A 70898-nucleotide genomic window follows, 5' to 3' on the forward strand; every position below is an offset into this window, starting at 1 on the left:
CCATGTCCTATATAATCTCTCAGTTCCTTTTGCCTCAAAGTTGAACTGCCTCTCACTTCTCTCTGTCCTAAATTCTTTCTTATAAAAAAGAAAACCTTAGCCGCTGAGTTGTACCTCCCTCTCTCACTCTGATCTGTCTAAGTTGATGTTGTTAACATCTTTGACTTCAATCGTGCAAGTTTAGAGTTTCATCTCTATGAAAGTTGTTATCTTCGACAAAATCTCCATCTCTAAGCTTGGGTTTTCATCTTCTCCTTCAACCGTGATCTAATGGAGTAGTTTTTGTTATTTTTTTTCCAAAGTTAAACTTTCTATGCATGTTTGTTTTATGATGTTGTAGTGATTTTGTTTCTGTTGGATGTTTGTTTTACAGTCATAGGTAGCATCTTAAACTGATTCATAATGAAATTGACCATATTGAAATTTTTCAAAGGTTTTTGTTCTTGTTTCTGTTGGTAGTCATTTAATCGGACTAGCCGACCGATCCGCACGTTACCCGATTTACCAGACTATATTACCAAGCTCCGACGGGCAACGACGACCTGAGATATAAATTTTTGCCCGCCCGACCCGTCCGAATACCCTAATGGTCACTAGGCATAGTTACCCGTACCCTCCCGACGCCCGTGCCGATTCCCAACCCTACCCCATACTATATCAATCGGTGGGCATGTGGTTGTTGCAATCTGTGGGCCACAGACTTCTGAGTCTGAGGCCCACGGGTAGTGTTAAGAGACAGGTGGGCCAAGAGGACAATGATGGGCGCCTTTAGAGACACTATTAAAAAGGGTTAAATCATGTTTGAGCCCTCAATTTGTGCCTAACTCGACATTTTGTCCCCATAAGTGTCTGACATTTCGATTCGACCCCAAAAGGCCACAGACAATTCTGATTTTTTTGTAGAAATACCCTTGTGGACCAAAATGAGTTAATCCAAAAAATGTCAAAACATTAATCCCACATCATCTCCCCTTCTCTCTTCCACTTAATCTCATCTCTCCTCTGCTTGATCTCTCCCACTTTCCACCTTACCCATCTTCTCCAACAGAAGGTCACCGACCAGCAACCTCCACTAGACAACCTTCAACCCAATTTTTTTATTCTTATTTATTTGATTTCTTTCCTTCGTTGGAGAAAGAGAAGATAGAGAAAACTGAGGAAGAGAAATACAATTTTTTATAAGTCGATACAAACTTCAGGTGGTCATTTACTAATCCGGAAATAAATATAATATTCTCTAATACTCCTGAAGCCCACAAAGTTTCTAACAGTAGAGAAAGTGCATTGATGGTTACCCATTTCAGGTCATCAGGATCTGCACTTTAAGATCCGTTATAGTATATATATCTCCGCATCTGGTAGGTATATGTCCGCGTTAGTGGGCCTAAAGTCCTCCTAAAGGATATATCCTTTCGGTCTGAAGGAGTGTCCTTCGACCAAGGTAACAATGCGCTTAATTTGTCAGTTAGGATAACAATGACTTTATTCGGAAGATCATCTAGTCCGGTCGAATTAGGGATCGTAATGCTTAGCTAGAAGCCGCTTACGATTATCGGGTCACTTCGGTAATCCGCGACTAACATTGATCGGATCCTACAACGGGTTACACCAAAGAGTGGTGGCTTGATCAGAGAGAGTTGACTAGTGGGAGCTGGCCTATAGGTGGATATGTGATGGGTCATGAAAATGTCCCATCTAAGTCATTTAATTTAGCCAAGTTAGTCGGTTTCGAGTCTTTATTATAATAAAATGGTTGGTTTTCTTGATTAGGTGTCTTTTGTGGAGTTAGATGTGAAAAACGGTTAAAAACGAGGAAAAGATGCATGAAGGGTATTTTGGTCATTTGGGGTCAAGGACAATCTGGTAATTTGGCCAAGGTCAGTGCGTGGTTGAAAAGTAGAGGTCGAGACGAGTCCGTAGGAGAAAACGGAAGTCAAATCGGAGTCCGGACGAGAGAATTATGTGAAGTCAAAGTCAGGTCAACAGTTTGTCAACATTCGGTCAATTTTTGGGACGTATTCTGGCGGCCGGTACACGGGTAGACATGTGGCGAACAACGGAGGCCATTGCATCTAAATTCCATATTCTTGTTGAACAGCGAAGTGGGACCATCGTGAATCATCCAGTGTAGCGCGTCTCAGCGAGCTTCGGTAGTCCTGATCCCACGTTTTAATCGTGGCCGTTACCCTCCGCGTCTTCAAAATCCAACGGCTCCTGTGCATCTGCACTTTTAGGCTTGATCCAATGTTTCCGTCGCAACTTAACTCCATAGTCCCGCTCCCACATTTTAATCTCATCCGCTTGCTCCCGCGTTCTCTAGATCTGACGGCCTCTGAGCTTATGTGCCCATATTATGATTCCGTGCTGCTCGAAACAACATAGTATGCCTGCTCCGGTACACGTGACGCTCTCCCGTCCCTCCAGATCCGCGCGTCCTTTAATCCGACGGGTACCAGCTGCTGCCGCACATCAATTGCCTAGCCGCAAAGCACCATAGCTTCCGATTTAAAACCCTAACACCACAAACCCTACCCAGCCGCCAACATTAGGTTATATTTAGGGTTTTTTGCAATTTAACCCTAATAAATTCCAAAAGTAGCCCTCCAATTTACCCTTTTTACCATTTTAACCACCAAAAAACCCTAACCCACCTATAAATAAGTCCCTTTCTCCTCCATTAAAACCTAGACTTGCAAACCCTCTCAATCCCTCTTCTCTATCTCCTTCTCCTCTTTCAATCCCCTCTTACCTATTTCTTTCTCTCTTCTCTACTACTAAATCAATTTTCTCCATTATTTTACCATCTTTCTCTACTACTACTTCTTCTCTACCACTATTCTTTCTTCCATTAATAGTCATCTCCTTCTTTCTTCCATATTCTTCTATCATCTTTATCCCCTCTCATCTCTTCTTTCTAACTTCTTTCTACATCTAATTTCTTCCTTCTCTTTCTTTTTCTTATTTGGGTGCAATAAAATAGCTATTACTTGGAATTCTTAGAGTAAGATTCTTGAGCACAAATGGAGCAAATCTTAGACAAATTGGAGATACATGGGGATATGGAATTCGATTGGTGATTTCTTTCCATTAATTTCTTAGTATTTTCATTTATTTTACAATGTCAATGAATGTTATTCTAGATTCCATGTATAGTTAATTTAGTCATCTAAGGTTGTAAATGAAACCCATTTTGGATCTTTTTAATACTTGTTCTTGATTAATTAAATCCTTTGATGTGCTTTAATGTCTATTATTGTTTATCTATATGGATTGGATTTTCTTTCCATTACTCATGCCTCATAATTAGATATTTCATACTTTCGTTAAGTTGTTAGATGGAGTATGCTTTTTAGATGATGAATAATAGTTAAGTGATCCGAATCTTTATAAGGAAGACAATTAGAATTAGTGATTATAAAATTGTTTTATCTAGAACATCATCCGGAATTCAAATAGTTCATTATATTGGATCCCGAGTAAATACAAAAGAGATTTAAGTAATTAAGTGCTTGTTTTATAAAGTGAAATTATGCGGTGGATTTTATAACCTTAGATATCTTCTTACCTCTCTCTTAGTTAGTTTATTTAGTTTTATTCGTTTTCTTATTTCTTACATGTCAATCATCAAATCTATGAAGTGGGGTGTGTGTGTGTGTTAGTCTAAGTTAGCTATTGACATTTTGATTATTGGGCTAAACTCGCCGTCAATATCCGAAGTTACCTACCTATCCCTTGGGACGATACTCGATCTTATTTTCAATACTATAACTTGACCCCGTATACTTGCGGGAATAGACCTATTTTAGGCCCATCAAGTTTTTGGCGCCGCTGCCGGGGATAGGTTTAGTAGTTTGGATATAGTTTGTTGGTTTGTTCATTAGTTTAGTGTTAATTTCTTACTTAGACATTTTTGCTTTATTTGTTTTTCTATTTTCTTAAGTTCATTTTTTTTAGGTACCATTTTGATGAGACATGTAACAGTCTCATTTGAATCTCTTAACTCTGGTTAGTTAGTCCAGTTCGAGCGGTTACTCTGATTATTTGTTTGATTTTCTTTCTCAGATCTCATTTACGGAGTTCAATGCGAAAACATTGTGATAAAGACAGACTTGAGGGGCATTTTGGTCATTTTAATGACAAGGGTATTCTGGTCAATATTAGTGCTCATGTGAAAGTAGTGTCCAAGACGAGTCCAACGGCGAAGACGGAAGTCAAATCGGGGACCGGATGCGAAAATAGGAGCAGGTCAAAGTTTGGGTCAAAATAAGGTCAACATACGGGTCAGTGACACGTGGTGAACAGTCCAACGATGATGGAAAATTTCGGTACAGTGGTGGTCAAACACGGAGTCTATTCAGGATTCCCTCATAAGTCTGATTACATGTGACGCGATGTAGTTTAGGAGGTAGTCCGCGAAGATCGAACCGTACGCGACGACCAGCTTCCATCTTACGGTCAGTATACTATGTCACAAACTAATTTGATAGCCCGAGATACACCCGATCGTCTCGGCTCAACAGCCAGCGTCAGCTCCAGCCGTTACGCATGGATTGGGTCCTGATTTGCCAACTCGGTCATCTCCTCTCATCCATTCTTTCCTACTATACAGTAGTGAGAGAAAGTTGATATTTGAAAAGATGGAAAGTTGGAGTTATGATCTAGAGAGAGATTGGATGGAGGGATGCAAGCTGAAGATTTCCTTCTAAAATCAGATAGAAACCAAGATGGAAAGAAAGGTATTGGTTGTGGGATATTTCTTAGAAAATAGAAAGAGGGAGAACCGAGAAGGAAAGAATAAAGGGAGAAGGATTTGGGGGATTGATTTTCTTATCTTTATAACAGAAGGTTTAGAGGAGAAGCATCATATCTCGGGACTACTAAAACGACAACAGAGAAGAACTATCTCCCGGCCATTAAAGGAAAACCGAGTTAGAGAGAGAGGTTTTGAGAGTTTCTTTCCTGTTTCTTTTTCTTTGAGTTCTTCTCTTTGTGAGAGAGAGAAGGAGAGATTGAAAGAGTTAGTGAGAGAGAAGCTGTTGTTTGTAGAGAGAGAGAGAGAGAGAGAGATTGAATAAATTATAAAACTCCATTAACATTATCTTCTTCTTCTCCTTCCTTTACTATTTCGGTTAGAGAGAGAGAGAGATAGTTATATTATTTTTTATAGAGAGAGAAAGACAAAGTTTAGGGAGAGGAAGAAAGAGAAAACAGTAGAGAGAGAGAAAAACCAGTAAAGAAAATTATTTTCTCACCAAGAAACCGTTTTCGGGAAGACGAGAAAGTGATTTTCCCTAAGGTTCTGTTTGGCAGAATTCAGCAAAATCAGAAGGAAAATACCCTTCCCTAAGGGTCTGTTTGGCTGCGCAGAGGGAAAATTGCGAGAAAAAGGTTGTTTCTTTGCCGATTCCTTATCTCTCCTTTATTTTATTAATTTTTTTATCTCTCACATCATGATTATGATAAGTAGCTAAACACCTAGTTTAGGGTTTTGACGACATTTTTGTGTTCTGCATGATTATTATGATTATTTCGACAACTTAGGTGCTTAGATATATTTCAATTTCTTTTTAAGTCTTTCATTATTTATACTTCGTTAGTCTTGATCCATTATATTTAGATTAGGTTCTTTAATATTGGATACTTGATAGTTGATAAATAATAGTTAGAATCCTTAAGAATTGATTATTAGTTTAGTCACCAAAAAAAGGTAATAGATTTAAATCGATGTTTATGCATGATTAAAATAGATTCAAAACCCTAGACTTTTCCTCCATTCATCCGTTCTCCGTTATTACTTATTTACGTTATTTTAATACTTTGCTATTTAATCGTAAAAAAATCAAAAATCGAATTTTTAAATCTCTATAGTTTTAAGGTTAGAATTTAGTTTAACTTAGTCTCTGAGGAACGAACCGGTCTTACCGGAAACTACAACTTGACACCCGTGCACTTGCGGGTGTAGACCTATTTAGGGTAACCTTTTAGGCCCATCACATTTCAAGGAAATAGCCAGAAGAGACATAGGAGCGAAAGAAAGGAAGGAATCGAGAAGTCAAGCGAAAAGTCGATAGTATCGCATTCTATCTCTTCCTTCTTACTTGTGTGATTGTTTAGTTCTATAATTGTTAGTTCCCATTTGTGATTATGTGTTACCATATTTGAATACTCTGAGATCATGGCCCGTTCTTATAACGGTTGGCCATTCGATGTTGATGATGATGAGCTTATTTCGAGGATTCCCCGCACTAACCGACCTGATATGACCTTAGGTGAATACCAAAGGATGTGTAGAGATGCTCTGATTAGTGAGGGGAATAGACCATTTGAGCCTGACCGATCTCGTATGACCCTAGGAGAATACCGATGGATGTGTAGAGACGATCAGATTAGTGATAGATTTGGTCCGACATCAAATATGTATGAGAGACCTTACATTTCACACTTTTCTGAGACAAATGATTTTAGAGGTAGGTATCATCCTAGCATGTATGGTGGGAACTATCAACAAGAGTCTTCATCTCGTTACACTAGTGAGCCTTATCATGAAGAGACTCTTGAAGATAGTTCTCAATTAGAGTTTGTGAGTCGTCTGACTGAAATGATGTTGCAACTTAAAGAGACACAAGATGGATTTCAACAGACGCAAGCTCAAATGCAACAAGAGTTACATCAGAAGTTTGAGTCTCTAGATCATCAATTAGAGATGATTGCTTCACAATTATTAGCCGACGAGGAAGGGGTTTTACCACCCCAAACTCAAGAGGGTACTAGGTCCGATGGCGAGGGTAATACATCTAACCCTAGTACTAAGTTAAATGTCGACGAATCAACTGAGAGGGCCCAAAAACTTGAACAAACTGATAACCTTGTTGTCTCGTTTCCTCACCATGTGTCATCTCATCATGATAGGACTACATTAGTCTTTGAGATTCAGGATGATGCCTCTATGAACAAGTTTGGGGATGACAATATTTTGAACTTTTCGATTTTCGACACTTGTAGGGAGTCGGTCTTAGATGCTAGACATGATGTTATAGCTGATTATGAGGCTTTAGACGCCTTTGAGGACATCGATGACTTAGTACCTAGAGACATGTTGGATAGTTTGTCGGACCATTTACCTAAGGAAACCATGGACCTTGACTTGGTCCCTGAGCCTATTGCCTCACCCTTAGAGTCCAGTTCAACCGTTCACGTGATCTCAGACTCGGTCGTTGATCCCTTTTGGGACATTTCAGACCTCTTTCCTAGAGTGTCTATGGACATAGTGGATGTTCTATCCACTAAGCTTCCAGATGACTTTTTGCCTTCGACTGACCTCTTAGCCCTTCACTTGTATGTCGATCCTTTTGACGACTTCTTAGTCGTCACCCCTAGCGTTTATGCTTACTTAGTGGACCGTGCATCCACTAAGTTTGGGGATGGCTTATTTTCTTCAATCGTCTTACTTGCACTTTATGGTTTGTACATAGTTGTTAGACGATTACCATTTGTATATAGCTTTCTTTGGGTTGACCCTCAAATCTTCCGTCTTTTGCTTTATGATCGTTAGGCCGATTGAGATGGGTCTTGATGTTTGTGGGTATCATCTCTGGAAACCCTCCACGAGACATAACTCGTGTTCTCGTGTGAAATCAAGATAATCAAAGGCTAATTGCATAGCTCAATGCAATCGTGTATACCCACGTTAGTGGTAGATTTGTATGTGGTCATGTCTTTTTTGTGATTCATTCTCATGATATTTGTTGATATTCTAGGAGCAATTCTTATATGTTTTACTTCTAAGGCGTGGTTTGTTCCAAGTTTAGGGATGGCGCGAGTTTGGCATCAACTTGGAACCTCTTTATACATGAGCCTTGGTAGTATCATCTTTTATCTCCTTCGGTTATGGTAATATCTCTCCACTCTTCTCTTTAGATTGACGTGCCTCTTTATCTTTTGGTGAGTGTATGCTTAGAACATTGAGGACAATGTTAGTTTTAAGTTTGGGGATGCGGGATATGACCATAACCAATGCATGACCATGGGTTTCAAAGACAAAAGGGTTCAAATTAGCCAAAATTTGAAAATTTTGAGTAGATTTGCATGTGATTCTAGTGATAGTTTTAAGAATTTTGATGCATATGTGTCGAGTTGATGAGTTTTGTGATTGCTAATGGCCTTTGCATGAAAGTCGAGTCTTTTAGTGTTTGTGTCGTGCCATGTGAGTGACATCTTAGTGAAGAAGAAACATTTCTAAGAGACCTAAAGTAGTTATTAGTGGAGACTTAACCCATGTGAGAGCTCAAAGCCTAAATTGTCATTCGAGTGTACTCTTCCGCGCTAACTCCGAGTAGAATGAAGAGCTACTCAACCTCATAACTTATAAAGAGCTCATTTGATCTCGTGTGCTCAATTTCTTTAGCCACTATGAGTGACATTAGGATAGCGAATTAACCTTGCCCTTGTAGTTCATGAAACCCAATGAGAATGCCAACTAGAGGAAAGCGGATACTCCATCACCATCCATCATCTCATATCCCGAGAATGAAGACATGAGATAAAAAAATGAAGAATGTCAAAAGCAAGTATGAAATGAAAAGTTGATTGCAAGAATAGAGTTGTGTGTGTTGTATTTTGTTTTGGTTGATTGTATTTGTGTTATGAAAAGAAAAAAAAAAGTGATATAAAAAAAAAAGTGATATAAAAAAGAAAAAGAAAAAAAAAGTGAAATGAAGTGATTTTTGTGTATGTTTGAGCATGTGTTAGCTCTTTTGTGTGAGTGATGTGATTGTATATATGTGTTGGTGTTTTTGTTCATGAATAAGTATTCGAAGCAAGAAACAAATGTTGAGATGCTTAAGAGGTTCTACCATAATGAAGAGGTCAAAATTCTCGGGAATCCACCATCGTCATCCATCTCTAGTATCCGCTAAACTTTAGAAGGCATTTTTAGAGGGTAGAATGGGTGAGAAGGGTGAGTGAGCTTCCCCACTCTATTAGTGGCTAATTCCTTTTCGAAGATCATTCGTTCAAAAATGTTGTCCTCGCCCTTTTTTATGTGTTGAGTCTATAATAGTGATCACACTCACACATACGAGCGAACCATTCTTGAGTGATTACATTTTTCGAGTGTATGTCCGTGAGGCCGAAGTCGAGGCGAAATGTACTAACTTGGGAATCAAGGTTTTGTGACTTCGGAACATAGATGTGCTTATTATGGTATGACACTTACATTTTAGGGTAAGATCATTAGTGAAGGGGCCTTTAGCTTTTACAAAAGCTTATTTACTTGATTCATTATGTGTTGACATGCTTAAACCCTTTACTATATTATGCTTATCTACGATTTGGATTTTGGACCCTTGTGTATTTGAAACCATGATGTTTGTGGGTGTCATCTATGGAAACCCTCACGAGACCACACTCGTCCACTAATGCAACCTAGGGGTTTAACGGCTTGTTGCATACGCTAAATGCAACCGGGATGCCTCCGAAAGATAGTTAGGTTTTTCTTTCATTTTGTTTTGCTCGAGGACTAGCAAAATCTAAGTTTGGGGATGTTTGATGGGTCATGAAAATGTCCCATCTAAGTCGTTTAATTTAGCCAAGTTAGTCGGTTTCGAGTCTTTATTATAATAAAATGGTTGGTTTTCTTGATTAGGTGTCTTTTGTGGAGTTAGATGTGAAAAACGGTTTAAAACGAGGAAAATCTGGTCATTTGGAGTCAAGGAAAATCTGGTAATTTGGCCAAGGTCAGTGCGTGGTTGAAAAGTAGAGGTCGAGACGAGTCCGTAGGAGAAAACGGAAATCAAATCGGAGTCCGGACGAGAGAATTATGTGAAGTCAAAGAAGGTCAACAGTTTGTCAACATTCGGCGACTTTTCGGGATGTATTCTGGCGGCCGGTACACGGGTAGACATGTGGCGAACAACGGAGGCCATCGCATCTAAATTCCATATTCTTGTTGAACAGCGAAGTGGGACCATCGTGAATCATCCAGTGTAGCGCGTCTCAGCGAGCTTCGGCAGTCCTGATCCCACGTTTTAATCGTCGCCGTTACCCTCCGCGTCTTCAAAATCCAACGGCTCCTGTGCATCTGCACTTTTAGGCTTGATCCAATGTTTCCGTCGCAACTTAACTCCATAGTCCCGCTCCCACATTTTAATCTCATCCGCTTGCTCCCGCGTTCTCTAGATCCGACGGCCTCTGAGCTTATGTGCCCATATTATGATTCCGTGCTGCTCGAAACAACATAGTATGCCTGCTCCAGTACACGTGTCGCTCTCCCGCCCCTCCAGATCCGCGCGTCCTTTAATCCGACGGGTACCAGCTGCTGCCGCACATCAATTGCCTAGCCGCAAAGCACCAGAGCTTCCGATTTAAAACCCTAACACTACAAACCCTACCCAGCCGCCAACATTTGGTTATATTCAGGGTTTTTTGCAATTTAACCCTAATAAATTCCAAAAGTAGCCCTCCAATTTACCCTTTTTACCATTTTAACCACCAAAAAACCCTAACCCACCTATAAATAAGTCCCTTTCTCCTCCATTAAAACCTAGACTTGCAAACCCTCTCAATCCCTCTTCTCTATCTCCTTCTCCTCTTTCAATCCCCTCTTACCTATTTCTTTCTATCTTCTCTACTACTAAATCAATTTTCTCCATTATTTTACCATCTTTCTCTACTACTACTTCTTCTCTACCACTATTCTTTCTTCCATTAATAGTCATCTCCTTCTTTCTTCCATATTCTTCTATCATCTTTATCCCCTCTCATCTCTTCTTTCTAACTTCTTTCTACATCTAATTTCTTCCTTCTCTTTCTTTTTCTTATTTGGGTGCAATAAAATAGCTATTACTTGGAATTCTTAGAGTATGATTCTTGAGCACAAATGGATCAAATCTTAGACAAATTAGAGATACATGGGGATATGGAATTCGATTGGTGATTTCTTTCCATTAATTTCTTAGTATTTTCATTTATTTTACAATGTCAATGAATGTTATTCTAGATTCCATGTATAGTTAATTTAGTCATCTAAGGTTGTAAATGAAACTCATTTTGGATCTTTATAATACTTGTTCTTGATTAATTAAATCCTTTGATGTGCTTTAATGTCTATTGATTGTTTATCTATATGGATTGGATTTTCTTTCCATTACTCATGCCTCATAATTAGATATTTCATACTTTCGTTAAGTTGTTAGATGGAGTATGCTTTTTAGATGATGAATAATAGTTAAGTGATCCGAATCTTTATAAGGAAGACAATTAGAATTAGTGATTATAAAATTGTTTTATCTAGAACATCATCCGGAATTCAAATAGTTCATTATATTGGATCCCGAGTAAATACAAAAGAGATTTAAGTAATTAAGTGCTTGTTTTATAAAGTGAAATTATGCGGTGGATTTTATAACCTTAGATATCTTCTTACCTCTCTCTTAGTTAGTTTATTTAGTTTTATTCGTTTTCTTATTTCTTACATGTCAATCATCAAATCTATGAAGTGGGGTGTGTGTGTGTGTGTTAGTCTAAGTTAGCTATTGACATTTTGATTATTGGGCTAAACTCGCCGTCAATATTCGAAGTTACCTACCTATCCCTTGGGACGATACTCGATCTTATTTTCAATACTATAACTTGACCCCGTATACTTGCGGGAATAGACCTATTTTAGGCCCATCAATATGATCCAGTTTGACAGGCGCAAAAAAATAGAAAGAACCAGGCTAGAAAGGAAGCCCGGAAAAGTGTAAAACTCAATCTTGGGCCGACCAGATCAATCCCAATAATGGGTTAATCAGAACCGGCCATAAGAAGGGAATGGGTCGGACAAACCAAGCCCATTAAGGGTCTAGTCTGACCGGCCACACTAAAGGGGAACCCTTAATTAGAATATTTTCCCATCTGTGATTCCCAATCAGAAAGGGTTTCTGGCAAGTTTATCTTTTCTGTGGAACTTATTGAAACCGAATTGGAATAGGATTCCTATTAGGCTTTTCTATATAAGGACCATTATAGAACAGAAAAGGTGTGGATTTTTCTCAAGAGAAAAACAACATCTCTCTCTTTCTCAGACAACTAAGTGGAGAGAGAGGGTTTTGAGAAAAAGCTCCCAATCTATCTACTCAGTCACAAGAAGAATGGTTCTTTTTCTCAACCTTCAATGGAGTCCTAACTGACATCAGTTTCTAGGGAGATAAAGCCACTTACTTTGGTGTCTCAAGTAGATGAGCTGCACATGAAGTTCTCATTTTCGTGCAAAGGCATTGGAATCTAATTCGGGGAAAGCGAATCCAGGTATTTTACTTTCAGTTTCTAGTTCATTATTAGTTCTTGCATGCGATCCTGGTAGCTAGTGTTAAACATATGATGTTTGAGATTTCGCTTACAACACTAGTTAGATGGTTAAGTTAGTCTTAGAGGCTTACAAAACCCTACAGTGGTATCAGAGCCTCTTGCATGTAACTAGTTTTGACTAGACGAATTAGATTCAGACTTGATTTATTAGATAGATTAGTTTGAATAGAGATTCGAACACGTTTTTGATTAGTTTGAATTAAATTTAGATGTAATCAAAATAGAGTTTTGAAAGAGTTTTCAATGCATGAAAACCTTAGATTTTTGGTTATTGAAAAGGGTTTTTGAAAACAAAAATTTTAGGGTTTTGATTTTTGAAATATGATTTAAAAAATCAGTGTTTTTTATGATCGAATCATCACAAATAGCAACTTGGAACAGCAACAACAAAGAAGAAAAGAAGAAGATGATGTTTAGAAGTTTCTAACAACAGCAGGTCGGTCAGGCCGGTCGCGACTTAGTCACGTCCTATACTCTCGGGACAGGAACCCTAGTCCAACTCGGACTAGGAGCTCCAACCTTCTCGGACCAGGAACCCTAGTCCCTGTTGGAGTAGGATATGTCCCGGTCTTCTCGGACTTAGAGTCCGAGAAGTTGCATCCTTGACTTGGTCGCGTCCTTAAGACGCGACCATAAGTCAAGACGTGTCTCAAGCTTGATACGCATCCAGAAGTTGTTGTCCAGACTGGTATGGGTGTGTCCAAGGCATCTTGGACTTCACGTCCGAGATGACCAATGACATGGTTTTGGTCAAGACGCGTCTAGGACATCAGGACGCGTCCTGCCTAGAGCTAGGACGCATCTGGATCAAGGGACTCGACACGTTTGGAATGTGTTGTCCCTGGTCTGGGCTATGTTCGGCCCATGCCGAGACTGGTCTTTGGCTTACCCGAGACTTAGTCAATGGGCTTTGACCAAGATTTTGACTCGGGTATTTTGAGTTTGACTCGGGCCTTAATGGGCAAGCTTGACCAGAGTGGGGGGGTTTTCACTCTTTTCTCTGATTTTTCTCTCGCTTTCACCCAAATTTTTTGAAATTCACCCGTGCCATCTAAGGGTCCAAAACAGAGTTTTTCCTAAAATTGATTTTGGAAATCATTAAGGATAAAACCAAATCGCGCTATTAGTCCGAATTTTACGAAAGTAGATTTAGGGCCCATTTGGCATATAGATGCCAAATAATTTCTTCTGAAGAGCTACTTAGACTATAGCGAACCTAGATTCGGTCTTAGAATCGAATCTCATACATACTATAGAGTAATATGAATATCATATTATTGTATGTATAATGTAAATGCGGATAATAGTATGGCAATAGAAGTGTCCATTGAAGAGCCGAAGCATGAGATCGTGGTTCGAGTGGGAAATCAATGGAGGTTCGAGGATGGAGATCCATGCGAGCTAAGGCGAAACAAGAAGCTACCTATGAATATTAGATCTTTAGGATAAGGGCCATACTAGGATCAAGTCTGCTTGATTTATTTTTCGCGTGCATTTACTAATTTACGTTTTATAGCATGGATGATTACGTTGTTGGGTTGTGGTGTCACCTAGTATTCTAAGCGGAATCTCAGACATCTCATGTCTAACACTAGTATGGTCCCAAGATCATCATGCATAAGGTAATAATCAACTAAGATTTTAGGATTACCTTATTCGCTAGTTTTCTCCTCGAACCTTTCCAATCGAATGAGAAGACCAAGAGCCCCACGTGTTGCTCCTCTACTCAAGACACCCGAATGATCAACTTGATCTCCCACCTTGTAGCTAGATAGAACTCCAATGGTGGTTTGATATGAAGAACACCTTCTTCTTTATTGACTAGTTAGATAGCTTGGAAATTTGCTCACTTTCTCTTCTCTACTTAATGTTGTAAAGTAAGAAAGCTTCTTGAGAAATTTTACACCTTATTCAAGTCTCTAAGAGACATTATATAGAGTTCTAAGTTAGAGTCCATCCCTAACTAGATTCCTAAAAAGTCCCTTTTGAATAAGATTAAGGAAATAGTCGAAAATAGAAACTAGTTTCTATTTTTCACTTTCCTTAAGTTGTGGTTGTCCAAATCTACCCAAATTGGGTAGATCTGACCGGCCTCGTTAGGGGAACCGGCCAGCCAAGGCCGGCTCCAATCCGGGCCCAAAAGGTCTCCCTTTTGCCCCCGACCCAAAACCCCTCTTTTGGGCCTTTTGTGTTATATTTGCCTAAACATGTTTTAGGCCCGTGAGATATGTTTATGGGACTCTCCCATGATTATATGTCTCATTCCCACTAGTCATATCATCCGATTAAATAGACATTCTTGTGTGTAACCCGATTTAGGATCCGGTCGAAGTTAGCCGCGAATTACTTCGTAATTCGACGATCGTAGTTGGTTTCTAGCTAAACACTACGACTCCTAAATCGTCCGGACTTTGACGATCCTCTTCATCAATTTTTCTATCCAAAAAGTTTCTCGCATTGCATCTTTGGTCGAAGGACATCTCGATCATACATTAGACTTCACAGTAATGCATGCATGATAAAAACGTAAAAGTCCGCAAAAAGAATTGTGAGTAATGCCTACCCAGATTAAGACACCTATTGCGCCATTGTTTATCGATGGCGGATCGGCCTTCGCAGAGTGCCATCTTTTACCTCGGGACAATACGGGTAGACCTATGAAGAGGTCTACGCGTCTAAATGGTTATTCTCAACAAATCAACTAAAGGATTTTGAATTTCGAGGCAAAAGGATGAATTCAAACATAAACGTGTTATGCATCAACCAAGAATCATAGGAGTATGATCAGTAAAGAGTTACTCACCCAGGACGACGGGATTAAGGGCCTAGTACGCTTAACCTCGAAGAAATGGGATCTTGGAATCACATTGTTCAAACGGGGGACGATTTTCATTGAATAATGTGGCAAAAACTGTATTATTGCTATGATAATAAGTTTTAGGATTTTACTTTTTCTTTAAACTAATAGTATATATATGACTATTAAAAAATAGTTTTCCAAACTTCGTTCATTCCTTGAGAAGGAATGAAACGAAAGTAATTTCCTTGATTGGAGAAAAATCCGAGAATCGCTATCGAATTCGAAACAAAGAAAACGTCCGAGAACATCCCAATCCTAATGTTCACTGTTACCTCAACGGAGGATAAAACCAGGATGCGATTATCCGAAAAGTCTTTTGTGAATATCCATAAAAGTTTTCTCTTTCATAGAGATTACTAATATGGATGAACACACAACCATTCGACGACTAAAAGTCATGAATGGAGAGGTCAGGTACCTCTAAGAAAGTCGATTTAAGAACTGATTCCTTGGCAATACCGCCCTTCCTGCCAGACATACATCAATATGAAAACCTCATCGGGTCAATTCATTTCATTCACTGTTATCGACATTGTAATTATGTTGCTCTTGAACTTGCTAACTGGTTCTCTCTAGAAACATGTCCGGTATATGGGACGTGGATAACATTCCAAATTGTGTCAAGTATTATATTATTGATGATTTAAATTAATATCAAATGAAGTTTCTTTTTCAAAAAAAAAAGGAAATTGTGTGTTGAGGCAACAAAACTATTTCTTCGTCCTCATCTCTCCCTAGGGGTGGGAATCGGTCCGGACGGGCGGGAAACGGACACTAACTCAACCGGTCCGGGCGGAACGGACACGAGTCCTAAGTGTCCACTTGGACATCCGGACAAAACGGGCGGTCATTTCGGATTTTTCTCCAACAAAGTGCCCGTCCGTGACCGTTTTGATAGTCGGGCAAACCGGGTATCGGTCGGGCGGACACCGGTCACTAATGAACAAATAAAGAAATTTTTATTCGAAATTTAAAATGTTTAGTCGCTAAATACAACTTTCTAAAACTCCCACTTTACAATTCTAAAAAGTAAATGAATTCAAAATCGCAAGATAAGCATTGACATTTCTCATGGATTATGATCGGTTTCTATGCTTCTTCTCATGGATTACGACCGCTTTATTGTGGATTCTCGGGTTATTGATGAGATACTGAGATTTTGGAGGAGATAGAGACTAGAGAAGTAGAACGACGAAGACAAAATTAAGAAAAGTGATTTCTAGGGTTATTTATTTTTACTCTTGAAATCTATGGTTGTAGCTAACCCAACAAATCTAAAGGTTTAAAATCAATCATATAGGTGGGCGGGTATAACGGGTAGGATAAACGGACGGGTGTGGACGGATTCGGTCGGGCGGACGATATAAGCGGGCGGACTCGGTCGAACCACCGGGTAAAGACCTATGCCCGCGTCCGTCCGCTTAAGATCTTTCGGTCGGGCGGGTACGGACCGATTCGGGCATCGGACGGTCACTGACTCTTCGGACTCGGACGGTCGTGGGCGGGTTCCGGATTTCCGGGCCAAAATTCCACCCCTATCTCTCCCTACCACCTTTGCCCACTACCACAACTACTACCATTCCTCTTTTCTTGGTGGCCAATATATGGACATTCAAATTTTTTATATGAATAACAATTTTATGTGGACAAATGAAAAATAAATAGAAATGCTATATGGACAACAATCTTTAGGAGGACATTACTATAATTAATTTCACTCATGCCCTCAATGATTTACAAAGATCTGGATGACCCATTCTTTCTTTCTCTCTCTACAAATGGTGAAATCTGTAATCTCTTTGTTATACTTCTTCATCTTATTAGAGAGTAGTTTATGTGCATTAACCATTTTATACCCACTTGATTCCTTAGCTCTTCGATCAATCCGTATACAGGGAGAAGACATTCTTGGATCAAATTTCTTTACTTCCTGGGATTTCAATCTGATCCATGTAACTAAGCCGGTGTTTTATGTGATTCCAGCAAGGTAATTTCTTTAAATCTAGGTGACCCAAGAGCTGCTGAACCAGGTTTTATCGGTCAGCTCGGTCATTCCATCGGAAAACTGACTTCACTTACCGAGTTACTGTTCTTCCTGCTTGAATCTTTGGTTCCTAACCAGAAACCCTCGTTCAGTTAAAAAATCTTAGGGTGAGAACTTCTATTCCCAAATCCCTTTAAAAAATTCCATATCTCCAAACCATAGATTTGTTATAATCAATTAAACGGTTCGATTCCTCAATCAATTTCAAATCTTCCATCAATATCAAGTTTAATTCTTCGTCACAATCATCTCTCTCGTTCACTTCCAAGGTCATAATCTTTCATCAATACTTTAAACCCATGATCTAAGATCATGGGTGATGATGAAGATATTTTGTTTTAAGTCCTTAAGATATTTTGTTTCAAGTCCTTGTAGAGTTGTCCCCTTTAAATCAAAGTCAACTAAGTCAAAAAAGTATTAGACTCACATCGGCCCAAAAATAGTGTCCATATAAAAAGATTGATTGTCCACGTATTGCCCACCCTTTTTTTTATCGGTCTTTTTAAATCAATTACGTTCTTCGCGCCAGTTACCAACACTTTTCTTATCTCTCTCTTGTCCTCCTTTCCTTTCTCTCTCATACTCCCCCTTTTTCTCTAACTATTTGAGCAAAGGGCAGGGTCCCTTTCACTGACTGATAGAGAGAGGGATAAGGATTGACAAAGTGGAAGGATGAAAGAGAGCGAAGAAGAAAGAAGAGAAAGAGAAAAGAACGAGAGAGAAATGATGGTGGTAGGAGGTGTTGTGGTGGGAGGAGAAAAAATCAAGATTTAAAAACAAAAATCAAAAGTCATCGGCAATAGTAATTTATGAACGACCATTACTAAAGTGGATAATGAATGGTGGTGAGGGTTGAAGAAACAAAAAGGAAACAAAAAGATTTCATTCAAACTTTGTACTGCAAAAGATTTCCTTGCTTTCTCAAAGCTGCCTTTAGTTCAAAAATATTAAGGGCAAAAAAGTAAATTTATGTTTTTGGTAAATGAAACATTATAATATTAGACTAAGGTGCTGTTTGTTTTTCAAAATTTTCAGATCTGAAATCTGAATTGACCTCAATTCAGATTTCAGATGTTTGCTTATTTTATTTAAAAGAATCTGAAATTTGAGCTGAAATGGGTTTATGTCTGAATTGGCTGAAAACTAGGCCACAATTTTCAGACTTTAAAACAAGTCTGAAATAATGACCCAATATCTGAATTGTGCTAAATGACACTTATACCCCACAATTTAGAAAAAAAAATCTGTTTGTTTTAAGTTTCCCGACCATCCCACCACCACAACAACCACCGGCACCAACACAACAACCACCGGCACCAACACAACAACCACCGGCACCACCACAACAACCACCGGCACCACCACAACAACCACCATCGTTCCAAACACCACCACCACAGAAACCACCAACAAAAACCGCCACCGTTTCCAACCACCACCACCACATATCACCACCAACAGAAACCGCCACCGTTTCCAACCACCACCACAGATCACCACCAACAGAAACCACCACTGTCACCGACCACCACCAACAGAAAACCACAATCGTTTCCAACAGAAACCACCACAGACCACCACCAACAGAAACCACCACAACCAACTAGCACTACCAGAAACCTAGCCGCCACCACAACGAACCAGCACCACCAAAACCCCAGTCTTTACCACAACAAACAAGACCACAAGCCAAATCGCCATTACCACAAACCAAACTTCCACCGCCGCCGCATAGACACCACAACAACCACCATCGCGCATAACCACCAAGGGTTCTTTGTGAACCTCTGTAGAGAGAGAGAGAGAGAGTTTCTGCCAGGCATCTAGGTGGAGAAGGTGGAGAGGGAGCAGTAAAGAGATTGAGAGATTTAAAAACTAGGGTTTCTTTTGGACATGATGGAAGGAAAAAAGAAATTTATAAATTAGGGTTTTTTTGTGTTAAAAGATAATGAGGGCAGAAATGTCAATATTTTGGTTCAGATTCAATAATTCAGATTTCAAAAACAAACATCTGACTTGTAAATAATTCAGTCAAATTCAGATTCAGCAATTCAGATTCGGGCAATTCAGATTCAGCCAATTCAGATTCAGACACGAAATAAAAAACAAACACAACCTTAAAGAGCCTCATAATACGGGGGAGGCTCTCCCCCTAGAATAAAGAAAGATGATATCATGTCTCATTGTCCTGGTGTAGAGACCAACTCACCCTCCAACAGTCTGGAGGATGCACGACTAACGATAGCATTAGTCGTGATACTGGCTTCCCTATATACATGGGATTTGACAACACCGAAAAACGAGAACACATCTCTAAAACATCACAGTAAAGTACTACAATGCCATGGAGTAGGAACATACCCATGTATTAACTGTATAATATACACATCGAGTTAGTTTCAACTAAAACGAATAAGTACCGCAACTTTAGAAGTACACACAGTCCATCTCTTATAATGCATCGTTTAGCTACTTATTATCAATGTAGTAAACATGGCGCACTAAAGCAACAATGAAAGCGCCATGACGATCACATTCCACACCCCCTGTACCTGCACCATCAGTCACAAGGGAAGAACCTTTAGTATTAAGTTTTACAAAAAGAACCATAAGTGGAGTCCAATGGACTAAAATAGCTTGAGAGGAAGATGCATGGGGACGCATGTTGAGCAATTGTAGACTCAAGTTCCAACGCCTTTTGAAATGTATCGATGATGAGCACAAAGGGACTGAAAAATCGCTTTAAACTGAAAAACTACAAGATTAGGTGCAACTAAATAAACCAAAGAAAAGAGGAACCACAAGTAGGTCAAAGAAAAGGCAAAGAGGATATAGGCAACCAACAAAGTTGTAGAAGTCAATCTAAAGAGACGGGACCAGAAACACAAGTAAAATTGAAAGTATACTCCAAAGAGACCCATAATTGACCAATAATTGGACAATCCATGAACAAATGTTGAACAATTTCAATCTTAGTAGGACATACGAACAACTAAGATCAATGAGTAGAAAAAGAGTGAATTAGTCATAATAAAAAAGCAAACAAAACTAATAGTATTTTATAGGTAATTTTAGTGGCTAATACAAAAAATGCTATTTATGAACTTAGTCGCAAACAATTTATAAATATAATTAAGTTAACACACCCCACAAATTCTTACTAATATTCCCCATCTTTCATAATTCTAGAACTAAAAACCATCAATATATAAGAAATACAAGATCATTGGAAAGGAGCACGAGATAGTTCAGCCAAACTACCAAACTCTCTCTAACTTTTATTTGCCTTTCAGTTTTTCATTGTAGATAAAATTAGTAACTTTTAAACGACTGCTGATGCCTTTTAACATCCCCTTATGTTACCATAAACAAATAGCGCAAAACCTCTCAGTTGATTGAGAAAATTTGAAGTTCCCGTAAGGTAATAAGAATCTATAGAAAATTTGCCAATTTTATTAGTATATTAACAAAACCGTTACAATTAGAGAGTAACTTAGTAATGATTCAAAGCAAGGGGGTTAAAGTAAAGAAAATAAAATAAAAAGGAGCTATCCCTAAATTTGATGTTAATTTCCCTCCAAATAACGGATACCCGAGTTTATCTCTTTAACACAAAGATAAACATAATTATACAAAAAAAAACCTAATTAAAGAAAATATTTGTTGCGTGAAATTCTTGTCCGATTTTAATGGATTTTCAGAAAAAGATGAATGAAAAACAAAACAGCACACCAAATCATTTTTTCCTCAGAAAACAAAAAGCTTTCAACTTCTTCTCCAAAAGATTGAAAGTTTAGTGGTTTCTCACAAATAAGGAACTCCAAATTAATCTTGTGTTCTTAATTTTTGATATGGGTTTGTGATGATTTTGAATTATATCTACTTGGGTTCAATTTAAATCTCATATATTAGAGATAGAGAAAGAGAAAAGATGGGTTGTTTTTCTTGTTGTTTACCAGTTGATGATAATGGTGATGATGTAAATAAAAAGTCATTAAAGAAGAACAAAGATAATAAGGTTCCAACCACATTAGCTTCTTTCGTCGATAAACTCTCGTTTAAATCTGGTATGGACATGAAGATAAGATTTGATCTAAATGTTCTTAAATTTGTCATTACAAATAAATTTTGATTCAAATCCTAAATGGGTTCTTCCATTTTTTTTCTTATTGTCTTCAATTGATTTGTTTGTAATGGTTACTGAAATCATTCTTTGGATTTTGGTTATGCAGACAACAGTAAGCACCGAATAATAGCAGCGGAGTTACTGAAATCCGGGAAAGGAAATATCGCCGCTCGAACATTCACATTCAAGGAATTAGCAACTGCAACAAAGAACTTTAATCCAGAATCTCTAATTGGTGAAGGAGGATTTGGAAGGGTATATAAAGGATCCATCGAAAAAACGAATCAAGTAAAGTTTTAGTTTTTTTCTTCTACCCGTTTTACTACCGTTATTAATCAATCTTTTCTTGTTTTCTTTAAGGAATCTGATTTTGATTTGATGAAGCTCAGGTTGTAGCTGTAAAACAACTCGACCGGAATGGTTTGCAAGGAAACTCAGAATTTTTGGTGGAAGTTTTGATGTTGAGTCTTCTTCACCATGAAAATCTTGTTAATCTCATAGGATATTGTGCAGATGGAGATCAAAGAATTTTGGTTTATGAGTACATGCCATTAGGGTCTTTGGAAGATCACCTTCTTGGTATGTTTCAAGAAACTCTATTGTCTCTTTACGAAGAAAATATTAAGTTTGTTCATGTGGGACTATAAATGCAAATTCCCTCATATATGGGGTTTTTAGCCCAATTGTGTCTCATGTTCTGGTTGAGCCGATTACGTTCGGACCCAACGCTTGTATGATATTTAAATTTGTGGGCATCTACCTCAAAACGGCTTAGCAATAGGTAGAGAGTCCCTAGAAATTGTTTTGGGAAAGGTCAGCGGTTTTTCAATAGAGATTATATTCTTGGTTACTGGGTGTTTTCGTCTATATAAAATTATTCTCATTCTAGCACATCTGAAACAACTACATATTTCAATATGATGTAAATTTTCTAACAATATCCCATGATTTTATCTCACAAAAACATCTTTTTTCAGATTTAGCTCCCGACAAGATGCGTCTAGATTGGAGTACAAGGATGAAAATAGCACAAGGAGCAGCAAGAGGACTTGAATATTTACATGATACGGCTAATCCTCCTGTAATTTATCGTGATTTTAAAGCATCTAATATCCTATTAGACGAAAACTTTCATCCAAAACTCTCTGATTTTGGTCTTGCCAAGCTTGGCCCGACTGGAGATAAGAGTCATGTCTCAACAAGGGTGATGGGAACGTACGGCTATTGCGCACCAGAGTATGCTTTAACTGGACAATTAACAACTAAATCAGATGTTTACAGCTTTGGAGTTGTGTTTTTAGAGATTATTACAGGAAGAAGAGTTATTGATACTTCTAGACCGACGAGTGAGCAGAATCTTGTTACTTGGGTATGTTCCACAAACATTAAAGCCCTTTAAAAGACATTAAAGCCCTTTAAAAGTTGGAAATGCTTCTTTAACAGGAGTAATATTTAGGCGAAGGAGCTAGCCCCAAGACCCAAGCTACCTCTGAGCCGACTTGTACGCAAGTAAATAGTTAACTTCTTAGTTGCTCTTCCTTATATTTTCGGATGTCTATTTGCAGGCACAACCGCTATTTAAAGACAGAAGGAAGTTTACGTTAATGGCTGATCCAGCGCTCGAAGGAAATTACCCAACAAAGGGTCTATATCAAGCTCTTGCAATAGCAGCTATGTGTTTACAAGAAGAAGCAAGTACTAGGCCTCTGATCAGTGATGTTGTAACTGCTCTTGAGTTCCTAGCTAAAGATGAAGAAGACAACTTGAAAGATAAACCAAACGATAGAAACGATAACGGAGATTCAAATGATGATGAAAACTCAGTGGAAAATGAAGAAGATGATGAAAAGTCATCTTGTGATGAAGATGAGAAAGTATCACCCGCCAATGAAACTGAGGAAAAATGAGAACTGTTAATGGGGCCTGTAAAATTTAGCTTCCATAAGAGAAAGATCGAACTTTATGAACAGAATGTGAGAGCTGTGCTTGATGCAAACATGCGGTCATCATACTGATATATATAGATCGTATATATAGATATATAATGAATAGCTTGATGGGCTGTAATCTTTACTTTAACAGTCATAATGGCTTCTTTATTTTTCTCAGATTCTTTAACCATGTTTCATATATGCTTTTCTCCAGTTTTTCAGTTTCTTTGAGCACCTGTTATTAAGGGTTCCGATTATTTCTAAATCTGATCAGAACAAGATAACACAAAAACAAGAAATTTGCTGTTGCTATTCAAACCAAAATAATGACATACAATAGCCAAATTCAGATCCATCTGTTGGGTCTTTCAAGAAATGTATGAAGATATTATAGATTCAAGTGGACTCAAGAATTTTATGAATATAGTGTAGAGGCGGCTCCAACTAACCTAGAGATCGCCCATACTAACTGCATTGTTGATTATCAAACTTCCCATATTGATGCTAACTGAGAAACGAGTTGATCCGGCATTGCACCTTCCCAATCCTCAGGTGGGTCAATGGAAGAAGAAGCTTCTTGTAAATTCAATAACAGCTCTCTCTTCATTTCCATAGGAATTCCCAGCACATCTGGGCCACTCTCCATTACTAGATCTGCCACCTGCAAAACTCAAGGCAAACGAAAATAAGAAAACATTCAGTGAATATTTACATACACTGAAAAGAAATTCTTTAAAACTATATATTTTTAAGTAGCAGGAAACCAAAATGTAGAATGAAAAGTCAAAGAAAGTGTGGAGAATCAAAAGTTCAACCTGCTGAATCCAGGATAGACCAATGTCAAACAAGTTCGGTGTCACTAGAAACTGTGCTATGGCATGCAAAACATCAGTTGCTGTTTCAGTTGAGAGCTGATCAAGAACAGGACCCGATCTATCCATCAACTTCACAAGCAATTCATCATCTTCTGTAGTCAAAACTTCAGCATAAGCAGTATCCATATCTCCTACATGAAGTGCATCCATAGCATTGGTCCAAGAAGCCCAGACTGGATTTTGCTCCTGTCTCGAACGATCATCTCCTAAAGTCTCTCCGTCTAATTCTCGAATAGCAACTCGAGGTGCAACTTGTGGTGCAGCTCGTGTTGCAACTCGAGAAGTTCCATTTTCTTCACCAGCAACTCGAATAGCCTCTAGAGTTGCTTCATCCTTTGAAGCTTGCCACACACTTCTTGCAGAAGGTCCTTCACCAAGTCTAACTTGTCCTGGACCCTTATCCCAACCTCTCCGATTTCCAATCTGGTCAGACTCTTGTTCTGATCTAGGAAACCTATTATCAGTTGGAGCACCGCCACCACCTATTCCTCTTCTAGAACCTGCATGGAAGTTTCTAGAAGTTCCATTGGCTTCGGGGATATCAGATCTCCAAGGTGCATCCCTTCCCCTTGATCCTGAAAGAATACCATCAGAAGAAAGGAACCCTCTAGAATAATGTGGAAGATTGTTATACTTGCCTAAGGACCTATTAGAGGAGCCCTCCATTCCAGACATAAAGTTACTACCTCTTCTTCCCGAGATTGCTAAATCCCTAGCCATTTCTTCAACAACTCTTTCTAGACCCCTTACTCTATTCTCTAAGGTTATCATGCTATTGTGAGATCCACCCATGAAATCCTGCAATTTGAAATTATAGGAGTTAGGAAATTGCTTTTATAAACTGTTCTGTTTTTACCTACTAATAAAATAACCAAACCTCCAACATGTTCATGAGATGAGATTGCTGTCTTTCAAGTTGCAGTAACTGTGTTTGTATCGCCATCCAATTTCCTCTGTTGTCCAAGAAGGATCCTTCAGCATGACTATCAGGTCTGGATGAACCAGTACGAGCAGTCAGTGAGTCCCTTTGGTTACTGTTTCCTGGCCTATCATCAACATCAAAAGCTTTTGATTTCAAATCTTTTCCCCTGAATATTCTCTGTTCAGTCAACTTGTCCCGTGCATAGTCATCAGGTCCTCCCTCAATGTTATGGTATTTATTGTTGGGAGATCTATTATCTCCATTCCCACCTCTAAAATCTGCATCATTTGGCTTTGATTCTTCTTCACCTTGTGAGTTTAGACATCTACGTGGGACCACAACTTCCACAGGTAAATCTCCTGAAACCCTTGTTTCGAGTTTCTGGAAAAATTCTGGGTTCAACTCTTTCTCTGACAAGGCAGGTGCCTTTTTCTTCAAAATTCCAACAGCTTTGTCTGATATGCTACTAGCTTTGGCTTTGGAGAGAGACTCAGACGTGGAAGGAGAAGCTTTTGCTTCATCCCTCGCCAATTCCAATCTTCTATCATCAGCCAAGGTTCTCTTTTGGTCCTTTTTCTCTACTGGTTCTTTAAGTTGTGAACTTTTCCCATCTGTAAGTGTCATGACAAAATCAAAATTAACCACTGTGAGAAAAGGGTGGGTATTTTGGCTCAATTACAATTTTATCAGATACTGACCAGCGTTGGGGCTACCAGAAGCATCACTACCACCCTTCCCGCTTATATTTTTCCACAGCATTAACGCCTCTGTCATGCTCTCCCTCACGGGCTTCACCTGGAAGGAACAACCAAAACAATCAAGAAGTACATCAAAGATTAGCAACCCTGACAGAAGTGGCAGTAAAATTGATGAGTTTGGTTTCGCTGTCATATATGAACATAAGTTTTTCCAAATAAGTTCTTACCGATAATTCAACACCAAAACATATTAGAGCATCCCCAATGGTTAGCACCAAAAAAAACACCAAAAAGGAATATTCACCAAATTTTTTGGTGTTTTCAAATGTTTGAACCCAAAGACAAAACTCTAAAACTCCCACCAAATCACTATTCATCACACCAAATGTCATTTTTACCATTTTAACACTCACTTTTTAAATAAAATAAGATTACATAACAACTAATTGAAATTACAAGACTTAAACTATAAATTAAAACTAATACGATATTTTACTAAAACCACAAATTGAAACTAATACGATATTTTACTAAAACTACAAATTGAAACTAATGATGGACATTATTGATTCTTCAATAAGTTGTTCACTTGGGACTAATAGTATTGTAATGTCTCTGAAAACCCGGAGTACACAAAATCGATAACGGTGGAGATGATAATCATAATACTTCGATTATGTGTTATTAAGGGTATAAATAAAAATATGTAAAGTAGTTTTTTTCGAATATTTAAGTCAAATGTTTGATTTTCAGTTTTATTATAATGTTATTAAGCAATTAAAAATTTTTATGGGACCAACCACACAAAAAAGAGACACTAAAAGGATTAAAAGAAACAAAAGAAGGACTAAAACAAAAACCCTTAACAAAATAAACCAAACCCCATGGCCCGCCATCCCACCATTTTGGGTGGGATGAACAGTGTCGTAGGGTTTCCCCTTCCCTCCATAACGCCAAATAATGGCGTTATGGAGGGCCTATTTGGCGTTATGGAGGGCCATTCGGGATGCTCTTAGGTTCTCCATTGCATATCTTCAAGACAGCTAAAATCTATCTTGATGAATATTACACAAGGCACTTGGCCCCATCATTATGGAACTTGGATGCATTAAAGAGTCTCGGTCTGTTTACTTATTTTTATTTACGTTTGAATTTAAGTTTGCTTTTAGTATATTAATTTAAGTTTCCTAGTTTGATTAGGTTTTATGATTTCTACTAAGTTTAGTAATTAGGAAGTACTAGGACAAGGGAATGGCTCTTGTATAGATAGATACAAGGGTCTACCCGAACCCATAAGGCAATCCAAGTTAATGATTTTTGAGCTAATTCACGTTGTGGAGAAATATAGTTTAGTAGAAGGAAACTATATGCTCTTGTATGGGCACTAAAAGGACCAAAATTGTCAATAATCAACGAAAGTGTTTCAACACAATACTTGATGAAGGACTGCAACAAGCCAACAACTAGCAGCGAGAATAGGATTATTCCTTGCAAGCTGACTGGCAAGTTAGCAAGGAGCTGATTTAGCAGCAAGAGCTGCTTCCCTTGACGGTGTATGCAATGCCTTCACACTAGCGAATGGCGAGTGCATCAAAGTGATCATGAAAGGAGGAGGAGACGAAGAGGCTAACCATGAGATAATGACATATTGACATCAATGACATGGCAAAAGAACAGAATTCATATGGAAGCCATCAAATGCTCAAATTTTAGACAAGTCCGCAATACAACCGACTACGATCTTACGTACATTATCCATCACATCTCCAACCACGCTAACGACTAAACCCACTAGAGTTCATAGTGGTAGACCTACATAACAGTACACAACAACGACATGTTGGATCTTTGATGTATCCAAAGACGCTTTTACAACCTAATTTGGACGAAATTATGGTGTGGACCGTCTTTGGAATTCCTTCTTTGCAACACAACCTCGCGAGGTTCGTGGTAGTTTGCATTGAAGACACTGAAAATTTAGAGAAGCTAACTAGTCATTTGGAAGTAGACACAAGGGTCAAGTTTGAAAACACACTTTAGGGAAGGTGGATGATGTGAATCAAAGAAGCATGCTTGAGGTACCACCCTTAAACATCTATGCCACTTAATAAGGGCACCATCCTTATGGAACTCACCCCAAATTAAAGAGTCCTTGTTTAGCATTCTTTTATATAGTTACTTAGAGCTACTTGTATTTACTTCCCTATCTACTTATTGCTTTTTCTTGAAAAGGATATGAATTTAAGTTTTAAAGTAAATTTATTTAAATATTTAATTAGGTTTTCTATTTCACTTACGCTTAGTAATTATAACGCAGAAGGAAAAGGAATGAGCTCTCCTACATAGGTGTAGGTTGAAGTTCTACTTATTAGTCTAAGTGCAAACCTCTTTAGTACCTTCTGCATACACATTAATCTCACATGGTTTATGACGAGCACATTAGATGGTACCGTACTGCCATGGAGTTCAAAGGTTTATTAAACATTTGATACGACGTCGACAAAGGTGTTCATATGGGTTTGTTACCCTACCAAAATTTGAACTTGGTGTCTTGGTCCTATACCACAAATCCAAAATCTACAAGTTATACACGTTTTTATTGTCGTAGCATCTAACTAAGTTGAAGCATCAGAGAGAAGAACTTTAGATGAATGCTCTCTATACAAAGTATTTGATTGAATTTGAGCTATTTGGGCATCACTTCACTATTAAGTTGCATCCATAATCACCAAAATCTACCATTAAGTAACAAAGTTACCTTATCAAAGCGGCATGCCTCAAGTACAGCTAGAGTTGAAGATGCATGTTCCGCAAGCAAATGCCTCGAATGAGATGCTAAAGCAGCTAATGTATCAGCTGCTGCCTTTCGTGTTGCCCAATCACTGCTCTCGAGTGATTCGTGGATGTTTTGCAGCAACAACGGCAAACTTTGTGGCAAAATTGCTCCTACCTGTAACAAGCTCTCGTTATTTCTTTAAGCGTCGTAATCTATAACTTACACTTTTCTGGAGAGAGCTCTTGACGATGTCACCAAAAAATATGATGAACTACTTCCCGCAAAAGTAACAACAGTATAGCAATAATAATTTGGGCTTAGAGATGAAATATTTCCCACCAAATAACCAAATGTGCGAGGTTTCTTACGTTTTTCATTTTTCGATAGAAGATACATATGTCAACCTTGGCTTAGTTTAGACGAATTTGGTATTCCAACTGTACCATTTAACGGATCCTATAAGAATTTAAAATACATTTCCTACACTACCTTTGGTAATCGATATTCGTGAATTTGCCAGGAACCCACAAAACCTTATGGGAACATGAACTTTACTACTATATGAAATACCCAAGTTTGCTATCTTAACGTTAAAGTACTACTTTCTCGTTGAGGAGAAATGGCTCAAACCACCTTGACCAAATCATTTTGTTAACAATGATCCATCAACTTTTTTATGCTTCACCTCCGTACGTAAGGTTTGCACAGGCCAACAACCCTTGGTTGGAGTGGTAAGAGGTATAATCTTTCACCTTAGAGGTCAAGGGTTCGAGGCACACGGTGAACAATTCAAAAAAAAAAAAAAATGTTTGCACGGGATTACATGGGTTTGCCAAATGTGCAAGTTTCCACGGGTTTGCATAGGTTTGCATTGGCCTCACAAGCCAAAATGAATATATTGGCATGCCCTTTAAATCAATTTGATTTTTGGCCCAATTCCCTGTTGATTCAAATCCATTTTGTGCTCTTTAGACTTCTTCACTCACATACAAGTAGAACAGATTTTTTTATAATGAAAGCAATAACAAATCAATTGCTCGAACCTGAGATAAACTTGCAACAACAGGCAAGAGAGCAGCTTTTGCAAGAAAATTGGGACTATTTAAGTACTTGGAAACTCTTGAGCAAAGCTTCTGAAATGCAGCAACTGGGGGATCAATAGCAGATTCCACCATTTTTGCCATGCAAGCAGCTGAACCAGCTTGAACTGTCTTGGTCTGATCACTCATGAATTCAAATAAAGGCTTAACAAACAATGAAAGAACAGAAACAAAGTTACCATTTTCACTATCTCCTCTCAAATACTGAGATGATAACACTCCAATGGCATCACGGCAAGAATCCCTAACACTTGAATCTGAATCTTTAAGTCTTTTAACAATGTGGGAGATGATTCTAGTGAGATGGGTAGATGATAAATCTGGGTGGGAAGTACATACAAGAGAGAGAAGACGAAGTGATTCTTTCTTAACTGCGGTTTTTGGGTCAGCGGATGAATCATAGAGACAATTGAGAAGCATTGGGAGTGTATCAGGAGAAAGGGTTTGGATTATTTTTTCTAGGTCTTCAACTGCGATTTGATAAGTATCCCGATCGGAGAGTTTGGAAATTGAAGTTAAGATCTTTTGTTTAAGCTCAATCATGGCGAAATGGGTAGAGAGAGAAGAGGGTGATTTTGTTGTTGCTGGAGTTGTGGTTGTTGATGATGATACAGGCGATGATGTTGTGATTGTCGGCATTGTTGTTGATGATGTTTGTGTTGGATTTGAAGGTTTTGAAGGTCTGGATGATTTAGAAGATTGAGAACTCATCTTTGTATATATATATATATATATATATAGAGAGAGAGAGAGAGAGAGAGGGGAAGAGTAGAAAAGGGTGGATTATTGAAGATTGAACATTAAGTATTGAAGAAAATTGAGATCTGATGATGTTTCATTTTAAAACATTTGAACCAGAGTGAGTGACGAGAAGAACAGATCTATACGGACGGACTCTCACAGTCTACTCCTCAAGATGCAAGATGAGTTTGAAGGGCATCTTCCTTCAAAGAGTCGGGCTCCTCCTCACTTAGAGGGTGTTTGATTTTTTAGCACTTACAAGTGCTACCACGATATCAAATGTAAGTGCTATGGCGTTTGTTTTCCATCCGTTCTAAGTGTTTGATTTTAATTTATATATTAGTTCTAAATGTTATAAAAATGAAAAATTGTCTGTTTTAACCTTATGGTGTGTTTGGATGGCGGAATCATGAATCCGCGGATTCATGAGTCCTTGGGATTCATGATTCCACGGATTCATGAATCCTAGTAATATTTTTTGGCTTGTTTGGCAACTAAGAATCCTATGATTTATTATTATTTGAGTATTTTTAAAAGTCTTTAGAAAAAATATGATTTTTGAAAAAAATAATGATTTTGAAAAAAAATAATGATTTTGTAGAAGGAAATATATTTTTTTTTATTTTAAGTTTGAAATTTAGGTTCATTAATCCAAAATCCTAGCAAATCCTAAAGGGTAAGGTGGGAATTTGGTCCAGTACAATTTTTGGAATTAGGAATCCTTAGGATTCAAGAGTCTTAGGATTCTTGGTAGCCAAACAGACCAAGGATTCATGATTCCTACCAAATTCCACTTTTGATAGGAATCCTACTTAGGAATCCTGCAACCAAACACACCATTAGTGTATTTACACATTAGCATCTTATACTAATTCGTAGTAAGTTCGTTAGTTTAGGTAAAAGAAAATTACGGTTTACGAATGTTATGTCAAAAATATTAATCGTAAATAATAAAGAATTATCAACGTGAAAGAACTTAGTTGGATCATGGAGTTTGGGTGTTCCATGATTAGTGAAGGAAGAGATGTTAAAAAAATTTAGGAGGAAAACTTAGGTGAATGATGAGTGAAGATAGAGAAGAGTCATAGCGAAAGTCAAAAAAGATTTTGTATTTATCAATTGTTTAAGATTTTCTTCTTAGCTAAAATTATATTGGTAATTACAATATTAGGAGAAGGATAGAAATGTCCTTTTTAGCACTTACAAAGTAAGTGCAGAATAATAAGCTCCAACTTGGAGCTTACTATTTTGCACTTACTTTGCCACCACTTAGAAGTGATTTTCACTTATTAAGTGAAAAAACAAACGACCTAAAATTGCCGGCCCACACTTAATAAGTGAAAATCACTTAATAAGTGCAAAAATCAAACACCCTCTTAGTTTTTCTTTTTTCTTTCCACTCTCTTCAAAAATGTCTAAGCTGCCGTCATTCGGGGAAACAAAGAAATTTTTTTTCGTATACAAACTTTGAAGTGGAAACAAAAAAATTATTACATTTTTTTCTGGTACAAATTTGTTCTTCTTTCATCTTCTCTTCCCACCATCAACTTCGACACCGCCACCAGACCTAGAGACACCTCCACCACTAACTCTGTCTGTCATCACCATTTTCTTTCGTCTCTCTCTCTCGCTCTCTCTCTCTTCCCTCTCTTTTTTTATTTTTTTTCGTTTTCTTTCTTCTCTCATCTATGTTATGGCGAAAGGAAGGGACCCTTCACCAGAACCCTCATCTGGTATTCTCAATCATCTTCTTAATGATAGAGATCCACGTCAGGTGAACGAGTTCCATTATTTGTTTGATGAAACAAATCATGCAAAATATTCATACACCACGCTGGCTTCAAGTCATTAGAGTGTTCTTGCAGTGTAAGGAAATGATATCAAAGTTTGAGTCAAGAACCGAACATTCCGTCCCTTGCTAGGGAAAACTTGATATGCTTATATAAGTTTAATTGATCTTCTGTGATGTTCGACTGAGAAGATGTGATAGTAAGGCACAGACTTTGATGGGAGCCACGTGTTGATGGTCACTAGGAGAGTAATAACCCATGAGTATGTATCATCTAACACTTACAGATCCTCTGGCAATTAACTGTGTCGTGTATTGAAAGTGGGTTGTTGGCTCTTTATGACCTTCATGTCACATAACTCTATTCGAGTTATTCTAAAGTTCAGAACGACTGACATTTCCATGGTTGATATCTCTACACCGAGCCTCTGACCAGATCAAGGCTCGTGTTGGGTAAATCCCATCTCTGATTCACTGTTCTGAGTCCCGAGGCAATACGAGGCTCAAGGTGTCAAACTGGTTTTTCTCTTAGCTTATCTTTAAGTCAAAGCAGGTTCAAGGCGCCTAAGAAACTCATGATGACCTTCCATGTTAGGCGGGCTCAAGTGGCCGCCCTCCGTCAAATCCGCGCTCCCTAGTGACTTTAATGATAGTTGCTACGTGTGCATCTCGATCAACTTTTCCCATGAGAGCTCCTCTAACCTAGAGGCAGAGTAGGGAGGTCAGAAGAAGTCAGCTCGACACCTTAAGCTTTAACGTGCCTAAGAAAACGACAGCTACGCACAAGGTTAGATAGTGCCAAAAATCAATTCTTCACACACAAACTATAATTGTAAGGAGATATAAACAGGGTCAATGATTATTCTCTTAACATAATGGCACGTGGCTATCATGAAGTTGGTGCTTATAGCTGCATCATCTGGTGTTTTACCAAGGCCTTCAAAACTTTCATAGGCATATACTTTTGTCATGTTAGAGGCATGAGATTTTTCTTCATTGATTAGTTCCTTAACCTGTAACACTAATCCCACATCTCGAGTTATCATTGCAATATGGTCAACGATTGCAAAGTTGGTGATTTAGGGATATCATTGAAACCACTTTATGTCATCATCATTTTTTATCTTGTAACAAAATAAGCTTCTGTTAAAGAAAAAAAGGAAGACATCATTATTTTTAATCTTGAAATTAAAGCTCCTGTTAGACAGAAAGATGTTTGGGGTCAAAGGAGATAGACTAAAGTCAATCTCATTTTCCTGCTAACATCCTTTTGGCCGGATGCTCTTAGCCGGACTCGTTTTTTTATTTGAAAATTGTCAGCGGATCAATGGGTCCGACAATTACAAATAATAAGAAACTAAAACTAAAAGAAACTTATTGAGTCAACCGGAACTAATGAAATGAACAATAAAAGAATAAAACTCCACCGCGCAAATATGTAAACAAATTGTAAAAAAACTAAGAATGGCCGATTCTAAGCATTCCTCTTTTGTCTTCTGCAAGTATCTTGACTAACTATCCCGATAAATATGGCGGTTGCATCTCACTTCGGCCAACGATTTAGTCAAACCGTCACTTTTGGTTCGCCTCCGGCTCGAGCTAAAACCGAAAAAAACGACAGTTGTTCACTCCTATAATGCATGTTTTATCGAAGGGTCCTTAAAATTATGTCCGAAGTGATCTGATCTCTCGGTAAATTCTAAGTTGCTTGCCAGGGAGGTTCCCTTTCTTTTTACCCTTGCAATGGAAGGCCTCAGTAGGCTCCTTGAAGCTAACGGTAGCAATACCCCTTCATTGATTTCAAGATTTCTAATTCTAGTCTCACTATCAAACATCTTCTCTTTGCGGATGACTGTATCATTTTTGGCCAAAATTGTTTAGTGAATATTTCTAACTTGAAACACATTCTCAATACTTTCAGTTCTGCCTCGGGACAGATGATTAATTTTGACAAATCCATAATCTTTTTCTCTAAGAACACTCATCTGAAGGTTAAACGCATTATCATTAGGGACCTGAAAGTGCATCAGTCTTCCGCTCTAGATAAATATCTGGGCACACACCTTTTTATTGGAGCTAACAAAAAATAACCTTTCTCCTCCATTACCAATTAGATCCAGAATAAACTCTCCAAAGGCAGACTAATCTCCTCTCCCAAGCTGGTCGCTCCGTGGTTATATCCACAATTGCAGCGGCTGTTCCCCGATACTAAATGCAGTGCTTCGCCATCCCCAAAGGTGTACGTAGTCGCATCGAGACCCTTCAAAGGGCCTTCTGGTGGGGAAAACCCAATTCCATTCGCACCATTAATTGGTCTTCTATATGCCTCCCTCAAAAACTGGGAGGTTTAGGATTTCGTCTTCCGGAGCTCGATAACCAGGCTTTTCTTAGCAAACTTGTTTGGCGCCTCATCAATAACCCGGACTCGCCTTGGGCTAGACTACTCGAAGGTAAATATTTCCCTAAGAAGACCAAGCCCCGGGCAGCTAAGTCTAATCATTCTTGGCTTTGGAAATCTCTTTCTAAACATTATGACAAAGTGTCCAATCTCATCTTCTGGGATGTTAACAAAGGTACAAACATAAATATTTGGCAGAACTATTGGATTCCGGACCATCCACCGCCATTAATTAACATTAATTTTAGTCCGTTATCCATGGTGGCTCAACTAATTAATAATAACGATTGGAATATAAATATTATAACTCAATGTTTTAACAATGATATATGCAATGCTATCTTAAGCATAACTCTACATACTCAGTAGAATGATGAAGCAAGATGGACTCTAACCAAAACAGGTAAATTTTCAGTCAGATCTATGTACTACAATTTGCAAACTTCCAGATACCCTTATGATACGATTGAATGGAACTTTATCTGGGACATCACCACAACACCAAGAATTAAACTATTTCTTTGGAAATGCTGTACGAATAACTTACCAGTCAGAAACAAAATAGGCAAATATATTGGTAACCAAAACGATTGCCCATTGTGTGGCTAGAATGAAACTATGACTCATGTGCTTCTCCACTGTTGTTTTGCTCGATCCATTTGGTTTCATTTCAATATTATTACAGATGACATAACCAGTATACTGGATTGGATACTAGTTTGGAAGGAATTGGAAGAAGAAAGGAAAGTTTTGTTAGCAACGATCCTATGGAATATCTGGAAAGCCAGATGTGACAAATGTTTTTCTTCACAGGTTCAAAACCCAAAGCAAACTATTACCAACATCCTAAGCACTCCGACTAGTTTGTATGGTAAAAAGGGTACTAAGAGCAAAGAGAAACAACCTCAATGGACTCCTCCAACCCCACCTTATGTGAAAATCAATTTGGATGCTTCATTCGCATCCCTTTTCGAACTCGCAGGCATGGGTGCTATGCATGATGATCAGGCACAATTTATTGCAGCGATGGCAGATTACATTAGAGGTCAGAATGCAGAAGAGTGTGAATGCTGAGCTATTATTCGTGCAATGCAATGGGCCGAAGAATGTCAAATCCACCAGCTGCATATAGAGAGCGACAACCAAAATCTGATCATACATATCAATTATGGTGATCCGACTATACATTGGCAATCAGTAACTCATATGAATCACATCAACTGTCTGAAGCAAAAATTTGATGACGTCATTTTCACTTACACTCCGAGACAAAATAACTCTCAGGCGGACCAGTTAGCTAAATGGGGACGTAGAAATGGTAGCAAACAGATTTGGCTCTCGGTCCACGATCTTTCTTGGGATGTAGATTCGTCTTCTCTATAGTTTTTTGCTTGTTTTTTCCTCAACAAAAAAAGAAAAAAAAAAAGAAAAAACAGGGGGGTTCCCTTTCAAACTTGAGTGCTAGTTGAAGACCCAATTTGATGCGTTGCATCTCATGTAGCAAAAACGTGGGGGTGTATCAGATGACAGAGTCACGTTGACTTTCAGACATAATACAAAAACATAGTGCCGTAAATGTTTACAATGAAACAACCATCTCCATTAACTTCTTCTAATTTCTAGGGTTTACAATCATAACTATCTGAAGGTAAACTACTAGTATTTGGTGTTTTTTCCTAAGATTCTCAATACTAATAGAAGATTAAAAGGTTATTGTTTGATTTGTCCTGATCCAAAATTTCGTCCCCTAGTTTATGTATTTTCATATATTAGATTTCTTACAAGTTTACTAAGATATCTTAATTCATAGGCTAGTTTGATGAAGTGTGTTGTGCTTATGGAAAAAAGAAAAATTAGGGTTGTTTTGTTCATATCAATCTGCTTTTGTATTCTCACTAGCTAAATCCATAATCTGCCATTTCATGTCGTATGCATATATTAGAATTTTTTATGGTGTATCTACAGGTTGGTTAGGGCTCACTCTATTCATAACCTAAAAATATCTCTTTAGAGGTTGAGCTACTAGTCTTTGCATCAATATCTCGTTCGATAGCTTTCGTGTAACTATGAAGTCCTGACGAGTTTATAGTTTATGGGAAGTTCAGGAAACAACATTCTTCGTCTTATAATATATTCAAGATTTTTTTTTGGTTCTCTTAACTTGCGGCTTACGTAATTTTTAAAGAGTGTTCATTCACTTCACTGATTGTATTGATTCCAATGTTTCTAAGTTAATAGTAGAAACTGTTGACGACTCACAAGTGTCAAGTGCCCAAAGATCACATGTTAGGTGTTAAGTTTGTGGTCATCCAACTCAAAACCAATTGGCAATGAGTGGAGAGGACATATACATTACATGCTTGGTTGCTAGATACCCCTTCTCCCGTGTGGGACTATTCTCACATTAAGAAACCAATTAGCTTTGGAAATAAGGTTTTGGATCATGAGCAACATGGTCTCTTATTACTAGAGTTTAATATATATTCTCACATGTTACAAAATAAGCAGTTTAGCTCATAATCAGCCTAGGTCGAACCCATCCTGTGTTGGGGTCGAGTTTAGATTTCTCATGTCTGCACGTAAGTTTCAAGCTCGTCTATTACATACTGATTGTGTATGTTCCTGTTTAACAGAATACGCTGATTACGTAGGATGACCCCATTCCTATGAAGTTTTTGAATCTAGAACGTCTCTTCAGTTAGGGACATTCTCTGGAAACGTGGGATTGAAAATTCGAGAAAGTCATGGATCCAAAACTTGAGCTTATCAAGGGTGGGGGAGGTTCTGTCCGAGTTGGAGCAACTGGTACAATCAGTTCCTTGATGACGAAAGAACTAGGGGTCATGAAAACTGAATCAGTATCAACGTCTATATCTTCTAGTCGAAATTCTCCATTAATGCCAGCTTCACTTCCCTGTAGTTCCACTTCTGATATAAGGCTACAACGAAGAAGTATGTCGAATGAAGCGAGTAGTAGCCGCAGCCATGGAGCTATGATAATAACCAGACAAAAAGTCGGGAAGAAGGGTACTCCTGAAATTCCAATGCTCTTCTCTGAAGATATTGCTTTAGTGAGAACACCTTGTAGAGCAAAATCGAAGAAGAAAAGATCAAGTATCGTGGAGGTAGTAGACATAAAATGTGAGAGGACGAAAAAGAAATGGTCTTCTCCTATATCTAGCCGAATCAAGAAGTTCAGTAGACTCGGTTTCTCGAAGCTCTCAATATCCATTCGATAACTCTAAAGGAACAAAATGCTATCTGAATCTGTGGAAAACTTGCATAGTAGGAACTATTTTTTGCTTAGTAATGAGAAAGACAAAAAGTACTTGCATCTCCTTATTCTGCTCAAGAATCGTTTCAGTCATTCACTCTCTGAACCCTGTGGTGATTTATATGTATTTGTATGTAAAACACAAAGCTGAAGCTCAAACTATACTAGTTACAAAAATAATGAAACTTCTATGAAACAATACCGATCTTGATTAGAGATTTCGCAGTAGCCAAGATGGATTTACAGTTTTGTTTTACGAGTGAAGTGTGAAAGGTGATATTCTGGCCTGGTCTGGCTGAGAGGACCGACTATGAGAATTGGGCACCGGGATGCTCGTTGTGTGGTTGCTGACTAGGTACCGACATTGAAAAACCTTAATGTTTGCTTTAGGATCGAAGGAGCCCTTTTATCCTTTTAAGTAAACTTGTAAAATGTCTGATTGCGATTGCTACTGGATTTTAATGTATAAATAATTAACAAGATTGTTTCACTCCTCTGTTATACAATTATTTCCTGCTTTTCTATTTCCCATTAGATAAGTACCTCCCACTTTACCCCCTCCCCTACCTGCCTGTTCTATGTAAATAATAGGACTGACCTTAGAAGGGTGTGAAAATAAGCCGGACCGTGTGCAAACACGATTGCCCTTAGAAGGGTGTGAAAAGTTATTCAAAGACGTTTGAGAATTTTACAAAATCATAACAACCGCTATTTACATTATCGACGATATGATCGAGATATAAGATGCTAGGATCAATTATTGGACCATTTCAATATCATGATCCACGACGTATCAATGTAATTCAGCATAATTCCAGGGTGATATAAGCTTCAAGGAATATATCAAAGCAGAACTGAAATGGAGTTCCTTTCTCTGTATCTCCAACAGTTAGGTGGTGAAAGAACTCTTACATTAACCCAAAATGTCAAATGGGAGTCTTTGCTGCTGAATATAGCGTTTCACGACAGGCCAGACCCGTGCTGTGGTGTAAGTCACGGCCCATAAACAGGCCAAGCTGTGCATCGTCGAGACAACTCACATAATAAAGTTTCACACACGGAGAGAATATTGGACTCTCTATAAGCCATTAAACATCAAACTCCCCCTCTTGAACAAAATGCAATGTGGGGCATAGGCGCCTGTGCCCCATATTTGAGTCCTAATTGGTTTGAAGTGTTGTATTGATTCCTAACAGGAAAACAGAGAATGATTTGAAATGTCGAATTGATAATAGATACGAAAAGAAAGGTCTCCATACAGTCAATACCTCTAGGTTCAGCTATGACATCTTCGCAAGCTCTTAATAAAAAAAAAGGAAAGACAAGTACGCAAAAACTATATACATTTACAAATGTGAATAAAACTCTGAATCTATTGAACTAAACAAGTTTTTTTTTTTGCAGAAAGATCCCACATATAGAGCTATACTTCTTCTCCGTGTCGTCAAAATTTTATCTTTATCCTCTCTTATTTTCACGCACAGTTATTCTGGTTGATAAGTAGGTTTCTTATTTATTTTTCTTTCTTGTGGAAAACATTTTAATTATGGTATACTAGGGAGATGGCATGAGTACCTCAGTTTCGGGTGCGCATCAAGTGCGTGTTGGAGGGCCACATCTACCCTAGCTCCTTCCCGGAACAATACATCGTATAGTTGACAAATAAAATGAGATAATTCGTCTTCCTCATTTGCCCACTCTTGGGCTTTCTCGGGCTCGCTGTCTTCCCAATCACTAGCTGAACTGCGAGGCTGTTCTATTTCTTCGTCTTCTGTTTCTTCATCTCCTATCTCGAACATTGCATTCTCTAAGGTTTCAAATTCACCTGAGTCGTTAGGTGTTAACAGCAGCTCCGTAGGTTTGGTTGATGGGCAAATAACAGCTTTAGCGCCACAATCCAGGAAGGCCTTCACCATATTTGGACTAGGCCCAAATGTTCCAGTGTAAATTATTATCCTGTCTCTCCATGCTCCAACCTAGAGATTTCAGAAAGTAGAATAGCTGAATAATCATAACGAAAATACATGAATGATGTAGTTACACATGTCTCCATCTATCGTTATTTGATAATCATATCTCCTCTTCGTTAGAGAGAATTACGAAACAAATGTTCAAAAACTTGCTCTATATTCCTTAAAGTACAACTTAGGAATGAGTTTCTCGGTTTAAACCAAAGATTCCTTTATTTTTTTTCTTTTAAACTTCGACAGATATCGAAGAAGACCATGGTTGCCCCTGACCTCTTTGGTGGGATTACACTTCTAATATCCTTCTTGCTGTTTCAATTTCTATTACAGTCACAGCTCATAAGTTTGAACCTTCGAATGGATAGACGATAATGCATATGGGAGTAGTAGATCAGAAGAAATTTTTTTAAAGATATAATAAGTGAAACATACCATCCAGCGAACATCATCTGGTGCTAAGTGAATCGATGGCACTGTCCGACGAAACATATATGCTCCAATCTCTTGGTCATCTTCCATGACCTTCGCATGTCATTAGTAGAGTAAGTACTTTATGTTTTGTTTAGTAACTGGATAAGATAAGAATGATGAAGAAGTTTTACCAGTAGATGCGGTAAGATGGAAATTGTTAATTATTTTACGTTCTACACGGAATATGAACATTTGAAAGTTCGGTAAGAATTTGAAGAACATTCATTATCTGAAACAATTTCAGACTCCTATCAAACTTCTGATGTTTCATATTCCGCTTAAAGTGTAAAACTTTTAAGAGTTCCACTTTATCGCATCTAACTATCTTAGTGGTAAGAACTAAGAATAACTTGAAAAATAGCGAGTTTAGCCCTGTTGAGTTCGCCACCACTACAGGTAAATAGACATTCATAGGCTGTAACTATGAGGGGATGGTCTGGAAGACCTTTTTGTCATTTCACTGTTTGATGCATAAGATCAAGGGTTGCCGCTGACATTGGCTCATGTGACCTGAGGTCTGATTTCTTGAGATGTGGAGGAGAATAGAAGAAAAAAACTTACTTGAGTTTGTCGCCCCATATAGCGATGTACGATACACCCAACCTGGAAGTATGGCTTGTATGCAATCAATTCGGCCATAGTTGAAAACTTAAATAAGCCTGATGCTTCTTTCCTATTATCATCCCCAATGGTAGACAAAAAACTTAATCTAACACTTTGTAGAAATCTACCCGCAAGTTCTCCAGGTTCAGCAACCACAAACACATCATTTTCCCAACTGAAAATGGACGAGTCGAACCGGATGAGATTTTATTAACACTAACTGGTAAAGACAAAAGAAAAGAAGAAGGACTACCTCAATATTGAACCGATTGCATCATTTTGAAGGGCCAAATGTATAACTCCAGCTTGGGAAGAACTTTGAAGTTTCTCTTGCAATGCTTGGACAGGAGCTGAGAGCTGTCTGGGTCTGATAGGAGATATTGGTGGAGAACCAAGTGCATTTCCAGTTTGAGCTTCATCCAAGCTTAAATGAGGGACTAAGTCAATTCGGTTAGTTCTATGTTTAGCAACTTTGGGACTATATGGAAGTGGGCTTGTTGGAAAGCTTCCAGTAAACAACGACGATGAGAACGGTGTAGCAAATGTTGCTGCAGGTTCAGACTTTGAAGTTCCTACTGTTCTATTTATGGGAGATAGCTTGATCCCGTTCCGAGCACAAAATGTTTCTAGAGACCGGGGGTGATAAAAAGCTCTCCCTGAATCAGGACTATTCGATGCTTCCACAAGAAGTACCATTCTCCTCCAACCCAAAGAAGGGCTATTCTCATTGATAACTACACGGGAAAATTTAAATCCAAATTTTCGTTGTTACAACGTGGATAAGGAAAAGAATTGTGGCATGTTCAAGTTACAAAAGCTAACATACTTACCCAAGTCTGAAAGGTTTGTTTTAGCACCACATGCAGAATTCAATTTTTCCGACAATTTTTCTTCTTTTTGGTGAGGTATAAGTAGTCTCTCACATAAATCTGCAAATGCTTCAGAGTTCTGTTCAATGTACTCCTGGGTGGCAGCTTCCAACTTGAGCCAGATTGCAGGATCAGTCTCATCCAGCTCCATATCACATCGTTCATCAACTGTCAGATGGTTCCATATACAAAACTATGTAAAATCTTTCAGAATGTTGTTGCTTGTGACAGGAAGTATTTGATTTTTAAGGCAACTGAAACTGATTGGTGTGAATCTAACTTTGAATTAGGATCTTCAAGCTTAGAAATTTCAAATATAATAACCTAGATTGTATATAAAGTTAGACCTTCATACGTAATTCTTTTGTTGACACTTACCTGGGTTAAACCGAAAATATTGGATTTCAGGAAGCATAGGTAACAATGTGTTCAAAGCCTCCTCCACCCGATCCACTGAACATGCACTCTCAATCAAAACTTGTCCAGTATCCAGGTAACGCCACCCACCTTTTCGGATCTATAGTAATGAAATTATTTTTCATATTAATAAACACTTAATGTAAGTGAGTCTTATACTTCACAGCCGTTGTTCACACTTCACACTTACAAGTCAATATTTCCTATAACGATGGAATATTTATCACTTTCATGATATATCAGTACTATCAAATTTCATTCATATATTCAGCTAACAAGAAAGACAACTAGAGCTAGCAGGGTTAAAAAGCTCCTTATGAAAACTGCAAAAGTGAACCATGCTATCCATGAAAGCTACTTGAATGAGCGAAGATTCAGAATCTCTCATCTTCTAAAGCCTAATTGAGGTGGCATTCGATAAACTTAAATATGAAACTATTTCATACATACAGGTATTTTAGACAAGCCTACAAAGAATCACATAAAATGTTAGATTTCAATTACCTTAGTCCGCACAGAACCACATCCAATAGAGACTAAACAGTCAATTTTTGTATCGGGCCATAGAAGTTGTGCTTCTCTTATGGCGAAAATAGTTGGATTATTTGCCACAATTGCACCATCTTGCCAGCGGTGTACATCTATAAGAAAGTAAAATATAAAGAGAACTATTATCGTGCGAAGTACATATAACACATAAATTAAATGTTTGTTATTAGCAATTCGCTGTATGTTACTAATACGCAACTCAATACGAATTGAGTTAGTATTTATCCTAAACAAGTATTCAATTGATGATTAAATTTCATAATGTTATAACTTATCGCATTAAGAAGTACTACAAATCTTCATTTACTTGGCAGAGCTTGTAACATGCATTTCCATCCTCCTCCCATTGTTTCTTAATGATAGCAAGAGTTATACAAGTTTAAAGTTGTTACACTTTTTTTTTACCATATCCAGGAAACAAAAATTACCGAAACCAAAATTTAGTGTCGTGCTTCTTTTCACCGAGCAACTTGTTTTATCATAAGTAAATCCGACACTAAATATTGGCCCTTTCAAGAAAACCATATTTATAGTGAAACCAAAATTCAGTATCGTGCTTCTTTTTCACCCCGACCGTGTTGTACAAGTCTAAATGACTAACTGAATAACAGCAACAGAGGAGCAATTTAAGAAAGATACAAAAAAAACAAGATGGATACTAAGTTAAGGAACACATACCATCAGAGAAATCATCAAGATAATATGGAGCAGCAGAAGATGCTCTAATAGCCTGCCATATATGATGCTTACAGCTTCCAATAAAAGCACTCTGTTTAAATCCAGCTTGAGTACCTGTACCAGCTGTTCCGACCCCATGTGTATTTGAAACTTCCATGGCTCCTGATGGCATTTCTTGGATGCCTGCAGGATACTATACACCAAAATGACGGAACACTTATTTATACAACAAGATTCCAACTCATAGACACATTTCGCCAGTGATTCTATTTATTGCTTTTACTAGTTTCAGAAACCTGCTGGAAATAATAAGGGCCGCGAAATAGAATTTGTTGTACCAAAAAATTCGGGAGTTCCTTGGGAGTCCACCTTTCGGTGTAACTCAGATGGCCCGAGGATAAAAATCTACCCATGTGCAGAGCTGTTAATATATGGGGAATCCCAGGGTGCGGCTCGAGCTCAAGTGGCTCAATAATTTTACTCTTCTAAAATTATAATAGACAAATTACTACTAATTTATAACAACTAAGATGTTGGTGGGTCTTGTTGCACCCTCGATTGGATGCCGTCGAGAACTAGTTGACGTTGAATATATTCTTGTTTTTTCAGATTAAAAGAAAAAAGATATTTCCAAACTTACCTGATAATTCCGAAACAGAAAAGGTTGCGCTGGCATCACACTGATGAGAGTGGATACTACAAAAACTTTAGGAATGTTTTTTACGGCTGACTCAATTAAAAGATCACCTTCTTCATCAGCACACATCTCTTTCAACAACCTTTCGAACTGATCTGCACTGTGCTGCAAAAAGATGTGGTTTGTTGTTATATAAGTAATAATAATATAACTATTTCGAAAAGATATCCAATAACATAACATGAATGTAGCGATTAATTTGAATTACAAAAAGGAAAAGATAGAAATGAACTATTTTAGCTATTAAAATTAGTTGATTATAACTACCAAAATCTTATAAAATTCTCCAAAAAGGTAGAATGTAACACTTACTCCTCAATTGTCACCACTATAAAACCAGTGAGATTAAAAAAAATGTCAAGAAACAATGAACTCATCATGGTAAAGTTTAGAAGGAACCGAATAAAGAATGCAGATTTCATACTTTTGATCCATGCACGACAACTCTAAAGCTTTGTGATGAACTTTTGAAAAGCTGGTCCAACTTTTCTCTCCAAGTTGCAGCTTCATTGTCTTTCGGTATAGGTTCAGCAAACACAAGCTTCCCTGAGAAAATACAATAAAGAAACAAGATTAATAAATGAAGAACATTAGAGAACTAGTGCATACCACAAATACTTAATGCCATGTTTATACCAAGCTTTTTGTATATTTCTTCACACTGATCCAAGGTCATTTGTTTGATTCCAAGAGCAACAGCGAGCATACCACCAGTGGATGTACCACATATAAGGTCAAACATCTCATGTATACGCTTCCCTGACCCTCGTTCAATTTCTTTAAGTATCTGGACAGTTGCCAAACCTTTCATTCCACCCCCATCCATTGCAAGTATGCGTAACCCTTTCTTTGCTACCTGCCTTCCTCTTAATGCTCGCCGCAGATTCTCATTCTCCCCTTAATAAGCATTAAAGAAACAAGAGAAATTAGATTTCTCAAAATCAAAATGACTAAAACATAGAGTGTGAGAAAGAAACCTAGAATAGCCAAAGCACGGGCTGCAGCTTTAGTGACACGCGGCTCAGATGCTACCATCAAACGTAATAGGAGTTCACGTAAACTTTCAGAAGTAACTAGAATATGACGGTTCTCCAAACAAAACGCCAAATTTCCAACAGCAAGAAGGGCAAATCTTTGCACCTGAAGAGAAGAAAAAAGAGAACCCACTTTTTAGATTATTGAGGGAGAGAGAGAGAGAGCAAAAAATTTAGTAAATACAAATTTTGCAGTGAACATGCCTCTGAGTTTTTGTGGCCACACAGGGATTTAAGTGATCTCATTACATCTTTAGTTAACAGCTTTTGAGATACAGTATCAGATACAAAGGCCATATTAACCATTACTTGAAGCACAGAAATTAATTCTTCGGGCGCCATAGACTTCAATAATGATTCAATATGCTGCATGATATCACATTTCATCAACTGCATTGCTACAGAAACATCTGCTGCAAGTGACGAAAGAGCAGAGCAAGCCTGTTCGATCTGCAACAAAACAGAGCTACCCAAAGTAAAGGGGAAAACGTAAGGAACATTAAACGCACATCTAACTTACAAAATCTACGGTTACGTACATACCACATGACGGTTGTCACTGCTCATCATACTTATGAGTTGTCTAACAGCATTCTCATCTTTACCAACAACAACGCGATTTCCATGGTCTTGCATGATTTTGGCCAGGGCAGAAGCTAATAAAGGGTGATGACAGGAAGAAAATCGGAAAATAAGAGAGAAGAAAGCACTCAATCTGTGTCTAGATGCAATGAAGTAGGAACTGTTCTCGGTCTGCACGCATTCAAAGTTGACTTTAGCCTTACAACGATTTAAGTGGTTTATTCAAGTACTACCCATATAGCTGAGTGATAGATATATTACCTCTATTTGTACATTCACAGATTTTAAAGTCTCATTAGCTTCAATCCTTATATTTGCAAGAGACAAATGGCGAAGATTGTGCAAAGGCAATATTTCTGGTAAGAATTCAAGGGGATTGCCAAATAGCCTTAGAATACGTAACTCGGCCATAGCCCTGCACAGTTAAACCGAAGATTATCACAATATCTCAGTCGTATACTAGCATCACGATAAACAGGCAGATCTAATGTCATAATTTCTTATCAAATGACCTGAAATCAAGAAGGGGGCGAACTAGTTTGTTATGTTCCAGGGACAACTCCACCAATCCAACACATTGCCTGAGTTCTACTGCTCACAAATGCATGAGAAAAATGAATAAGAACAGTAGAAAGCCGAAATGGTTTAACCAACTTAAAAGAAAACATTATGTAGCCAAGTTTACCAGGTACTGAAGCCAGCATGTTATAGTCAACTGTAAGTACTTTCAAAGTTTTCAAGTCACCAACCTCTGGTGGCAAAACCATTAGCTTATTGCTATCAAGATATAACTTTTCAAGAACTGGTAGACGAGCTAACTCCACTGGAAGTACCTGAAAAAGCAACCAAACCAACAATTGTATAACGATGAACTAGTACCGCCTCTAGCTTGAGTAAGAAATAGAATACTCATCTTGAAAATATTCAGTACTTCCAAATAATTGCAATTCTCTCAAATTATGCACAAAATGTAATCTACTTTACCAAACCTAAGGACTAAAATAGAGCAGCATTAAATGATTAGGAAGAAAAAAAAAAAAAGTTATTGACATGAATTGGCATCTTAAACTCTTCGTTCTTGAAGTGCCCATTCCCAATGTGGGACTATTCTCACGTGCCCCCCTCACGGCTGGCTTTTAAAGCTATCCCATGTGGGCCTAGCTCTGACACCATGTTATGTTTATAGTCATCCAACTCAAAACCAACTGGCTATGAGTGGAGAAGACCTAGACATTCATTCTTGGTTGTTTGAGTGCTCATTCCCAACATGGGGCTACTCTAACATTAGGGATTAAGAGATCATAGTTTTATCAAACAAAATGATGCAAACTACATTCTTGGTTGTTTGAGTGCTCATTCCCAACGTGGGGCTACTCTCACATTAGGGATTAAGAGATCATAGTTTTATCAAACAAAATGATGCAAACTACATTCTTGGTTGTTTGAGTGCTCATTCCGAATGTGGGACTATTCTTACGTTAAGGATTAAGAGATCACAGTTTTATCAAACAAAATGATGCAAACTACAATCTTGGTTGTTTGAGTGCTCATTCCGAATGTGGGACTATTCCGACGTTAGGGATTAAGAGATCATAGTTTTATCAAACAAAATGATGCAAACTACATTCTTGGTTGTTTGAGTGCTCATTCCGAATGTGGGACTATTCTGACATTAAGGATTAAGAGATCACAGTTATATCAAACGAAATGATGCAAATTCTTCTAAAATAGTAAAAAGTTTAACCTCTAGGACTTACTGATAAACCGCAACCACATAGACTTAAACAAGTAATAGTTTTCCAATGATCTGCAAACCCTGAGGCTGAAATTTCTTCACTAGTAGCACCAAGTGTTGTTGATTCAACCAGATTAGATCGAACCAAACGAGTTAAAACACCAACACCATCACTTTGTTGTCCTGACCCAATCGTCTTCGACAAAATCAAAACTCGTAACGGGTCTCTTCTTTTCACAACTTTAATATCAACACTTATTACATTTTCATCTTCATTTTCGTCTTCATCGTTATGATTATTATTATGAATAAGTTGTAGAGTAATAGAATCTTGTGGTGGTGGAAGAGCAACCATAAGTTGAGATTGTAACCTAAGAGCAACTTGATCTTCATCATCATTAGTAGACCAATCTAATTCAATACGTAACCCTGATCCTGATTCTTCTTGAGAAGAAGAAGAAGAAGAAGAAGAAGGTTCAGGAGATGAAGATGAAGAAAGAGGGGTTATTTCTTCAAAATTATCATCCTCACCATAGATTAATGAAAGATGGAAGATTTCAGATGATCGTTTCCATCCTAATCCCCATGACATTTCAGAAACTTGTAATCAATCAGTTTTTTTTCATGGTAAAATTTCAGAAGATCTTCTATCAATTGCCATTGTTATACATTTCTAGGTTAAAAAACGATCAAAGATTGAGAATTGATGAATACCTGGCTTCACCTTAAACGAAGTTCAGTTGAGATGGTTTTTGTCTCTTAGAATTCCATTAACTAACTGCTTCTTGTTTGGGGGGTTTTAAAAGATCACATTATAAGTGTTAGAAGCGCCTCCATTAAGGCAAATTTGAGGAAGATATTTTGAGTAAAAGAGACGCCTCTAACACTTCTTGGGAGCGCCTTTAAAACTTTCTTTTTATTTTTTTGTTGAAATATGGTTTCTTTCTACTTTTCTTTTTGTTGAACAAGGTTTCTTTCTACTTGCTCTTCCATTTTAGCTGTATTATATTATATATTGGGATTTTAAATATAATTTTTTTTTGAAGGTGATGTATTTTGCATCCAACCCTTGGTCAAAACAAGTTGACCGAGTTTGGTTAGAGGCAACGTCATCTCCATTATTCTCAGGCAAAAATCACCCGTCGGGAATTCAAAGACCGTCCGTCAAGAGGTAACTTCCGGGTAGCGACCTAATCTGAAATAAGACTTTCTTTATTTTCTTATTTTAGGTTAGGTTGCCGGCAGAAAATCTTTGAAATCTCGATCGACAATTTTCGCTGGAGAATAAGGGAGTACTTTGCCTCGAACCAAACTTGGTCGATTTGTTCTGACGGGGCAAACCTTTAACATAAAGATACATTGCATGTACAACTTTTCAACTCTGACTTAGGCATTGCCTCTTAATCACACATTGCTTTTAACCAAACTAGGGATTGCTTTATGCAAGATTGCCTTTAAAACTTTGTGCATTGCTTATTTGGTGTTTTTACTTTACCCCTTGGGAACAATTATAATTGAGGCCCTTTGTTAATGCCTATTTTACCTTAACAACCTCATATAACAGATTCGCCCATGACGGTGTTAAATCTATGCTACTCACACACGTGCTCATGCCCTCTTTCAATCGAGTAATCTAATCCATTTATTATGGTTTTTCATGTCGCTTGATTCTTCTGTAGAAACCTTCATCAGCCGAGTAACCTAAACACTTCCCTTGGTTCTACAGTATTGCTTGACATCCACTCTAATAACATTTGCAATGATAAAAAAAGGACACTTCTTGAGTTTTTTTTTTTTGTTTTTTTGTTTTTTTGTTGAAAGAGGACACTTCTTGAGTTGATTGCAAAAGTATTGAGTTTTCCGACATTCAATTCAAAACGTGAAGAGGTTTTAGATATTTTATTGTTAGTCACGAGATGTTCATATAGAATTATTTCCTCCGTAAAGTTACAAAGAGGATTTTTGTTCCAAGCGAGAAATTGAACCCCTGACACGATATTTTTCTAAAAGTTAAAATTGTATTTGGTAGCTTTCATTTCTATAGATACAGGGCTTTAAGTAAAAATAACATACTCTTCATTGATGCAATTTATTTTCATGGAACCATATGTCCATTAACTTCAAATGTGAACAAAAAATGTTTAAACCCTTTCATGGTATACCCTCTGCTTCCCCCGTAATGAATTCCATAAAAACTCACACTTCCATAGGACACATTTTCTTGCTATCAAAATACAACCTCAACTTGCAGCATTCTATGATATAGTAGTTCGTACTTCCCTTCTTAAACCCACGAGGTATCGAGATCAATTCCTAGTGGAAGCAATTTGTCCCATTATTAATCTCATGAAATTAACGCATAATCCCATAAATAAAGTAAATGTAGGTCTTTGTATGGCTAGATGTATTTAAAATGTGATGGCAGTTATATCACTATATTCAGTTCATAATATATCTTCATACTATAAGTTTAAGATCCATACCATTTAAGGTACTTGAGAGATATGAGTTCAATGTCAAAAAATAGAAGCACAACCTAAGCTCATAACCAACCAAGGATGTCTAATATCATGGATTGTAACAGGAAATCTGGCCCTGTTAGCATTGGTTAAAGGCATTGTATTGATAGGAAATATCAAAAGATGCAGAATCTATAAACAACAAATTGTGAGGTCCGAGTAAGATCTGATCCAATTTCATGTATACATAATTCCATTGTTACAAAATGTACTGAAACAAAAGCCCTCTGTGTACCTGATAAATAGCTGAATAAGCTTATCTGAGAGAATGAACATTACCCAGTATAAAATTGTAGATAGATGGGATCTTTTCCATGCTAGAACTCATTCACCTATAACCCATGCCATCTTCTCTGCTTTACCTAATCCCATGCCATCCTAGTTCTAGTAAGTCATACAGATTGTTCATTTTCTCTCTCTCAAGCGACCAAGTGGTGTTTTACTTTTTGGATGAAATGTCGTGTCCTGCAGAAGATTGCGCTCCGTTGCTCACCGAGACATCTGCGCTTTTCACTCTTCGGTAGAAAAGCACGTAAGCAGCACCTGATTTCACTTCTTCCTCGTTGATGGGCGAAATATGGTTGTCGTCAAAATTATACCACCTATTCTCATCCAACAGCTGCATCAACATAAGAAGAATCACAAAATATCTACATTCGATTTATAAGAAAAACTCAAATCTGGGAAAAAAAATTAAAATTTGATAGGTCTGGATGCAAAATTTATCCAGTCATTGCTACTCCTTGGTGCAGTAGAATAAAGTAAACCATTAGTCGAGAATAGGTGGTTATAGTTACAGAGTACGAGACTTGTGCGATGACCCTAAATATGCAAGGAATGGACAATTTTAGGCAGTTGCAGATTGCCATGCTTTAAAGACTTATATTATCCCTACTTTTGCCAGTTGCCACTTGCCAGCCACACTCAAGCCCGACAGATACATGTTTAGTTCTTGGCGAAGGCTCCACAATCACACCCGCAAGGCCATTGTCACTTACCAAATTCAAGATCGTACCTGTAGCCCAGGATCCAATTACGTTGATACACTAAAGAACATAACCAAATTGACTGGACCAGAAGTCATGGTCAAGCACCAACTGCACCCTAATTATGTAGCAAGAAAAGGCAAATCTGATATAAATAACGTTTCATGATTATTAGTATGTTTTCGGTATGTATTTACCTTAATATGTGCTGTATAGTGCCCACTTCCCATTCCGCCATAGTGGTTGCTCAATGCATAAAGCTCGTAAAGTTGACGTTTGGAGCTACTATTGTGGGCGACGTAATTCGTCAAGTCAAAGTCATGAATTGGGAAGTTCACAAATGTCTCTAGCTTATGCTTCATTGACCGACTATAAGAGAACCTCTTTAAATGGATGACTAGCACCTCCGGAAGCCTCCATAAATCGAGCTTTTTGCTTGCCTGCCTTCTCTCTTTACATTGTGGGCAATACCTTCAGGGGAAATTCATATCAAATATTTGTGTAAGACTACAGAATGACTATAGAAACATTCCTATAAAATTGGTTAAAAGACTGAAAAGTTAAAAGGTGATCTACGCAAAATGGGCACACACAAAAACTAGGCAACACTTTCCAAGGGTTAGATCTAAGAGTTTAATTGCTATAATGGTGATTTGATGCTCTCAACCACCTGGATGCTTCATTATCCTGAACTCTCCTTACGTCAACAGTTCTTACCTGCTTGCATTGAATGAAGACTAGCATCTTATAGGTGGAAACTTAATATGGTCAAATTGTTGGTACCTTGCCGTGAATGAAACCTTATCAATAATGAGTGGGATTTTTGCTCACTCGCATCAGGTGAGTCAATACATTTATATCGTAATGCCACAGTATTAATGAACATGTAAAGACAAAGATAAGGATTTACCACATGTCCTCAGGTACAAGTGGCTCTTCACGCAAGAAAGCTTCCAAGCAGGTGTACAAAGAAAGAGGCTCAGTACGTGCTTTCTTATTTGGTGGTACATACTTAAACACTTCCGGCAAATTCTCAAGGTAACCAGTCTCGTACTTTTCGGAGAGCTTATCTGACCAATCAATAAAAACCTGAACTGAAGTAGAAGAAGAAGAAAGACTGATGGCCTTCTCCTGTTCTATAGACAGATCAATGAATTCATTGTTTTCATCCACTAACTGGAGAGGCAATGCTGATGTTTCCACTTTTTCAGAATCACTCTTATCTTCCTTTATGGAGTCCGAGTCAGCTGAATGTGGATGTGCTTCGCTCGAACTGGTATTTTGAGATGGGTGAGATGCTGCCTCTGAATCCTGTGTCTTAAGAAGAACAGAACAAGCAAGACTCTCAATTATTTGCATTGGAGAGAGCATTTTCTGAACTATCTCTTGTACCTCGCCTCTTGTGATACTATCATCATGTGAGATTGCTGCCACAAGAGGTATACCATAAGGCTTCCTGAAACAGAAATTAAATAGATATTACAAAATTGTAAGCAGGCCAGTATAGAGTATAATATCAGACACTGAGAAAGTATAGTTACGCAAAAGGAGAAAGAGGAGCTATGATTCTTAGATAGTTAGATATTAATATGAAACGGGCAGTTTCCTAAAAAAGATCTCAGACTTTCTTGTTCTGTTAGTATATGTTCTTATCATGGTACTACGGTAGAGCTTAACTAGTCACAGCTCTGGCACTAATTTACTCAATCTATTCGAACGAAATAGATCCTTAGCCAAGACGATGTTGCTTAAATAATACTCACTTATCTTCACGGCGGTGTATCAACTGAAGAAATAACGTTTTCTTGACAAATTTCAGTGTTTTGTATGCAACAAGGTGATCGTCGTCTTTAATGGTGGATAACATTATTAGAGGATCTTCCAGGAACCGATGAATCAGGTGCCCACGTATCTGTAGAATAAACACGTAAAAGATTAATCCAAATCAAATAGATGTATCACTTCTTTCACGAAACATTAAAATCTTTACTCTTACATACCTCTGCAAGCAAAAGCTTCTCGCTAGGTTTCAAGGAACAGGAATTGCTGATTGCTTGGATCAAGTCCCTGCAACGGCCCTGCTTGGGAATAGTCACAGTGCATGATGTAGGCAAATCACTACCATCACTAGTGAAAACCATGACCGTCATTGTCCGAGTGTTGGTAGATTGAAGCGGCAAGGATAGGTACATAAAGGGATCAAAAGTCTTGGATATTTTTCCACAAACGGGGCAAATCAAAGTTGATTTGTATTGACCCTGTCAAATTTGGATTACTCAGATACATAAATTCACGGACAAGTTCCAAGTTCTTACATCAGCAGTTGGCATCCAACATCTATTAGGGCATGGAAAAGGAATAGGAAATAATACAAAACTGATTTCTTAGTTATGCTCTACACATTCCTAGTACTCAAGAGACAAGACTATGTTTATAACCATTATACAAACATAAACACATGGCATGTTACGGACTTACGGGTACAACTTCCTCATTCCACTAACAGTGATCATCTAGGTGAACATAAATAACCACAATCTGGAGATGTGATTGTTCACATTTGTAAAGCATAAATAAAGACAGGATGGCTTTCCAAATAACCTCTGTGGCATGGCGAACATAAGACCCCAGCGAGGTTACGACGTCCAGTTCATTCAGTTGGATGTACCCCCTTCAATGTACTATACAAGTAGATGTACATAGAATGTTCACTAGGATACTGGTCTGAAAGACTGAAATTTGACTACTTGTGAACAATCTTTTCTTTCTATTGTCCTCATTTACGAATGTCATATCTATGTGTGTGTTCACAAGCTTGGCTAATGAACTAAAAATTACCAAGTCACCTACGCTAACGCTACTAACAAATATACATTTCAATATCTATCGTGAACTTTTCACTCCAACAGTATCAATGGGGATAAAAACCTCATCAATCAGAAGATTCTTTTAGGAAAAGCATAAAAAGATATTTTATACATCTGACTTCAAGTCTTCAAGAACCTTAACTCTTCAATGTTGTTATTCGGGCACAATTTTATTAGCTTCTTCTCAGATCAAACAGAAAAAGAAATTTTTCCTTCAAAATCAAATTGTTTAGCACTTACTTGGCACACATCGACGATTATGGAATCATTTCGAGCAATGTGATTAGCCCAGTACTCGTCAGCAACTTCTTCATCAGGTCGGCCATCTGCATCTTTAGAATTTATATAAGGTCTGTCTTTTACACGATTGAGATCTTCATGAAGGCCATCTAACAGAAATGCCAGAAGCTCCTGGAGAAAATAAACTTCTTAGATAAGGAGATGGAAAATTCAAGATGTTAACAAGGAGAGTTGATGATAAGCACTAAACCTGTGAATCATGTTGATTATATCCACTAAACTGGGGTGCAAACCTAGCAAGTTTGGATTTAAAAGGACGAGGAGCAATTGGCATTCGCCCCGGAGCCCACAGTTTCCGAAGCAGCTCCCCAAAAGCTAAAGCAAGCTCACCCTACACAACTAACATCTGAAATGAGTAAAATAATCATCAAGTATAGATAGCTAGACCATTTCCTAACTAAGTTGGATGCCAACTTTAAATATACAATAACCTACCTACGTAATTTTCATGGTAGAATCTTGTAGAAAAGGAAATATGAAGTAATCGAAAAGCACAAGTAACTTACAACCATGCCCAAAGGATTCTTGAAATTTATGTCAGGATGATAATCTTCCCGAAAATATCTAGCAAACTCAGGTGTATGTACAAGACACTGTATTGCACTATTCATAAAACAAGTGTTTCCAAGGTTAAGCAACCCAGTCAGACCTCCAGAAGAACCTCTTGTAACCACACCACTGATTCCATATGAATTATCAACTTCTCCGATTGGGGAAGCCCCATATTGGCTTTGAGACAGCTCCGAAGTGCAACTTCGAGAAACACCCTTGCTTGCAGACAGACCCCCTGCTATGGATAAGCTTGATTTGCTAGGTTCAAGAAGGACAGAAGTTGATTCCTTTTCTGCAGATCCATTTTCTTGTACTGAACTCAACGAACCACCAAATGCAGTATCACTACTACATCCAACGATCTCCACCAAAATCTGTTTGGGGTATTGTTCAAAATAAAAATAAGTAACTAAGACTGCGAAAGGAGATAAAAGAAGGAATGAGCTGAATCTTCAATGAGTTTATGAGGTGAAGAAAACCCCACAGAGCTATTCAGGAATATCCAGAAAAATCTTTTTCTAAACCCATTTACAAATCAGAAAGGAAAAGAGGGAGCAAAAAGGGGAACATTTGATAACATATACATATGAAAGAGAAAAAGTATTATGTAGTATACTATACGGATCTAATAATGGACAAGACAACATTATGGTGTACAAGTGACAAAGTGACGTGCAGGAGATACTGAAATAATAGAACCTCAAATCTTCCTGCAACTAAACATAGTAACGAAAGAACCTATTTCCTCGTCATATGCAGGAAAGACTTAAATAGCAAAACGTCAAATCTTTATGCAACTAAACATAGTAAAATAACAGGGAAAAACCGAAGGAACATACTTCCTGGTCCATCTGGATGTTGGCGTCATCTAGATTTATATCCATGTTATTCATGAGGTCATATTTCTGGTTGCCGTAATAGTCCCAAATTGATATCTGTAACAGCAAAAGCAAAAAAAATAAAAATAAGTGTTACAACACTGGAGCACGAAGAAGCGAACAATTTTCAAATCATATCTTACTTGCTCCATGTGAAGATCAAAAATCTCACAAGCGCGTTTGTGGAGCTCCCTGATAGTTTCCTGCCAACAAAATTTCGAGCTTCAGTATCTTTTACAGTCAAAAAATTGAGCTATTTCCTAGAGACCAACGCAGACTATGTTTGCATGGTGGTTAAAGACTACACCTTTTTGCTTATCCGAACAGTAGCATGTTCTCCTTTTGGCATCAAAAGGAGTTGCAGTCTTAGAAGATATACTTCAACAGCCAACACCATCTGAGAGAAACCGTGATTTATCACTTTCCGTCCTAATACTGGGCCTCCACCATACCTGAAATGAACATGAGACTCAGTTGCTAAACGCTTCAGATGTCGAAGGATCATAAACTATAACCTAGGCATTTTGTTACAATCACAAGTATGAACTATGAAGGTAAACCACTTAGATTCATATCCCACTGAAACACAACATAGAAATTCACAACTCTATAATAGAAAACTCTAGAATGGAAGAGCACACAGATAACATCCATATATCATACGTAAACTAAAGAAAAATGTAACAAGTGAACATTCTACTCCATACATGGGAAAAGGGCAGACTTGCATCAAACAACAATGTAATTTGGATTTGCACTTACCACAAACATAATTGCTTCCAAGCTTCCTCTGGAACTAAGATATAGTCACGCCCCTCCACCAAAGCATCATGAAGCTCCATTCCAATATTGGAGTCCTCTGGTGTATCATAGATTAAATCAGTATTGTCAATGCTGGAGGGTCTTTTTAGAGCACTTGCATCAGTCATTTCATACTCAGAACCATGAAAGGTTCCACCGTTTGTGCTAGTTGCCAACTCTTGGGTTACATAATCAAGCCACTGTTGCCACCATCTACCCAACAAGGAAAAAGAAATTAGGATAACTTGCATTTATTATGCCAATAACTTAGTTAACAACAATAATAACGATAACGTCTTCTAGTTAACTATGTTAAGCATATATATATTGCCACTCAATGCCTAATTTGAAAAGGACAAAAGATTACTGCACAAGATCAAGATATTATATTGACACTTGACTCCTTGCTTAAATTAAGGGCCCTGGTTCTTATTCCTAAAGATTCACGAGTAGAGGTTTCTTTGATTGCGCATTGATGTTGGGTTTGTTTTTTCATATCTATCTATATATTTTATATATATATATGGTTACACAAAATGGTCCAAATCATAACTTGGCTGTAACTTTCATGTATTCACGGTACTATGCAAGGCCTAAATTACTAAGTGATTGGACACAAGAACAATGTGCAAGGAAGGAAATCTGCTCTACTAGGAAAGTAGTTTTCATTTGTAAATCTCTATACACTCAATTACAGAATGTTCATCATCTGATTCTACAAATTTTGGAGGCAGATTTATCAAGCTTGTTCCTTTCCATAATATCCAGTACCTCTAAACCTTCCTCGTTTACTTCCCATCTTTTACGGAAATGTATACTGAAGATATTCCAGTTGACACTTCGATTCTCAGTATGCTTGTCTCACAGACGCATTGTAAAAACAGCAAGTAGAATAACCGGTGAGTAGTATAACTTATAGATTAGTTTACTCATGCGTAAAAAGCACATTTGTCGGTTAGTCGCTCAAGGAATCAATGAGGTATCAAAAGCCCAAACCTAATCAACTATTAAGAACGACAAAGAACACAGTTTTTTAAACAAAATGAACATAGAACTACTTCATGCACTCTATGCGGTTATGAACAAGAAGCTATATCAAATCTTATCAACAGAAAATAGGATTAAGGTGCCTTCCCCAAAAACCCCAAATTGAGGGCTAAGTAGGAAAATTGCCTTAAAGACCTAAAGGTTTAATTTTTTATTTTTAATGATTCAGATGAGAAATAAGGATGAAAGAGTCATAAGTAATAACCCATTCTATGTACTTTTTCTTTCTACTGCTGCCTAGGTCGCCATTTCTAGTACTCTCTCTCTCTCTCTCTCTCTAGAAACTGTTAATGCAAATTTTTAGTACTCCATTTTAACGGATCTGATAAAGAAGGATTAAGAGAAGAGGAAGAAGAAGAAACCTTATGGTGATGAGGTAAAAGGTGTCGCCTTCTTGAGTCTGAGACTCGGCAGACGTGGCAATGTCCCTGATGATGATCCTTTCTTCATCTGGTGTGAGCTGCTCACTGCAGATCGAGTTCTCCATCTTCTCTTCTCCACTTTCCTGCAACTCGGTATCTGTTGTCGCCATTACCCCAGACCTAGAGAGAGAGAGAGAGAGAGACAGAGAGGAGTGAAGAGAGTCGGAGGACAAAAGGCGAATAAGTAAAAGGGAATTACCACCCGTTCTTATTTGCCCGGGAGTTTCAATAGCTTAACCGGGGTAAGGGAAAAACCTCAAGGGTGCGTCTATAGGCGCCTCTCACTTTTACTCGGTCTCACTTTCTCTCTTCTACCCCCTAGGCAAGTCTAAGGGGACTCAGATTGGGCCTAACCTATTATGGGCTTGAACATTACATACTGAGGCCAGTCTGAGTGCCTTTGGACTTCTTCGGTCTGTGTGCTTCGGATTACTCAGTCAGAGGACCACGAGAAGTGCTAAGTGATGATGCACAAAATGTCCAGACGTTGACTAACGTCTGAAGAGTCAAGATCAGACCGGAAGTCTACTGGGTCAACCTGGCTTAAGGTAGCAGGGCAGCTGAGCCCCTGATAGTCCACCGAATATTCCCCTAACTGGGAGGTCGGCAAGAAGAAACCAGCTCTGCAAAACGCTCTTGGCATGGACAGATAAGCCCTGGGGTCTTCAAATGAGTAATGGGGGTCCACACAGGTTTAGCTAGTGTCTTACGCCCAGAACTGGGGAGGCAGCAGCGCCAAGCGACCTACCGACTTAATCCCGAAACTTCTAAAAAGATCTCAGTCGGCTACACATCTCGAAGTGTTTAAGCCAGTTTAGACTCCACGTATCTAAAGGTGGAAACTTCTCCTTTAGAGTCTATCACTTCGACAAGATATCTACGAAGAATCCTTGAACTTGGGAACATCCACTTATCAAAGATCCGGGATAGACTCTGAGAGAAACCCTAGATACTCAAGAGAGGAAACTTCCCTTTCGGTTTGACGGCAACCGCCTCACCACCGCCACTAATCACAGTCAGCCTAACATCGCCTATAAAAGGCCCCCCACATCATCCTTCACAGGACATGATCTCTTTACTCTAAAAAGATCACAAGAAACTCAGAGTTCTCATAATTGGCCCCCCAAAAGGATCAATCAATATTCATTCTTTTACTACAAAAGGCACTCTGACTGGCTTGAGCGTCGGAGCGGTTTTCGAACCCTTTGCAGGTTTCCCCTCGGGAACAGACGAACAGGAGCAAGAGCAAGGAGTTGGAGCAAGGAGTTGGAGCAAGGAGCTAGGAGAAGGAGCGAGGAGCTGGAATAAAGAGGAAGAAAAGCAGAGAACCAGAGAACCAGAGCTGAAAGCAGATTCAACCGCTAGAATCTAACCTGACTTAACAGAACAATCAACTTAACGGAGGTTGTAATGCATCAACTCCCTTTTTCATGCTGATCTAACGGAAGACCATTTTTTGGCATCAGCATTTGGCGCTAGAAGGAGGGGATCTCTCCAGCAAAATCATCAATTCGGTAACCCGAACCCTATTTATTCAACTTTTCAGACTAACTACTCCCCTAAGTTCCTCAGGCAGACATGTCTTCAGGTGAGCACACCCATCGCGAATCACCACACAGGCTCTGCAACCCAGTCGAGCTCATGGCCGAGCTAGAACAAGCCAAGGCCGACTACCTCCGAAGGGACGAGAAGGCAAAACGACTGAAGGAAAGCCTCCGCCAAGTAGAGACGGCCAAGAAAATCGCAGCACCCGAGGAAAGAGAAGAAGTAATCAGGAGGCACGCGCGGAGGCTCTTCTCACCCGGTAATGCATTCTCTTCCGGAGCTCTAACTTTACAACCTGGCGACCAGATGCATTTGGAGAATATCTTGGAAGAATACGGAGCATTAGACCCCAAGCGACCGTACATCCCTAAAAAGAAGGGGGTTGGCGAAGGGTGCACGGACGACCCAACCGTCTGCGAAGTGCTCATACATCAGGTAGCAGAGCTAACTCGAGAAAGAGAGACGGAGAGACTGTGGGGGAAAGCAGTAATCCACCAACCCCTCTCTGTCGAGAGATATTGGAATCTGAGAAGCCGAAGAACTTCAAGTGCCCAACACTAGATCATTACCACGACCTGGAGGACCCGGTAGTGTTTATCAACAACTATACGACCGTAATGAATTTATACACGACCAATCAGAATATATGGTGCGTAGTCTTCGCCACCATCCTAAAAGGACAAGCCCAGGCATGGTACTAGGAGTTGGCTCCGGGATTGATCAAGTCTTTTGGACAGCTCATCTAAGTCTTCTGTGACGCCTTCCAAGGAAGCACCACAATCAAGAGAAATACCAACGAGCTGTTCAACGTAGTTCAAGGAAAAAACGAGACTTTGGCGGTTTATTGACAGAGATTCCTCAACCTCATGGTGCAGGTCTCTGACCTGGAGCCAAAAGTCGCTTTCGCCGCTCTGTCGAAAGGCCCCAGGCAAGGCGATGTCATCAGGGACATCTCTGGCAGGGAACCAGATACTCTTGCAGAACTGATAGAGAGGGTGCAACAATTCATTAGGAAAGAAAAAAACTACCGACGAATGAAGGAGGTGGCCAACATCCCGTATGAGAGCGAGTTGACCCGAAAGAAGAACGTGAGGAAGTTAGGCCCCCCAGGGAGCGAGAACGAAGCAGAAGACCCAGATCTGACTTCGCCACCTGTACCCCATTTGTGAAAGACAAGGAGGAAATTTTACAGATACTCATAGCAAAAGGAAAGGCCGGCGGAACTACCCAAGCCTAACGATGACAAGGATGAGTTCGGATTCAGAGACATGACCGCGTGGTGTGCTTTCCACCGAGGCTACGATCACAAAACCGATAACTGTCGACATCTCAAGAACCTCATCGAAGAAATGGTAAGGAAAGGTGAGCTGGACAAATATATCCAAAGGGAGCAGCGACCCTACGATTACAAGAATAAAAAGCCATCAAACAAAGCAAGAATCGGGTCCGGGCTGGATTCTAATGAACAGATCCCGCCCATCAAGAAAGCAGCCAAAGGCTTAGAGGAGCCAACCGGGGTCATGAAAAACATCAATACTATTTCAGGACGACCGACTCTCGGTGGAGCTACCAGGGGAGAACAACGCAGGTATGCCAATGAGGCGAAAAACCCACCAGTTTTGTTTATCAAACCCAGTGTGGAAACGATTAGGTTAAGCCAGAAGCCCATAAAGTTAAAATGTTACAACAGGGTATAGTGAACCTCACCAAGACCCTACAAGTAGAATAATCTCCTTCCTACAGTGTGTCAAGTTAACGCATTAGTCGATGAAACGTAGTAATAGATCTTTCTACCAACATAGCTTATTCTCTTGTTGACACTGGCAGAGTTGCCAGACCTTTGAAGCAGAATAACTCGGATTACAGTAAGCCTAGTTGAACCATGATCTATGAGAACTTGGACTTCCACGAATAATTAAGGTTGGTCGTATCTGAACGAGACTAAGAAGTTAAACGACTCTCCAATTTGCCAAAGCTTCTATAAGCTCTCGGGTTTCAAAAATCTACTGGATCATCACTCATCTCCCAGCCTGTTTGCTTCTACTTCACACGGGTCATGAGAACCTAGACCCACTTCATCATACTCGATGACGTTCTTTTTGTGAGGTTTCCTGATAACGTAAGGTAAGGATTTTACACCATTAGGATCTTCAACTTTTCTTGCAAACCTATGAATTGGTGTCGAGAATTCACCCATCTTCTAATCAGCTACAAAAGCATAACAAAATTAGAAACCATACAACCTGAATTCAAGAAAAGACAACAAAAGTTATGTTTTAGAAATTAGACTTTGGAATAATTTATGCATTCTCTTGCAAAATGTCCTTCCTCCCTATATTTGAAGCACAAAGTAGGTGACGTTGAAGTACTCGTATCCCCACGTTGTGTTTGATTAGTCTTGTATTAATACATTTGCTTAAGAATTGAGTGTTGGGTAAATGTAGACATTCGGTAGTGACTTTGAAGTACTCGTATCACTGGTTTGGTTTGGTGAAGAATTATTCATAGCCGACTCGATTTGGTTAAAAAACCAAGCCAACCGAACTAAATTGCATACAAATTATTATATTGCGTATTTCACATATATTAATTTCATTCTTTTTTTTCGTGTAATGATTCGTATTAGTGAAATAGAGGCAAAACGACACCTTTAAGATCTGTAACTAATTTATTTCCCTAATGGCCCCCAACTTTGTGACCAGCTTCCCGCCTGGCCCCCCTACTTTACGAGAAATACCCATATGGCCCCTTTCGTTATAACACCGTCACTCTCTCTCCTCCATCATGTTTTCTCTCTCTGCCAAGTCATGCCACATCATCTGTGACGCCACCTCATCACCTTCTCCGGCTGAGGTCGTCGGCCGGTCAAATTTTCTGCCAGCGACCTTCAAACTTTTTTTTTCCTCTCTCGTCTCTCTCTAAACTCCGGCGAAGGGGGTTTCCCTTCGTCGGAGTAGGTCGAAGTCGACCTTGAACATCGACCTTGAACAGATCTGTTCAAGGTCTCGAACAGATCTGTTCAAGGTCTCGAACAGACCTTGAACAGACCTTGAACAGAGCTATTCAAGGTCTGACCTTCGACCTTGAACATATCTGTTCAAGGTCAGTTCAACCTTGAACAACTCTGTTCAAGGTCGACTTCGACCTACTCTGGCGAAGGGAAATCCCCTTCGCCGGAGTTTAGAGAGAGAGAGGAGAGAATCTGAAAAAAAAAATTTTTTTTTTAGAGAGAGATAAAAAAAATGTTTGAAGGTTGCTGGCCGGAAATTTGGCCGGCCGGCGACCTCTGCTGGAGAAGGTGATGAGGTGGCGTCACAGATGATGTGGCGTGACTTGGCAGAGAGAGAAAACATGATGGAGGAGAGAGAGTGACGGTGTTATAACGGAAGGGGGCCATATAGGTATTTCTCGTAAAGTAGGGGGCCAGGCGGGAAGCTGGTCACAAAGTTGGGGGCCATTAGGGAAATAACCCTATTTTATTTTGGATGAATTGGGTTCCAACTTACTCATATTTCAACTCCTAGATAGAAAACATACATTACTCATATTTCATCTATGATTTCTCTTACTGTACTTGTTAATACAAACACAGTGCACCTATATGTATAATAAGATTATAAGAACATACAAAATAAAAATTAAACTAGTAGCAGATGAAAGCTTATACTAGTAACATGATAGAGATATGCAAGATTCCCGAATCAATGTGTGTACCTTCCCTAATGAATCAAATCCATCAAGCTGATTAAGCAGCTCCATCAGCGTTTTTTCAGTCTCACCATTACAGGTACACGTAGAAGGTTTTCAGTAGCAGAGAACTCAAATTTAGGGTTTTTAGATCGAAGAAGACATAGTGATATTGTTTGGGAAGATAGAGACTGGATATCAGTAGGAAGAAAGAGTGTTGATGATCCAGCGCCACCAGTGGGTGTTGATCTGAGAAGAAGAGGAAAAAAATCGAGAAGAAGAGATAAAAAAAGCCTATTTGTTTTTGAGTTTCTTGAGAGAGAAAATTATTTCTAATGGGCAATGGTATTTTAGGAAGCAAATAATGAGAAAATGACCTTAATAGCAATTACTGATAATATTTTACACTTTATGTATCATTAAGCATAATATTTTGACAACTTTTCGTCAATAGAAAAAAATGTAGGCTTTTTTGGTTAATTTGATATTTTTTCAACTAAAAAAGTCATTATCTATTTCTTAAATTCATAATTTTGATATTGTGTATGTAAGAACATAATCAAGGGATGAAAAATTGTATAAGTTTTCTCTAACATTTGTTCTTCTGTAACAATCTCACCATAAAGTTCCATTTGTGTTGTTATTCTTAACAACACAGAGGTATACTCTGACACCGATCTGAAATCATATAGCCGCAGGTTTAACCAATCGGCACGAGCTTCCCTAAGTAAGATTATATTCATACACTCAAATCTGTCTTTCAGATGGTTCCACAATATGGTAATTTTATTCTATTTTTGTGTCCCACAAGTAACACAACAAGGAGAAAGGCTATAATTCTTTTATTTTTCAACATCTACACTATTTAAATATTGTTCAAAATATTACTACTCGAATTCACATCGTAATTTATTATTTCAAAAATCCTAAAATATCTGCCACGAGTTCCACAAATATGTTTAAATGGTTTGCGCGATTTGATAATATTAGGTACTTTTTTGAGTACTTTTCAAGAAAAGAAAATTAAAGAACTCAGTGGAACACCGAAAGATATTTAAATGATTGCATTGTTTAATCATAATATCGTTTGAAGTATTTTTCAACTGAAGCATTAGTTAGAACAGAAAAAAACTTCATTAAGGTAATCTATCAGAGTACTGTTTGTGAAGAATATTTTGACGAAGAGGTCGGCAAGTACACTAAAACAAAGACTTTTAAATGTCTTAAAGAAAATGATCTATATGCAAGTGTCGATGCTATCAGATGGTTGGATGTATATAAATTTTGGATTGAAAATGAAAATTTATTCGTAATACATTACTAGTCCACTAAGTTGTCAATGGTAAATTTAGACATTGTTGATTTGGTGTAAACTCAAATTTAATAGGTGGATTAATTAATTAATTAGTGGTCCATTAATGGTAAGTTATTTTTTGTAGTGGAGTTAATAATTAAGTTAGGAGGATCATGTTAGTAGTGGTCATAGTTAGTGGGTTAACGGTCCATAAACATAAACAAATCAGTGTTTGTAGTTGAAGTCAAACAAGTCAAGTGAAGTAACCAGATTCAGATTTCATTTTCATTCTTCTTTGTCTATGCGTTCCGTTTTTCTTTATTATTTGTAGAATAGAAATTTTAATTTGCAAATAACATTTTCTTGACTTTTTTTTGTGCATACGATCAAAGTTATATTTAAGTAAATGCTCTTCAATTCATAAATGATTGAAAAGTTCACAGCTACTAATGTACACTTTTGTCTATTTATTTATTTTCACATTAGAGAGCATGTGAAAATAAAGAATTTGTCAGTCAAGATTGATTTAGAGTGCATGTTTATTTTCAGTACAAATGTTTACTAAGTTTTGTTTTGTCCCGTAATTTTCATCTTCCCATTTCTTCCACCACCACAACAACTTCTGACCACTACCACCACCACGATTTCGACCTCTGGCCATTGCCATCGCTTCTCTCTCTCTCTCATGCTCGTTCTCTCAATATCTCTCTCCATCCATTATTTCTTTAGAGTTTATATCGCTATATCTCACATTCTCACTCTCTTTTTCTCTCTTTCAGTTCTGGCGAAGGGAAAGAAATAATTTACCATGTGCACCATAAATATCATTTTTGGGATAGGGAGAATTACTAAAACCCCTACCTTTTATTGGTAATTACTAAAACCCCACCTTTCGATAGATTTAACGGAAATCCACCGTTAGTTCATGGAAAATGGCTCAATTGCCCATTTACTAAATAACCACTTTCAACAACCAGCTTATTACAGAAAAATAAGGCGCCTTAGATTGAAACCCGGGGCGCTTATATCCCTCTAACCCTTCTGCCTTCTCCACCTCTTAACGAACCAGCAAACTCTCGATTGACAGTTTATCCAGCAATCCCCAATCCCCAATCCCCAATCCCCTACCAGTCGACGATTTGAGAAGGAAATTGATGGGAATTACTGAATGCTCGATGAACTAACGGCGGTTTCCCCCACCAGGTACTCTATCTCTCTCTCTCCTCCATTTGAGAAGGAAATCGATGGGAATTTCTGGTTCGTTTTCTCCCTCTATCTCCATTCGAAATTGTGATTGCTGTTTCCTTTTCTATCTCTCTCTCTCTCTCTCTCTCTCTCTCTCTCTTGTACTCCATCCCATGTGAACTAAATAAGCTCTTTCAAGACAGCAACTTCTAAAGACAACACAAAACTTGAAAACGACCAGAATGAATTTCTGGGTTTGTTTTGGTTTCTTGATTCAGAAAAATCACTGGTTGCTGAAATACTGATTCTGGGGTTTCCATATTTTGAACTAAATAAGCATGTCTTCTTTATTTTATCAATGTGAGCTTTCATCTATACTAGTAGCTTTCAGCTTTCATCATGAAACTCATTGTTTTAGGATCTGACTTTTCAGACCAAAAGTTGAGTTAATTGTGTTGTTTATGACACTGGGTTGCTTTTGGTTTTCATCATTTTTCAAGCAGATTTGAGATTTCATTTGATTTTGAGGAAGACAATGAGGGTTTTAGGTGTTCTATCACATGGCCAAACCCAATTCTTTTGATGATGGTCTTATGTTGTTGTTGCCCCCAATTTTTTAGATTCAGATCAATGTATATAGGCTAATTTTAGGAACACTTTTGTTGTTGTTATCCTTCAAGCTAAGTCAGAGATAATGCCTTTGTTTCCATGGCCATCTGAATCATGGTATCTTCGTATCTATACCATTTCGCATAAATCAAGAAATACCCAAAGTTTAATACTCCTAAACCAGCAATCATATAGTAAAAATAATCCAATTTTCCTTTATTAAGATCCTCAACAAACCAGTTTCCTGTCGACGATCCTTCGGTTGTTCGATGAACGATAAAAATCAGAAAAGTGCTTAGATAATTAGCTCCTGCTATGCTTAAATAGAAGAAAGATCCAGATATCATAAACATATTTTTCCCTAATTGATTCATCTTTGCCCTCATTCATACTTATATATATATATACCACTCCTAGAATTTAGTTAAATTAAGCTTTGGTTTTCACTGCTGCCTCTTAATTTCAAGGGTACTTTACAAGTGAACATGAGCATCATGGAATGGTTAAAGAGTGATCATGACTTTGTTTGTCATATGGCTACCAAGATGAAAGAAAACTTTGATAAATATTGTAAGACATGTAGCTTGATGACGAGTATTGGGACTATTATTGATTCTCGATATAAATTTAGATTTGTGGAGTTTGTGTTCAGTGAGATTTATGGCTGTGAGCATACTGTCCACACTACTCGGGTTCACACGGCATTGAAGGAACTTTACTCCTTTTATGCAACGAAAGCTACTTCTTCTATCACTTTTAACCATTCATTCGATCATCTTGCAGGAGACGACCATCACATTGAAGGTGTCTTTAGAACTTCCCAGAGGGATTCTTTCCTGCCCCAACTGCTGGCTTCCGTTCCTCACAGAACTGTCCGCGACCTTACTAAATCGAATTCCCCAGGTACTCCCCTGCTTTTTAGGTTTTTTCTTTAATCAGTTCGAACCAAATTTGTGATTTCTATCAGATTCTCTATTTAATTCGATATGCTTTTAGGGTTTTGAAGAGGATAGTAGTAGAGGAAGAACTTAAGAAGAAAAGATTGGAAATGGGGTTGGAAACAATTAGGGTTTATAGGAACTTACTGAAAGCTGTGAAGAAACACATTGGAAGTGAAGACAGTAAGAAACATTTTACAGATTTCATAAGCCATGAGTTCAGGAAAACATCACAAGACCCATCTTCTCTTCCATCAAAACTCACCCTTGCTTCCAATTACACTTACATGATCAGTAGCATTCACCATCACAAGGTACTTTCTTTTTTCCATTCAAGTAGTAGAACTACAAATTACTAAAAAGATTTTATCTTGATCTCATCAAAAGTTTATTAGATGTTTTTTAAATTCATATATTCACATTGACCAATCATATTAGGAGTGGTGTTTTAATCAAAATCAATCTATAGGACTTTACTGAGGTATTGAGGTAGTGATTGTTTTTTTTTCCAAATCAGGTCCGGATTGAGTCGAGGTCTGAATTGATCGAGTTAGATTTAGACAATTAGGGAGAAAAAATCATACGCAAATTTGTCTCATTTGGTATATAGGGTGGGTAGCATGAAGGGAGTTGTGAAATTAGGATGAAAGGAGTCAGATTCAGACAATAAGAATTGTAAATCGAATATTTCATTAATAATTGGTAGAGAGATTAATAGACCCTTTCATGAACTACTAGGAGGAAGCCATCAAATATCCCAAATCTCTACCTTTTTAGTAGAGGTTTGAAGCTATTCGAATGATGTTGACTTCCATTGTTGTATTAACTTGGCCGTCCATTTCGTGTTCTCTTATGTATAATCTTAAAACCTGAACTAAACTCGAACTTGTAAATGATGGTGTAGGAACTGCTCTTCTCTTACAATATAGCTGTGGATAGATCAGATGAAGTGACGAGGACACTAAGGAAATCTGCTGCAAGTGTTGGTCTTCAGCTTCCCGACGTTTATCAAGCTTGAGGACTATCCTTCAGTTTCTTCACATTGCAGTCCTGGTAAACCTGTGTAATCCTTTTAAAGCTTATAGTTCAAATATGTGGACAAGGATACCTTACCAGTAATTTGGCCTTGAAATTCCGTGGTAATACTGTGTTTTGTTCGAAAGAGTAGAAAACAACATTCACCCATTAATAATAAGTAATTTCATTGCAATATTTGGATTGAGAGAATTTTTGGAGTTTATAACCTAGGGAGATTTTATAGGGCCCCTCATTTTTGTTAAAAGGCCCCCCCCTCAATGATTATTTCTCAAGTGAAATGGTTCATGAGGAGGCCTTTTAACAAAAATGGGGAGGCCCTATAAAACTTCCCTATAACCTATAGAAATGTGAAAACATACAATTGTATGAGAAGGTATTGGTTGTAATTTGATTTCTCATATTTGGAAGGAGTAGGTTCTCTTTTGATAGTGACATCTCAATTTCAATAGAATGGGTCTATAAACGCGACCACTACTGTACATGTACACCCTTGTGTTAAGAAATCCGCTTCTTTGAATTTATGACCTTTTGTGCACCATCTAACATCAAATATACATATCTTGCTTAATCAATTCAATTCAACGGGTATTTGTTTGCCACATATGGTTGGAAAAATATTGTACGAATCTTAAGGTACGTACAAATATTTCAATTTCAATATAGCAATATCTTGACAGTAGGATAGGTTGAGTTCATCTGAGTTTGATCCAAGTGTTAAGCATCATCCACCACTGTTAGTTGGATTCTATGTCTTCCATTTTCGAGTAGGAAATGGGGCTATCTAGTAATAAACCTGTAAACGGTGGTCCGAAATTCCGAATCCGATCCGTACTCAAATAATCCGAAAATTCGGATATCTTGTCGGATATTTTTCGGATATCGATTTCGGATATAGCTATAATGTCACTATTAGATGATTTCGTGATCTTCTTCGAAACAAATAGAAACTAGAAATTCAGGTCTAGACTGTTTTTGAATAATTAATTTCAAATGTCGACTGGTTGTTGATTAAATAAAATTAGAGTCCAAATTCATTGAGATTTCCTTTTTCTTCATGATCTTTTTGTAAGCATCATGCGAGATGAGTTGTTTGTGGTTTAGTTTTGTTTATCAGAAGTATGGAATTTCTTATTGTCATTCTTTAGGTTGTGCGAAATGGAAAACGAATTTAGGGTTCAATATCTTTGATTATTTTGAGTGTTATCAGTTTAATTCTAATAGTCACTCGTTTGATCTAAGAAATAGAAGTGTATGAAGAAAATGGAACCAAAATTTTACTGTTTATTGACCATGTTAGTTAGAGATTTGGCTAAACTCATTCTATTTGGAAAATTCTTGCCTTTAGATGATTTTTATAATACCTGATCAAGGATAGGTTATGTTTCATGCCCTAGATATCTTATTTGGGACCTATTTTGATTTTTGCTGAACCTAATTATTATCGATCATGTGCTTGATTTCTGCTGAACCTAATTGTTATCGGTTGTGTGCTTGATTTTGGCTGAACCATGTTTCTTGACCATGTTTCTCCACTTGTTCAAAATATTTTTGTTTATCTTCTTCTACTACATATCTTGTTTTTTCTATGTATTAATCTTTCTGTTTATCTTCATTTTAAGATGTCTCATTGTCCGGTTACAAGTGGTACAAATTCATCACCACCAGTACAGACCACTATGAGCACTAGTGTTGAACATCCTGCACCAGGATTAGATAATGTTGGCTTAGGTAATCAGGAAGAAGTTGAAAGTGGGGATGATGAGATACAAGTTGTAAGTGGGAAGAAAAATAGAAAAAGAAAAATCAAAAGTTTGGAAAGATTTTGATCGTGTCGAATTAGGGAATAAGCAAGTCCGAGCAACATGTAAGTATTGCAAAAGGAATTTTGATGGTTTCTGTTCAAAAGGGACAACTCATTTGAGTAGCCTTAGCAAAATATGTTATATGAAGCTTATGAATCGTGATGGTCAAAAGCTTATAACTTCCACAAGTAGTAGTAGTGGAAAACCACTAAAATTGGGAACTTGGAAGTTTGATTTGAGCAAATGTAGGATTGCTTTTGCTAAGATGGTTACTTTTCATGATTATCCATTTAATATGGTTGAGCGTCGGTATTTTCAAGAGTACGTGAAACCATCAAAATTCCTTTTGCGTTACAAAAGGTTTTGTTGACATGACAGCTCGTTTGCAAGTGATTCTTGATAATGTTACTTCTCGGGTGAGTTTAACAACCGATTTATGGACAGCTGAACATCAAAACAAGGGTTACTGTTGTGTAACTTGTCATTTCTTGGATGATGATTGGTTTACACAAGAAACTTATAGCATTTGACATGATACTACCTCCACATAGTTGAAATGTTCTTAGTGAGTATATTAAAACTACAACTTTATCATGGAATATTGATAACAAGCTGTTTGCTGTTGTAGTCGATAATGTTACTAGTAATGATGTTATGATTAGAAATCTTAAAAAATAGTTGAATGACAAAGGAGTTTTGGTCCTCAACGATGATATGTTTCATATGAGGTGTAGTGCACACATTCGAAATCTTGTTGTACATGATGGTTTGAATGTTGTGAGTCCTTTATTGGAAAAAATCGTGATAGTGTCACTTTCATCAAAGCTTCACAAACTCGAAAACAAACGTTTGATAGTGCATGATAGGGTACCGACAATCCCAATGTCGGAGAACACATAAATGTTCTAGCGTGGAATTGTCGAGGGCTAGGGAACACCCAAAAA

The 70898-nt window shown here is 38.1% G+C and overlaps 6 protein-coding genes across 9 annotated transcripts; 3 read left to right on the plus strand and 3 right to left on the minus strand.

Annotated features, from left to right (window-relative positions):
• The first annotated feature begins 20901 nt into the window (after window positions 1-20901).
• Window positions 20902-23486, plus strand: LOC147549568 (putative serine/threonine-protein kinase PBL23). The gene is made up of 5 exons (XM_086669378.1): window positions 20902-21319; window positions 21485-21666; window positions 21768-21957; window positions 22356-22747; window positions 22944-23486. The coding sequence occupies exons 1-5, from the start codon at window positions 21184-21186 to the stop codon at window positions 23283-23285; spliced, it is 1242 nt and encodes a 413-aa protein (XP_086525504.1). The 5' UTR covers window positions 20902-21183; the 3' UTR covers window positions 23286-23486.
• Window positions 23487-23590: 104 nt separating this feature from the next.
• On the minus strand, window positions 23591-32119 carry LOC147549569 (microtubule-associated protein TORTIFOLIA1-like). 3 transcript variants are annotated; one of them, XM_086669377.1, is made up of 8 exons: window positions 31794-32088; window positions 29624-30649; window positions 28563-28754; window positions 25805-25901; window positions 25062-25717; window positions 24871-24982; window positions 24125-24759; window positions 23591-23970 (listed from the first exon to the last, which is right to left on the minus strand). In XM_086669377.1, the coding sequence occupies exons 2-8, from the start codon at window positions 30389-30391 to the stop codon at window positions 23794-23796; spliced, it is 2637 nt and encodes an 878-aa protein (XP_086525503.1). In that variant the 5' UTR covers window positions 30392-30649; window positions 31794-32088; the 3' UTR covers window positions 23591-23793. The 3 variants fall into 3 exon arrangements, with proteins under 3 accessions (XP_086525503.1, XP_086525502.1, XP_086525500.1); XM_086669376.1 differs by having other exon boundaries at window positions 24823-24982; XM_086669374.1 differs by having other exon boundaries at window positions 24125-24982; window positions 31794-32119.
• A 5126-nt stretch (window positions 32120-37245) lies between these two features.
• On the plus strand, window positions 37246-38375 carry LOC147549570 (uncharacterized). The gene has a single exon (XM_086666965.1). The coding sequence runs from the start codon at window positions 37353-37355 to the stop codon at window positions 37845-37847; it is 495 nt and encodes a 164-aa protein (XP_086523091.1). The 5' UTR covers window positions 37246-37352; the 3' UTR covers window positions 37848-38375.
• A 747-nt stretch (window positions 38376-39122) lies between these two features.
• Window positions 39123-48327, minus strand: LOC147549571 (phospholipase A I-like). The gene is made up of 18 exons (XM_086666966.1): window positions 47507-48327; window positions 46435-46582; window positions 46262-46340; window positions 46011-46164; window positions 45711-45920; window positions 45372-45617; window positions 45111-45273; window positions 44770-45030; window positions 44558-44679; window positions 44077-44238; window positions 43437-43629; window positions 42714-42850; window positions 42171-42309; window positions 41754-41960; window positions 41177-41657; window positions 40882-41098; window positions 40282-40371; window positions 39123-39858 (listed from the first exon to the last, which is right to left on the minus strand). Exons 1-18 carry the CDS (start codon window positions 48074-48076, stop codon window positions 39427-39429), a joined length of 4011 nt encoding a protein of 1336 aa, XP_086523092.1. The 5' UTR covers window positions 48077-48327; the 3' UTR covers window positions 39123-39426.
• A 1761-nt stretch (window positions 48328-50088) lies between these two features.
• UBP5 (ubiquitin-specific protease 5) lies at window positions 50089-58161 on the minus strand. Of its 2 annotated transcripts, none has more exons than XM_086669379.1 (13): window positions 57797-58161; window positions 56349-56600; window positions 55894-56038; window positions 55730-55789; window positions 55548-55643; window positions 54663-55082; window positions 54347-54487; window positions 54097-54267; window positions 52990-53247; window positions 52753-52901; window positions 51900-52445; window positions 51187-51460; window positions 50089-50622 (listed from the first exon to the last, which is right to left on the minus strand). In XM_086669379.1, the coding sequence occupies exons 1-13, from the start codon at window positions 57964-57966 to the stop codon at window positions 50443-50445; spliced, it is 2862 nt and encodes a 953-aa protein (XP_086525505.1). In that variant the 5' UTR covers window positions 57967-58161; the 3' UTR covers window positions 50089-50442. The 2 variants fall into 2 exon arrangements, with proteins under 2 accessions (XP_086525505.1, XP_086525506.1); XM_086669380.1 differs by having other exon boundaries at window positions 50089-51107; window positions 57797-58074.
• Window positions 58162-65439: 7278 nt separating this feature from the next.
• On the plus strand, window positions 65440-68324 carry LOC147549573 (uncharacterized). Its single transcript, XM_086671908.1, has 4 exons — window positions 65440-65585; window positions 66960-67079; window positions 67173-67428; window positions 68019-68324. The coding sequence occupies exons 3-4, from the start codon at window positions 67225-67227 to the stop codon at window positions 68130-68132; spliced, it is 318 nt and encodes a 105-aa protein (XP_086528034.1). The 5' UTR covers window positions 65440-65585; window positions 66960-67079; window positions 67173-67224; the 3' UTR covers window positions 68133-68324.
• The last annotated feature ends 2574 nt before the right edge of the window (window positions 68325-70898 follow it).

The sequence above is a fragment of the Eschscholzia californica genome, unplaced genomic scaffold (genome assembly GCF_041429995.1).
Source record: "Eschscholzia californica isolate CP2 unplaced genomic scaffold, dmEscCali1.0.p SCAF_3, whole genome shotgun sequence".
NCBI classification, from domain to species: Eukaryota; Viridiplantae; Streptophyta; class Magnoliopsida; order Ranunculales; family Papaveraceae; genus Eschscholzia; species Eschscholzia californica.

Coding starts and splice junctions, on each gene's coding strand:
- LOC147549568 (XM_086669378.1), top strand. CDS start 21,184: ATGGGTTGTTTTTCTTGTTGTTTACCAGTTGATGATAATGGTGATGAT. Junction 21,320..21,484: donor TAAACTCTCGTTTAAATCTG/GTATGGACATGA, acceptor TTGGTTATGCAG/ACAACAGTAAGCACCGAATA. Junction 22,748..22,943: donor AGCAGAATCTTGTTACTTGG/GTATGTTCCACA, acceptor GTCTATTTGCAG/GCACAACCGCTATTTAAAGA.
- LOC147549569 (XM_086669374.1), bottom strand. CDS start 30,391: ATGAGTTCTCAATCTTCTAAATCATCCAGACCTTCAAAACCTTCAAAT. Junction 25,902..28,562: donor AGGCATGCCGCTTTGATAAG/GTAACTTTGTTA, acceptor TGTTCCTTCCAG/GTGAAGCCCGTGAGGGAGAG. Junction 24,983..25,061: donor ATCTCATGAACATGTTGGAG/GTTTGGTTATTT, acceptor TTCAAATTGCAG/GATTTCATGGGTGGATCTCA.
- LOC147549570 (XM_086666965.1), top strand. CDS start 37,353: ATGGATCCAAAACTTGAGCTTATCAAGGGTGGGGGAGGTTCTGTCCGA.
- LOC147549571 (XM_086666966.1), bottom strand. CDS start 48,076: ATGTCATGGGGATTAGGATGGAAACGATCATCTGAAATCTTCCATCTT. Junction 41,961..42,170: donor ATATTTTCGGTTTAACCCAG/GTAAGTGTCAAC, acceptor ACCATCTGACAG/TTGATGAACGATGTGATATG. Junction 41,658..41,753: donor AACAAACCTTTCAGACTTGG/GTAAGTATGTTA, acceptor TTTCCCGTGTAG/TTATCAATGAGAATAGCCCT.
- UBP5 (XM_086669379.1), bottom strand. CDS start 57,966: ATGGCGACAACAGATACCGAGTTGCAGGAAAGTGGAGAAGAGAAGATG. Junction 54,488..54,662: donor AGAATCCTTTGGGCATGGTT/GTAAGTTACTTG, acceptor TTAGTTGTGTAG/GGTGAGCTTGCTTTAGCTTT. Junction 53,248..54,096: donor TAATCGTCGATGTGTGCCAA/GTAAGTGCTAAA, acceptor CAAATTTGACAG/GGTCAATACAAATCAACTTT.
- LOC147549573 (XM_086671908.1), top strand. CDS start 67,225: ATGGGGTTGGAAACAATTAGGGTTTATAGGAACTTACTGAAAGCTGTG. Junction 67,429..68,018: donor GTAGCATTCACCATCACAAG/GTACTTTCTTTT, acceptor ATGATGGTGTAG/GAACTGCTCTTCTCTTACAA.